Raw genomic sequence first — 72,089 nt, forward strand, 5'->3', positions numbered from 1 at the left:
AACTGAGTAAGTTTTAAACCAGGGTAGACTTGGTTTAGATAACTGGATACAACTAAGAAAACTAAATTAAATTTGATATTTCTGAGTACAAATAGGGGCTTACAATTAAGTTAACTTTATGGTAGAGAAATTATGTTACACTTTTTACTCCTGAGATTTAACATCTCAGCTGATATCCTTTTATATTTCATGTTTTAATACTGTCTCAGGAAGCTCATAGATACCCCTTAATAGCATCTATGATTCTATATTAAGAATATTTTCCCCTAGATGATCTGATTCTTTAAATCTGGTTGTAGGAAAAATATTTTGAACTGAAAAATACCTGCTAATATATATAATCCTCCACTAACATATTGTTTAAAATGCTATTTTCTTAAAGGGAGTAGCATCTGTAAGTTACATCATAATAGCTTACATGATTGTGTTTAGCAAATGCCAGAAAAAGAATAAAATCACAAATGGAAAAATTATAGATAATCACTAGGTAAAGATAGCTACATTCAAATGTAGCGGGATTGAAGGTGACAGTATTATACTGCTTCACTTCAAGAAGTAGGAAGCTTTTTTTAACAGAAGTCTTCAAAAAAGAGAACATCTTAATTAATTCTTTTTCTTCCTCTCCCCATTTTCATCCAAACATTTTTTTATTACCTAATTATGTCACTAATGGTATAAAATGGAAAAGAACCTCATATATCAGAGACATTTTAGGAAATGTTTGTGGTAATCGGGGAGATTGATTGAAGCCACTCGTTCTTTCCAGAAGTGAGCATTTTACCTCTGAATATTTTGTTACATTTTGTTCATCAATATCTTTATCTTATCTTCCACACTTAAAGACATAAATATATTTTTCTCACCCTATTTTCAAAACCTTCTCTATATCTAATCATCTTGTCAAAATACCATCCTGGATCTCTTTTTCTTGGTATAATCCAGCTCTGCCATCTCCTGGTGACCTAATTTTGGCTGGAATCGACCAACTGTAATCACCAAAGCAAGTCATAAGAATTGGTCAGAAGTCAGAAGAAACTAGAATCTCTCAGTTACACCTGTATCTATGGAGACTCCTCTCCTTCATTTGTTCATCAAGGCAAACTTTGTGCTTCAGAATTGGACAAATTGGGGCTCCATTCATGGTGCTCCGATTCACCAGCTGTGTAATCTTTTCTAAGTGCCTTAGAATTTATGAGTCTCTGTTTCCTTACCTGTAAAACTAGGGATAATACTCCCTTCCTCCTAGAGTAACCAAAAATCCAAGACACTGTGAGGACATGACCTGCTATCTATCTTTGTGATACTTTTTTTTTACCCATAACCTTTTGCTGAAACTGAAGAAGATGAACATGGATGTGGCAACGGCAGAGTGTCCTCATGAAATCCTCCAACGTTCATGTTCTGGGCTAGCTATTTCATCATTACTCACAACCTCACATCAGTCATAGAAATATTGGTCCACATCTGTGAAAAGTAACACACTTCTGGAGAATCTGGCTAAAGCCTGTGCCATATGAGAGAATTTTCCAGAGAGTTAGTTATGGAGACTTTCTGCAGAACCAATTCTAACTCTCAATTTATCTTTACAAGACTCTTTCCTAGATCTTCAATTCAGTTCCAGCCAAGTGTTCACTGAGCATCTATTACTAGCCACAAATTGTGCTTGACTCTGGGAATAAAAAGGCGAAAAAGGCACACATTTTGTCTTCCTTGTTTGGTAGATTTAGGGTTGATTTTCATAAACCTATCTTCTATTAGTTATTTCCTATTTTGTTTACTCTAACGTTATATTTATTGAGTGTGTGAAAGTTACCAGAATCAAAATGAAATGTGCATGTGCAACCCTGAAGTGCCCATGTGGGTCTAAATTTCCTCCTCTTATGAGATGCCAGTCAAATTGTATTAGGGCCTGCCCCAGTGGCCTCGTTTTAACCTAAACATCCTTTAAAGGTTCTGTCTCCAAATACAGTCACATTCTGAGGCACTGGGTGCTAGGGCTTCAACATATGAATTCAGGGGTGAGGGGGACACAATTCAGCCCATAACAGGTGTCAAACGCTAATGTTAAATAAATAAATAAATAAATAAATAAATAAATAAATAAATAAATTTAAAAACCTCCCTGACAAATAGAGCTGGGGAAGGCCATGAAGAATGTGTTCCCACACCAGTATGCCTCATAACAAAAACCATCACAAAGCACTCTGCAAGAAGCACAACCTGGCACAAAGGCCATCACGACCTTATACAAAAAATAGTTCTGCATGGACATCTGCCTCGCAACTGCCTGTTCAAACCAGCCTGGCATCATCCCTGGTATTGGTTTTTGTACCCAAACATAATCATTTCCAAAAAGTTGTGTAATCCTCCTCATTTTCCCTTTCAAAGCCTTTGACTTTTTTTACCTCCCTGTATATGCATATGGTTTACTATGCACACATATTCCCACTGCAATGCTCTATTCTCAAATAAATTATTTTTCTTTAAGAGAGGCTCTCCGTGTTTGATATTTAGGTTAACAGTATTTAGTACATGCAAGGTAATGGGATGTGGGAACACAGGGATGAGCAGATAATTTAGTTGAGGGAACAAGGCAAGTATACAAATAGGTAAAAAATGAAGTGAGATGTGTCAATAGAATAAGCAGAAGCGCCATGAATATTAGAAGGCAGGAGAAACCAAATTGAGTTGGAAGGATCAGAAAAATCTTCATGAAGTGGCGTTCGATAGATGGAGGATTTCAGGGAACATAATTGGCAGGCATCCCAACACAGGCATGAGTAAAGTCCACCAGGTAGACTTACCCTTTGGGTCTGATTGGAACATCACCTACTCTGCGAAGACTACCTGGTTAATCCTTTTCTGTGCACTCCTAGCACTGAGCATTTTACTTGTTTGCATCTCTTACTGCACTGTATTTATTTACCCACCTGTCTCCTTCACTGGGTTGCAAGCTCCTCCTAAGAGTAAAGCCATGTTTTAGGTTTATGCAACAGGTGCAAAGGCCTCAGAAAACTCTGAGACCTTGGAATCTAGGAAATGTTATATGTATTTATTTTTAAGTGAAATTAGATCCAATTTGAACCTCTCACTAACTTGTTGAAAATCTGTCAGTTTTGGGGATCCTCTTTGGCTGTTTTGGACTCCCTACTTGGATGCAGATCTGCACCGTACCTTCTGATCCACAGTTTTCTCAGGACCCCTGCCTGCTCCACGAGGTCATCAGGAACCTTGCATCTCTGTGTGACATATCGGTCCAGACACTTTCCTCTGCCAATGCTCTCTAACATGTTACACCATGCTGGGTGTGAGACTTCTCTGAGACCCGTCGTGTTTGGGGTTTTTCAAATTGTATCTTGCTGTATCTACCCTCTCCCACTGCCAATCAACCCCTAAGGAGGAGCAAAGAAAATCACAATTCTCCTGCCCTTCCTCCTCTTCATTTTCTGCCCTTTCTCCACTCCCAGCTTTCTATATCATCTCCTTCTTTGTCTCTGGTGTCACTTGTGCTTCCCTTTCTTGCAACCACAATAAGAGAGTAGATTCAGAGAAAGAATTTGTTACCATAGGAAGAAAACTCATAACGAGAGAGTAGATTCAGAGGAAAAAATTTGCTGCTACAAGGAGAAGATTCATCTTGACTACTTCAAAAGTAATATCCAGTGTTACACAAATATGTGACTGTACATGTGTATATATCGTATATGCATGTGTGGAATCACTAACTTTTTTAAAACTTTAGAAATTCCACAGTAACTTTTTAAATATACACTGAAGTGTTTGTATCTACAGTATACTCCAGAAAAATATAAAGTTACAGGTATTTTTCTTTGTAAATAGAATATAAACTTCTCACACAGAATACACCGCAACATTCTCTAAGGTAAAAGCTGAGAAATCATTATAGATAGCTCAAAAATGTTTTTCCTTTGAAACACAGCACTTATGGGCAAATAGAATCATTTGAAACCTAAAGGAAAAGTTGAGGAAATTTATCAATGCGAATAGACAACCAAAGACAACCATTTTATTTGACCTAAATGAAATAATATTTCACAGGACTGAATTTTAGTTTCATGAAAGTGATAATAAAAACAAATAAGTGATTCATTTAATGCTTTCTGTAATATAAAAATAAACTTCCCCCTTCATCTGAGTTATCCTTTCTGGTTTTTTACACAAAAGCTCTAGCTGAGAGTAGACTCAAGTATTTTTTAAAACTTTGATAGATGGGATATGCTGGGGTGAGTGGGAACAGAAGGCAAGGGAAACACCACTATTTTAAAACTGTGACATTTTATCAAGTTCTCCAAATGGAGATTTAACTTGAACCATGTGGTCAAATTTTTTTCTGTTTTAGGAAAAAGTACTTTGTAGGTTTTTGTAATGGTAAAGTCAAAAAGAATTCAATTCTATAGTGGGAGTTCCAAAATAGTGGGAAAGGGCAAACAGCTCTATAAGGTGATGAAAACTGTTGTCTTCTAGATGCTGGGTCCTACCAAATCTCTGAGCATGATATGTTTTGGATACAGGCTTTGAACTGGGGGATAGGGGTAATGGATAAAGAGGAAACTGGATTGGCCTTTTTTTCTGGACCTCAAAAGATTTTGGGGGAACTGGACCTCAGGCAAATAATTCATGACCAAAGGTATTTTTCTTTCGAAACCCAGAAATACTGCCTGTAATATGTGGACAGACCAAGTTGCATCCCTTCAGCACCCCCATTTATTGGCAGACCAAGTTGCATCCCTTCAGCACCCCCATTTATTGGCAGACCAAGTTGCATCCNATTGGCAGACCAAGTTGCATCCCTTCAGCACCCCCATTTATTGGCAGACCAAGTTGCATCCCTTCAGCACCCCCATTTATTGGCAGACCAAGTTGTATCCCTTCAGCACCCCCATTTGCTCCATCCCCCTATTTTATCTCAGAATGCTATAGCAGAATATGATAGACTAGGTGGCTTAAACAGCAAACATTTATTGCTCACAGTTCTGGAGGCTGGAAATTCCAAGACCAAGGTGCCGGTAGATTCTGCATCTGGCGAGAGCCACTTCTTGATTAATAGACAGCCATCTCTCATTAAATCCTCACATGGTCTCACCAGGCTAATCATTTCTTTATCCCTCTTTCTTATAAGGACACTAATCTCATTTATAAGGACTCCATCCTCATGACTTAATTACTAGCCAAAGCCCCACCTCCTAATACCATCACATTGAGGATTCGAATTTCAACATATGTATTTGGGAAGGAGGAAAAAACATTAAATCCATAACACTCCCCATCCCACGTACCCTTCATGAAAGACTTTAGAAGTATAGAAGACTAAGAAATAGCCTGTTTTTTGTTTTTTCTTCCTCCACTGTCATTCTTTCCTGTGCTTACCATCCATCTCCCAAGTGTAAAGTAGAGTCGGTCACAGAATCTTAGCCTAACCTGGTAACTTTGTTCCTTCCCAGGATAGGCAAGGGAGGCAGCAACAGTATGGAGAAACCAGCCATGGAGTTGGAACCAGAAGATGATTAAAGGGACGCCCCAAACCAGAACAAAGGGGTGGCATATATAAACACTTTTCGGATCAAAAAATACTAGACTTCCTAAAATAAAATAGGATGCCTGCCCCAATTAGTCTTCTTTGTTAAAGGGAAGTATTATGGTTAAAAGCTGAAAAAGTTGTAAATGTTTAGATGATGTTTTCAAGGAACACAGGCACACTGGGTGAACATGAATAATAGGAATCTGGGATATTTGACCTGTATGGTGGGCCCCCATTCCTTGTATCTGTTATTTTTCTCTGCCAGAGAAGTTCCTGGCATTGGTGTTATGGAGTCTCAGTCACTTTTTACCACACAGCTATGAGTGGAGGGATGAGAAAACTTGGGGAACTTGCCATCCAGGACCACAGTCTTGCTATCTTCTGTATGCTTCCTTTTGATAATTAATACTTCTCAGCAATTTTCATTGTCTGTGCTTCTATTTAGAGTTAACCCTTTCCTCTCCTCCCACTAACTGAATGATCTTCATTCTCCTCCGTCTAAATTGCAAAGGATAGCATTAGATTGAGGCCATTAACATCTCTCCTATTAAAAAGATAGCCTCTTGCAGCAAGCTGCCTCATACTTTTCAGACCCAATGATGGTTAGTCTAGCCTTAGATCAGATGTCTGTGCTATAAAGAGCATCTTATCTGGGTGTGATGACTCACACCTGCAATCCCAGCACTTTGGGAGGCTGAGATGGGTGGATCACATGAAGTAAGGAGTTTGAGACCAGCCTGATCAACATGGTGTAATGCCATCTCTACTAAAAATACAAAACTAGCCAGGCATGGTGGCATATGCCTTTAATACAAGCTACTCGGGAGGCTGAGGCAAGAGAATCACTTGAACCTGGGAGGCAGACGGTGTAGTGAGCCAAGATCGTGCCATTATACTTCAGCCTGGGCAACAAGAGCAAAACTCTGTCTCAGAAAAAAAAAGAAAAAAAAAAAAAAACCCAGCTTCTAGGTTCATTGATTTTTTTGAAGGGTTGTTTGTGTCTCTGTCTCCTTCAGTTCTGCTCTGATCTTAGTTAGTTCTTATCTTCTGCTAGCTTTTGAATTTGTTTGATCTTGCTCCTCTAGTTCTTTCAATGGTGACATTAGGGTGTTGATGTTAGATCTTTCCTCATTTCTCTTGTGGGCATTTAGTGCTATAAATTTCCCTCTAGATACTGCTTTAAAAGTGTCCCAGAGATTCTGGTACATTGTGTCTTCATTCTCATTGATTTCAAAGAACATCTTTATTTCTTCCTTCATTTTATTATTCATCCAGTAGTCGTTCAGGAGCATATTGTTCAGTTTCCATGTGGTTGCGTGATTTTGAGTGAGTTTCTTAATCCTGAGTTCTAATTTGATTGCACTGTAGTCTGAAAGACTGTTATAATTTCTGTTCTTTTGCATTTGCTGAGGAGTGTCTTAACTCCAATTATGTGGCCAATTTTAGAATAAGTCTGATGTGGTGCTGAGAAGAACATATATTCTGTGGATTTGGGGTAGAGAGTTCTATACATATCTATTAGGTCCGCTTGGTCCAGATCTGAGAAGAGAAGGTTCGGAAATAACCACACACATCTACAACCATCTGATCTTTGACAAACCTGACAAAAACCAACAGTGGAGAAAGGATTCCCTACTTAATAAATGGTGTGGGGAAAACTGGCTAATCATGTGCAGAAAGCTGAAACTGGATCCCTTCCATATACCTTATACAAAAAATTAACTCCAGAGGGATTAAAGATTTAAACATAAGACATAACACCATAAAAAACCCAGAAGAAAACCTAGGCAATGTCGTTCAGGACATAGGCATGGACAAGAACTTCATGACTAAAACACCAAAAGCAATGGCATCAAAAGCCAAAATAGACAAATGGGACCTAATTAAACTAAAGAACATCTGCACAGCAAAAGACATTATCATTAGAGTGAACCAGCAACCAACAGAATAGGGAAAATTCTCTTCAATCTACCCATCTGACAAAGGACTAATATCCAGAATCTACAAAGAACTTAAACAAATTTACAACAAAAAAAACCAAATAACTTCATCAAAAAGTGGATGAAGGATATGAACAGACACTTCTCAAAAGAAGACATTTATGCAGCCAACAAACATGAAAAAAAATCTCATCATCACTGGTAATTAGAGAAATGCAAATCAAAATCAGATTGAGATACCATCTCATGCCAGTTAGAATGGCAATCATTAAAAAATCAGAAGACAACAGATGCTGGAGAGGATGTGGAGAAATAGGAACACTTTTACACTGTTGGTGGGAGTGTAAATTAACTCAACCATTGTGGAAGACAGTGTGGCAATTCCTCAAGGATCTAGAAATAGAAATACCATTTGACCCCAGCAATCCCATTATTGGGTATATGCTCAAAGGATTATAAATCTTTCTATTATAAAGACACATACACACATATGTTTATGGTGGCACTGTTCACAATAGCAAAGACTTGGAACCAATGAAAATGCCCATCAATGATAGACTGGATAAAGAAAATGTGGCATATATATACCATGGAATACTATGTAGCTATAAAAAAGGATGAGTTCATGTATTTTGCAGGGACATGGATGAAGCTGGAAACCATCATTCTCAGCAAACTGACAGAAGAACAGAAAACCAAACACTGCTTGTTCTCACTCATAAGTGGGTGTTGAACAATGAGAACACATGGACACAGGGAGGAGAACATCACATGCTGGGACCTGTCAGAGGTTGGGGGACTAGGGAAAGTATAGAAGGGGATGGGGGTAGGGGAGGGATAGCATTAGGAGAAATACCTAATGTAGATGACAAGGTGATGGATGCAGCAAACCACCATGGCTCGTGTATACCTACGAAACAAACCTGCACGTTCTGCACATGTACCCCAGAACTTAAAGTATAATAAAAGAAAGAAAGAAAAGAAAAGAATAAAAAAGAAAAAAGAGCATCCTGAGCATCCTAGCACTGTGTCTGAGAGCAGAGAGTTGTGAGCTGGGGATTTCAGCTTGAAGAGGACATTAGGCACCAAGATAATAGAGGTCCTTAATGAAACAAATACACAAGAGAGTAGCCTTTGATAAAAACATACATACATACGGTAAAATATGTTTCTACTAAAGGTCATGGAATCAAAGAGAGAGGTTCAAGTACTTGTCACCACTACAGATCACACTTATAGACAGGGTTAAGCCAAAATAGCATAGGAAAGTTGAATCTCTTACCGTTCAGGTCAAACTCCTAATATGCTATTAATTTTGGAGCTTTATCTTTCTAAAATAAGGAAAACACTGCCTGGTCTTTGTTCTGCTTTCTATAATAAAACAGAGTTGTGGCTTTTATTAGTTCTAAAAGAGAAAGCATACTACGTCAAATAGTAAACCACAGCTTGATTGTCTCTTGATAATCTATATTCCAGGGAGGCTGCAGTCTATTTATCCAAGTATTGATAAAAGCTAAATGTTTATAATGTACAAACCAATTTAAACTGTTCTTAAAATGAATAAAGAAGAAAAGTCATTCCTACTTGCACAATTTCATAATTACATAGTTTTCAGCAATCTCCGAATGTTTCTTTCTTTTAAATTTTTTTGAGATGTGGTTATTTTTATATTACCTATAGGCAGATTTTTTTTTTCTGGGAATCTGAGGAATAAAATTGAAGTCAAAAATGACTGGCTTCTATCTCAGTGACAGATAATATTCCCAATCCAAATGACTTACTGGTGAAGAGGCTCAGAATCAGTATTGCAGAGACTGTTTTATCAATCCCTGCAGTTCCTGGCCACTGCATTTTTCCTATCCTTGCAGCTGAGCCATTTGACTCTTCCCAGTTCCAAGGGCCATTGATGAGAGGGTGTTGAAGACAGCCACATGATACCAGAAGAGTCAGGTTTAAGACATTTATTGTTCATCCCTCCCAGAGACTGTGTCCAATACTACTGACTATATATTTCCTTGTTGCTGAACCCTCAAATTAAAAACAACTTCTGAAAATTGGCTTAGTATCTTGGACAGGTCATTGGACTTTCAAAGGATTTATCTTTCATCTTTGACATCAAAGTGCCTTGCTAAGACATCCAGGCTAACTTCTGCTCATCAGGTTCCATACTTATAGTGGTGTCAAAGTAATGGAACAGTGTGATGTTCTGTGGACTAGTGAGATGGCCAAAGTCCCTATAAGCTAAGCTAGGGGTAAGCAAACTACAGCCTGGAAATGAAATCTAACCTGCAGCCTGTTTTTTAAATCCTGCAAGCTAAGAGTGGTTTTTGTTTTATGAGGTTGTTACCAAAAAAAAAAAAAAAAAAGGAAGACTAATATGCAACAGAGACAATATATGGCCTGTGAACCCTAAAATATTGACTAGTTGGCTCTTTACAGGAAAAGCTTGCCAATCCCTAAACTAAATTGTCACACAGAGCCAGAGAGTTGATGTAGCCCTTAGTTCATTACTGTTCCTGTCAGTTGAAAGGAAATTACTTCTGCAGTCTCTTTTTATTGGGGTATTTTTTTTAAAAGCATTTGTCAACTTGATAGATAACTCTGTATATCAGGCATCAGAATCTGTGCCGACTAGCTGCAGAAAATAAACCACATATGGAACGGTGGGTTCAACAGGAATCACTCTCTCATTAAGTTTGTGATATCCACTGCTATTATTCCCAAGACCCATCTATTTTCTTATGGGTCAAAGGGGAAAGCTTAATGAGGATGCAAGAACCTAATAAGGATGTGGAGAAATCAGGGGATGTAACAGGAATTATGACCTCTACCTTTTCCAGCTGCTTGATAGCAACCTGAGCTCTATAGCCTCTCCTGGTGTGTAGCTTTTTGGTAGCACCCTTAGCACAGAGGCTTTCTCTGTGCTAGGTGACATAATTACATAGTTCTCAGCAATCTCTGAATGTTTTTTCTTTTAAATTTTCTTGAGATGTAGCTATTGTTATATCACCCATAGGCAGATTTTTTTTTCTGGGAATCTGGGGAATAAAATTAAAATAAAAAATGACTGGCTTCTATCTCAGTGACAGACAATATTCCCAACCCAAATGGCTCACTGGTGAAGAGGCTCAGAATCAGTATTGCAGAGACTGTTTCATCAAGCCCTGCATTTCCTGGCCACTGCATTTCTCCATAGCTGAGCCATTTGACTCTTCTCAGTTCCAAAGGCCCTTGATGAGAGGATGTTGAAGACAGCCTCATGATACTGGAAGAGCCAGCTTAAAGCCTTCACTCCATTAATCAGAAAGCCAATGTGGAGATGTTGATGAGTATGTCTATTCCAGCTATACAAATGGAAACAAGGGAAGTGAACACAGGACAAATCACCAATGGGCCCACACTGTCCCACTCTGAGGCAAACATAGACCAACTTCCCACTTAGACTCCCTGACACCCATAAGCCTCCTCAGAGTAGGGGACCACAGTGGCATTCTGGGTCCCCCGGAGTTAATATTAGCTGGAGTGAGTGTCAGTAATTCCCCAGAGTTCTGGGTGGTTCACTTTCTTGAGAGATGATGACAAGCCCTTTTCAGGAGACGATGAGAACAAAGATGTACAGGACATGCTTGTGGCACTGTCACAGGGTACTTCCTCAAGAGTTCCCGGCTTCCCCATCATTTATGGGCAACAGGTCTACGAACTAGCAATGGGTCCACAACTCTTCACTGCAGTTCCTCAGATCACCTTGAGCTTTGTTTTTGCTTTGGTTTCAATTTATACAGATCAAAGGGCATGATCATGACTGCTTATCTCTTTCAGTCCTAGAAACTTCTCACTCCACTGGCGACTACCAGACAAACCTTGTGATCATCTCTCAGGCTCTACTCTCTGTCACATGATAGTAACTACACCTACTTTGCCTCTGTTTTTGAGCCCTATCATTGTGCTGTTCTTTGCATTCTGCCACCTGAGCTTCTACTCCCAGTAGAAATCATTCTGCTGCCTAGGTCACCATTCTGCCATGGAAATCAGAGAGTCCTTTTCTTTGGCAGCCGCTCCTACTACCGTCAGGGCTGGCCTGCAGAGGACAGCCATTCTGGTACTTACCAAGTTATTTCTTGATAAAAGTAGGGCCTCAATGAAGAAGGCAACTTCTGGTCCCTCTTTTGAGGCATAATTAGGTATAGGTGAGTGATTTGCATGTGATAAATATACCCCAGTGTTTCCCTATGTTTGCATCCATTTCTCTACATTATCCCAAGAAATTCCTGGCATCGTAAGTTAAGCATTGACTGCCAATGCACCCACATTTCTATCAAACATTCTGAGCTACTCAAGTGAGCATATTGAACCCAGAATCTCTGGCAAGTGCACTCAATGCAAAATATCCAACCCAATCTAAAATTACGCTTCTCCCTTCCTGGTTTGGAGCCATTGAAATCCACAGCCACACATATTCCAGGCTTCTGCCATTGCAAATGAGCAAACTCCTGTGATTCTTTTTGTTGGGTAAGCCTTATCCCTTCAGCTCTGACTTGGTATGTGTTTGCCACCACACCAGCAGGCTGGATTTGATTCTAGTTAAAAACTGGAAGGAAATGCTAGAGGGTAGAGCATGTAGAGAGGATTGACACCTCTTCCTGGGTCAGGTGAGGTTATTGCAGAGTCTTCAGGCAAAAAAGAAACAGCCTCATAAAACAGGAAACAGGTTTGCTTCTGCTTTCAAGGAATACTTAGTAAAATTTGACCTTTTAAGGTACTCGGAGACATAAGAATTTATCACATGTCCCTGGTTCAGTTTTCTTGGTCCCATTCTTTCCAATAAAAGTCCTAATGCTCACATAAAAAACTTTTTAAATGTATGAATTTATCCTGCCTTGCATTTCAGCAACTTGAAGAATCACACTGGTTCTGGTTTTTTGGCTCTGTCAGTTCAGCAGCCATAAGACAGAAGAGATTCTTAAAGGTAACCATAGAAGTTCCTTGATTATCTGACCATACTTTAAGCAGAAAACGTTAGGTCCCATTATATCATTTTTTTCTTTAAGCTTTTTGAAACGGATAAAAAATATTCAGTACCTCACATACACACAGCAATCATTACATTCCTTATTTTTCCCATAATAATCAGAATTACTTAACCCTTCAAAACATCGTCTTTGATAGACGACTTATTCTAAACAACCCCAGGTGATTATTTAAGTTAATATATTATCAGTATGTACCAGCTATAATGCTTGCAGAATCTTAGCTGTCTTCAGTTCAAACTAGTGAGCTAACCAATCACAGAAGCTCATTTCTTTGAGTCTGTTGCTTGCAACTACTAGAGACAGCAATTACTCTATTGAGGTTTAAGTGTGGAGAACAAAAGCCACTCTAGGTTGTGTCAACAGAAAGAAATTTGTTTCATGAGTTGTGAAATGGCTTATAAAATGGTTTAAAAACTAAAGAGACTTTAGACTGATCTTCCAGAAAAATCTCTTAAATAATGATGCAGAAATGGACCACCCAAAATGCTGTTTCCATGGTCATCATCAGGAAGCTGCCTGATAAGAAGCAATGACAACAGCTGCTAGCTCAAGATCAAAGCACTTTCACTTTGATCTGCACCAGCAAAAGTAAGCACCTCATGCCACCCTTCCCTCTATTTTTTGTCTAATTTCTAAAATTTGGTAAAATACACATAAAATAAAATTTTAAGGGTACAGTTCAGTGGTATTAAGTGCATTGACACTGTTACACGGCCATCACCAACATCCATCTGCATAACTCATTTCATTTTATAAAACCAGAACTTCCTACTCATTCAATATTAACTTGCTATTTATCTCCCCTTCACCCCAGCCCCTAACAACCACCCTTCTACTTTCTGTCTCTTATGGTTTTGACTACTTTAAGTACCTCATATATACGGAATCATATGGTATTTGTCTTTCAGTGATTGGCTTATTTTACTTAGCATAATGTCCTCCAGGTTCATCTATGTGGTAGTGCATGTCAGAATTTCCTTTCGTTTTAAGGCTGAATGATATTCCCTCATTTGTATGTACCATATTTTACAGCCTTTATCTATCAGTGGACACTTGGTTTGTTTCCATATTTTGGCTATTGTGAGTAATGCTGCTATGAACATGAGTGTGCAAATATCTCAAAGCCCTGCTTTCGATTCATTTATATGTATACCCAGAAGTGGAATTGCTGGATCATATAGCAATTCTATTTTTAATTTTTTGAGGAGCTACCATACTGTTTTCCACAGCGCTGTATCATTTTACATTTCCATCAACCATGCACAAGTGTTCTGATTTCTCCACATCATCACCAACACTTACTTTCTATTTTATCAATAGTAGCCATCCTAATGGGTGTGAGGGGGTATCAAATTGTAGTTTTGATTTGCATTTCCCTAGTGATTAGTGACATTGAGCATCTTCTCAATTTTTTGGCCATTTGTACAACTTCTTTGGAGAAATGTCTACTAATGACCATTTTTCATTTTTGATTAGAGTTTTGCATTTTTTGTTGAGTTTCCCTTCACTTTTATTTCAGTTATAGATTTAAGTCTTATGTGAGGCCATTTGGTTGGCAGAGCATAAATTACATCCAGAAATGTGGGAAATGTAGATTTTCGCTTGTTAGTCTCTGCAGTGTAGAAAGACACACTAGAAAGAGGTGAGAGTCAATTCCGAGCAAGCCTGTCTACACTATCCATAACAGTTCTCTTCCTGGACACTTCCTGTGACTGAAAGCCTGCTACCTGCTGACAGGATTTCCTGATGTCAACCTACCTGTCTTGCTAAATGTCCTTATGTTGACAGCTCTTAGATTGTTCATACCACCATTAGATAAATATCCTCCATCCCACTATTTAGTATTAAAATCCTTCCTCAATGAGAACTACTTTCCTGGAGCATTTCTGTGTGCCTCCCCTGGTAATACTAACTGAATGTAGCTTTCTGCTTACTAGGTTGAGCTTTTTCCTACCCCTGCTGCTGTCTTGATAGCACTTACTCCATGGAAAGATCTCAGGCCCTGACAAGATATCCAATCTCAGTGCTAATCCAATCTCAATGCTATGTTGTATCGTCTCATGATATATTGATAAATAAGTCTTATCAATCTAAATAAATTATGATCCCAAATACTCAGAGAAATCCATTTCTTCACTTACAAACTTAGTTTTTAGGTATGACTTGATATATACTAATATCAAGTCGTACCTAGAAACTAAACAATATCTTGAACCCTACTTTTAAATCAGATACATGTACAAAGCTGTATACTTTTTCTGATTCAAATATTTCTTCTTGTTCCCAAAAGAATATCAATTGTGCTGATCTATTCTCAGTTAACTGGATCTACCCTAACTAATGAATCTCTTTTCTTTCAAAGCCCTTGACTTACTCTAGTGTCTTTGTGTTTAATTTTAAGATGCTTCTGAAGAATCTAATATAAAACAAATGATGTAGCTTATTCCTACATGTAATTCGATTTCAAAAAGAATTTTCTATAAATCTATCACATATAGACTAAATTTATCCTCACTACCCTACGACTCTTGTGCTGATCATGCCAGAGTTAAAAGGAGCTTGGAGAAAATAGCAACTTTGTCAAACTATGTTGAATCTTCCTAATAACTGGTCTATCACAGATTATATACTTGATCTTATGCACAATTTATATCAATTAAAATATAGTATAGGTAAGGTAGGTAAGGATTCTGTTTCATTTCTATTAGAAATTTTGTTAAATTGGTAACTTTTGCCACCAATAAAATATGCATTTTGTTCTAAAGCAACTGTTTTGTATATTTTTGAGATCAGGTTTCCAGCATATAGTTGCAAGGTTTCTATCTTTGATGAGTTAGAATATTGGTTTTGTCTAAATGTGTCTGGCATGTTCGATTCTAAAAATAAGTTTTGGATGGCTTCCAGGTTAGCTTTCTGAGATTACATAATTTTCCCAAGTTATTAATATCACTCAAAATTTTTCTTTCCATGCTGTTTTAAAAATCAACATGTGGTCTCCTTTACTACCTACCATTGTCATCTCTAAGTCACTCTTCTGTTCTTTTAAGGGGGTATTGACTAAGGTGTTAATTAATTCTATCTTCCTAATTAGCAGTAATAGGAAATTTGGGACCCTCAGATAGTTCTAGTTCCAAGGACACCCCTGTACTTCCAGGCTTTTGAGAACAGTCATTTCTAGTTTAGTTGTTTAGAATTCCCCTTTTAATTCTTGCCGTACTGTTTGCCAATGCAGAAGCAAGCCACGTGGTGGGCTCTGCATTCCCCTGTGTTTAAATCCAGGTCTGCACATGGTTAGCAAAGCATGCCACAGCAGGCAAAATCAATGGCTTTGGTTCTCTGCAGCCTGTCTTCATGATCGATGGATCATTGCAGCTGGGCTAATTATGCAGCAATTTATATGGATTGTTGAGAGCGGCAGTGGTGAATCCTACTGACTAAATTTGCCATACTAAGACTAGCTTCTTCTCAGCCTATACAGATACAGGATAATTGAAATATCTTGTGAATTTATATAATTTTATGTCCATAATTCCACATGGTCCAAATAAGCCCAAGAGAGAACATAGCTTTTAATTTACATAATATGACTTGGAGATTAAGGTGGACAAAATCTTTTCTTACAGTTTTCCAGTTATTATTCTAATTTTTCTTTTAAAAATAAAGCAAGTAGAGAACAGTATGCATGCACTTAATTTTACACATGAGCAATTTGGGCCAGCCTATAACATTGTGTTTATAATGTTGACTTAATATCAAATAGATCTCAAGACTTCTTTTCAATTTAAACATTAAACTAGATGGAGATTTGAGGTTCTAATTATCTTACATTTAAGAGTCAATTTCTGAAAAGAAACTTGGGTAAGATGGCCGAATAGGAAGAGCTCCAATCTTTAGCTCCCAGTGAGATCAATGCAGAAGGCAAGTGATTTCTTTATTTTCAACTGGGTTACCCAACTCATCTCATTAGGACAGGTTTGACAGTGGGTACAGCCCACGGAGGGTGAGCTGAAGCAGGGCAGGGCATCACATAACCCAGGAAGTGCAAGGGGTCAGGGAACTCGCTGCCCTAGCCAAGGGGAGCTATGAGGGACTGTGCCTTGAAGGAACGGTACATTCTGGCCCGGATACTATGCTTTTCCCAGTCTTCACAACCCACAGACCAGAAGATTCCCTTCAGTGCCTACACCAACCAGAGGCCTGGGTTTCAAGCACAAAACTGGGTGGCTGTTTGAGCAGACACCATGCTAGCTGCAGGAGTTTCTGTTCATACCCCAGTGGCACCTGGAATGCCAGTGAGACAAAACCGTTTACTCCCCTGGAAAGGGGACCAAAGCCAGGAAGCCAAGTGGTCTAGCTCGACAAATTCCACCACCATGAAGCCCAGCAAGATAAGATCCACTGGCTTGAAAGTCTCTCTAACAGGCTTGAGCAAGCAGTTTTCCCCTCACAGGAAGTTAGAATTAGGCAGAGCCCACTGCAGCTCTGCAAAGCCACTGTAGCCAGAGAGCCTTTCTAGATTCCTCCTTTCTGGGCAGGGCATCTCTGAAAGAAAGGCAGCAGGCCCAGTTGGGGCTTATAGATAAAACTTCCATCTCCCTGGAACAGAGCACCTGGGGGAAGGGGTGGCTGTGGGTACAGCCTCAGCAGACTTAAATGTTCCCATCTGCCAGCTCTGAAGAGAGCAGCAGATCTCCCAGCAGAGTTGCTCTGCTAAGGGACAGACCCTCCTTAAGTGGGTCCCTGACTCCCTTCCACCTGACTCGAAGACACTTCCCAGCAGGGGCCGCAGACACTTCACACAGGAGAGTTTGGTTTGGCATCAAGCAGGTGCTTCTCTGGGACAAAGCATCCAGAGGAAGGAAGAGGCAGCAATCTTTGCTGTTCTGCAGCCTCCACTGATGATACCCAGGTAAACAGGGTCAGCATGTACCACTAGTAAACTCTAGCAGATTAGCAATAGAGGGGCCTGACTGTTAGAACGAAAACTATCAAACAGAAAGGAATAGCCTCAACATCAGCAAAAAGGACATCTACATAGAAATTCCATCCAAAGGTCACCAACATCAAAGACCAAAGGTAGACAAATTCACAAAGATCAGGAAAAACCAGTGCAAAAAGGCTGAAAATTCCAAAAACCAAAATGCCCCTTCTCCTTAAAAGGGTCACAGCTCCTATCCAGCAAGGGAACAAACTGGATGGAGAATGAGTTTGACAAATTGACAGAAGTAGGCATCAGAAGATGAGTAATAGCAAACTTCTCCAACCTAAGGAGCATGTTCTAACCCAATGCCAGCAAGATAAGAACCTTGAAAAAAAGTTAGAGGAATTGCTAACTAGAATAACCAGTTTAGAGAAAAACATAAATGACCTGATGGAGCTGAAAAACACAGCACAAGAACTTCGTGAAACATACACAAGTATCAATGGCCAAGTCAATCAAGTGAAAGAAAGGATATCAGAGATTGAAGATCAACTCAGTGAAATAAAGCATGAAGACAGGATTAGAGGAAAAAAGAATAAAAATGGATAAACAAAGCCTCCAGGAAGTAGGGGACTATGTGAAAACACCAAACCTATGTTTGATTAGTGTACCTGAAAGTGATAAGGACAATGGAGCCAAGTTGGAAAACACTCTTCAGGATATTTCCCAGGGGCAATTCCCCAGCATAGCAAAACAGGCCAACATTCAAATTCAAAAAATACAGAGAAAACCATAAAGATACTCCTCAACAAGAGAAACTCCAAGATAAATAACCCTCAGATTCACCAAGCGCAGCCAGAGAGAAAGGTCGGGTTATCCACGAAGGGAAGTCCATCAGACTCACAGCAGATCTCTCAGCAGAAACTCTCCAAGCAAGAAGAAGTGGGGGCCAATATTCAACATTCTTAAAGAAAAAAAAATTCAACCCAGAATTTCATATCCAGCCAAACTAAGTTTCATAAGTGAAGGAGAAATAAAACTCTTTAGACAAGAAAATTCTGATGAATTTTGTCTCTACCAGGCCTCCCTTACAAGAGCACTTGAAGGAAACCCTAAATATGGAAAGGAAAAAACAGGACCAGTCACTGCAAAAACATACCAAATTGTAAAGACCATCAACATTATGAAGAAACTGCATCAACTAAGGCAAAATAACCAGCTGGCATCATAATGACAGGATCATATTCACACATAACAATATTAACCTTTAACGTAAACAGACTAAATGCCACAATTAAGAAAACACATACTGGCACAAAAACCCATTGTGCCTTATTCAGGAGACCCATCTCATGGGTCAAAATAAAGGGATGGAGGAATATTTACTAAGCAAATGGAAAGCAAACGTAAGAAGCAGTTGCAATTCTAGTCTCTCATAAAACAGACTTTAAACCAACAAAAATCAGAAAAGACAAAGGATATTACCTAATGGTAAAGGGATCAATGCAACAAGAAGAGCTAACTATCCTAAATATATATGCACCCAACACAGGAGCACCCAGATTCATAAAGCAAGTTCTTAGAGACCTACAAAGAGATTTACACTCCCATACAATAAAGTGGAAGACTCTAACACCCCACTGTAAATATTAAACAGATCAATGAAACAGAAAATTAGCAATGATAGGACTTGAACTCAGCTCTGGACCAAGTGGACCCAATAGGCAGGTACAGAACACCCCTCCCCAAATCAACAGAATATACATTCTTCTCAGCACCACATCACACTTATTCTAAAATTGACCACATAATTGGAAGTAAAATACTCCTCAGCAAATGCAAAAGAACAGAAATCATAACAGTCTCTCAGACCACAGTGCAATCAAACTAGAACTCAGGATCAAGAAACTCACTCAAAACTGCACAACTACATAGAAACTGAACAACCTGCTTCTGAACAACTAGTGAGTAAATAGCAAAGTTAAGTCAGAAATAAAGAAGTTCTTTAAAACCAATAAGAACAAAGACACAATGTAACATAATCTCTGGGACACAGCTAAAGCAGTATTTAGAGGAAAATTTAGAGCACTAAATGCCCACAGGAGAAAGCAGAAAAGATAAAAAAAAGAACACCCTAACATCACAATTAAAAGAATTAGAGAAGCAAGAGCAAACAAATTCAAAAGCTAGCAGAAGACATGAAATAACTAAGATTAGTGCAGAACTGAAGGAGATAAAGACATGAAAAACCCTTCAAAAATTAATGAATCTAGGAGCTGTTTTTGAAAAGATTAACAAAACAGATAGACCACTAGGCCAGACTAATAAAGAAGAAAAGAGAGAAGAATCAAATAGACACAATAAAAACTGATAAGGGGGAGATTGCCACTGATCCCACAGTAATACAAACTACCATCAGAGAATACTATATCCCTACGCAAATAAACTAGAAAACTCAGAAGAAATGGATAAGCTCCTGGACACATGCACCCTCCCAAGACTAAACCACAGAAAAGTGGAATCCATCAATAGATCAATAACAAGTTCTGAAATTGAGGCAGTGATTAATAGCCTACCAACCAAAAATACCCAGGACCACATGGATTCACAGCTGAATTCTACCAGAGACACAAAGAGCAGTTGGTACAATTCCTTCTGAAACTATTTCTAACAATAGAAAAAGAGGTCTCCTACCTAACTCATTTTATGAGGCCAGCATCATCCTGATACGAAAACAAGTCAGAGACAGAACAAAAAAAGATTTCAGGCCAATATCCCTGATAAACATCAATGCAAAAATCCTCAATAAAATACTGGCAAACCAAATCCAGCAGCAAATCAAAAAGCTTATCCACCACGTTCAAGTTGGTTTCAACCCTGAGATGCAAGTCTGGTTCAACATATGCAAATTAATAAATGTTATCCACCACATAAAGAGAACCAACGACAAAAACCACATGATTAACTCAATAGATGCAGAAAATGTCTTCAAAAAATTCAACACCTCTTCATGCTAAAAACTCTCACTAAGCAAGGCATTGATGGATCATATCTCAAAATAATAAGAGCTATTTATGACAAACCCACAGCCAATATCATACTGAATGAGCAAAACGTGAAAGCATTCCCTTTGAAAACTGGCACAAGATAAGGATGCCCTCTCTCACCACTCCTATTCAACATAGAATTGGAGGTTCTGGCCAGGGCAATCAGGCAAGGGAAAGAAATAAAGGGTATTTAAATAGGAACAGAAGAAGTCAAATTGTCTCTGTTTGCAGATGGCATGATTGTATATTTAGGAAACCCCATTGTCGCAGGCCAAAATCTCCTTATGATAATAAACAACTTCAGCAAAGTCTCAGCATACAAAATCAGTGTGCAAAAATCACAAGCACTCCTATATGCCAATAATAGAAAGCCTAATCATGAGTGAATTCCCATTCACAAATGCTACAAAGAGAATAAAGTACCTAGAAATACAACTTACAAAGGATGCAAAGGATCTCTTAAAGAAGAACTACAAACCACTCTTCAAGGAAATAAGAGAGGACACAAACAAATTGAAAAACATTCCATGCTAATGGATAGGAAGAATCAATATCGAGAAAATGGCCATACTGCCCAAAGTAATTTATAGATTCAATGCTATCCCATCAAGCTACTATTGACTTCCTTCACAGAATTGGAAAAAAACTACTTTAAATTTCATATGGAACGAAAAGAGAACCTGTATCACTAAGACAATCCTAAGGAAAAAGAACAAAGCTGGAGGCATCATGCTACCTGGTTTGAAAATATACTACAAGGCTACAGTAACCAAAACCTCATGGTACTGGTATCAAAACAGATATATAGACCAATGGAACAGAACAGAGGCCTCAGAAATAATGCCACCCATCTACAATCATCTGATCTTTAACAAATCTGACATAAACAAGCAGGGGGGAAAGGATTCCCTATTTAATATATGGTGTTGGGAAAACTGGCTAGCCATATGCAGAAAACTGAAACTGGACCCCTTCCTTAGACCTAATAGAAAAATTAACTCAAGATAGATTAAAGACTTAAACATAAAACCTAAAACCATAAATACCCTAGAAGAAAACCTAGGTAATACCAGTCAAGACATAGGCATGGGCAAAGACTTCATGACTAAAACACAAAAAGCAATGGGAACAAAAGCCAAAACTGACAAATGGAATCTAATTAAACTTAAGAGCTTCTGCACAGCAAAAGAAACTCTCATCAGAAAGAACAGACAACCTACAGAATGGGAGAAAATTTTTGCAATCTATCCATCTGACAAAGGCCTTATATCCAGAATCTGCAAAGAACTTAAATTTATAAGAAAAAAACAAACCACCCCATCAGAAAGTGGGTGAAGGATATGAACAGATACTTCTCAAAAGAAGACATTTATGCAGCCAACAAATATGAAAAAAGTGCATCATGTCTGGTTATTAGAGAAATGCAAATCAAAACCACATTGAGATACCATCTCATGCCAGTTAGAATGGTGATCATTAAAAAGTCAGGAAACAACAGACGCTAAAGAGGATGTAGAGAATTAAGAATGCTTTTACACTGTTGGTGGGATTGTAAACTAGTTCAACCATTGTGGAAGACAGTGTGGCAATTCCTCAGGGATCTAGAACCAGAAATACCATTTGACCCAGCAATCACATTACTGGGTATATACCCAAAGGATTATAAATCATTCTACTGTAAAGACACATGCACACATATGTTTATTGCAGCATTATTCACAATAGCAAAGACTTGGAACCAATGCAAATGGCCATCAATGATAGACTGAATAAAGAAAATGTGGTATATATACACCATGGAATACTGTACAGACATAAAAAAGGATGAGCTCATGTCCTTTGCAGGGACCTGGATGAAGCTGGAAACCATCATTCTCGGTAAACTAACATGGGAACACAAAACCAAACACCACGTTTTCATTCATAAGTGAGAGTTGAACAATGATGACAAATGGACACAGGAGAGAGGGGAATATCACAAACCGGGGACTGTCAGGGGGTGGGGCCTAGGGGAGGAATAGCACTAGGAGAAATGCCTAATGTAGATGACATGTTGATGGGTGCAGGAAACCACCATGGAACATGTATACATATGTAACAAACCTGCACTTTCTGCACATGTATCCCAGAACTTAAAATATAATAATTTAAAAAGAGTCAATTTGTGAATGTTTCTCAGTCTGAGGAATATGTCCTATCCATTAGAGGAGAAAATTTTTCACACAGGTGTGTAGTACTCTTTATGACTACAGTTCACTAGTTCCTATGGTCATATATATTGTGTGTGTGCAATATATGTGTATTTAAATTGCTAACCAAGGGCTACTGATGTTTTAAAGAAAAGTGAAACAACAGCTCTTCTAAATGAGAAAGATTATTTAAAAGAAAAACTATTGACTCGCAAGTTGTAGGTGACTCCAGTCACTCTTGAATTGCTGAAAATATGCAATTTGCTCTTTTTGCTTTTTACCTTAAATAAATGAAGTTCTTCCCACTCATGAATGCTATAGTTAAAGGTCAAAATATTTTATTTCTATCACAGGAGCAATGTCTCTAGAAGACACCATGCCCTATGCCTTTGCTGAGCAAAACAGCTAGAGTGGTGGCAATTTTTAATTACAGGATACAATGCTTTCCAGTGACCTTATGACTTTGGGACATTAAAAAACCTGTCCACTAGTAAGCCATGAAAACAGAAGAAACCTGAAGGAAAATGTCAATTTAAGTGTTACATAGAATTTATTTAACTGTATATGAATAAAAGAAAATGAGTTCCATGTCTTTTTAAAAAGTAAATTGTTTAAAAATATTTCAATTTCTTGAACATGTGAATGTGCACTTTTTGTTACTCTAGTTATACTTGCTATTGAAATGATTTGTGGTTTTGATAAAGTAACACAATTTCTATGTATAAATTTTTTATGACAGAATAGGTATTTTATAAAGGAAGATAAAAGATAAGTTTCAAGCTGATCTATCAGATAAACAAAAATATTCCATGAAGAAAGCCTACCACTAAATTATTCATATTTAAAAAATTTATAATTACAGAAGTATTAATATTCATTTCGTAAATTCAGAAAAGCATTTTTAATTTAGAAAACCTATTATAACCTACCCAGAGATATCTACTATTAATATTTTGATGGATTTTATTTCAATATTAAGAGGTTAAGAGCATGGGATCAAGAGCCAGTTCAAAATACTGCTCTATCATTTACTAGCCTTGAAACTTTAAGCAAATCACTTAGCTACTTTGTGCCTTAGTTTTCCTATCAATAAAACAGGCATGATAATAGACCTAATTTACAAGGTCATTGAGAGGTTTAATTAACTGAGGTAAAACCAGTAAAGTGCCTAGAAAAAATCCTGGTACATAGTGAGAGTGCTATATGTAATAGCTTTAATTATTATTGCTAAGGTTTTCCCTTTCATTTTTTTTATATTGATGACTTATTATGTTTGGAATGTCACCAGCTTAAAAATAATTATATACTTTCTGGAAATTTTGAAAAATATGCTCAAAATTTAAAAACAAAATTGTTCTTATTACATTATCAGACATAAGCACTGTTCATATCTGGGTGCACAGTTTAAAAACCACCTCTGATCATAATAGACCTAAAATACTTACATGTGATAAATATGTATATATTTATAAATACATAGAAATACATTTAACAGAAGTAGCAACAGTCTTGTACACTAACAATTACAAACACTGCTAAAGAAAATTAATTTCTAAATGATTAGAAAGACATTCCATATACATTAATTGCAATATTCAATAATATTAAGATTGTATTCTCCCCAAATTGATCTATAGATTCAGCACAATATCTATCAAAATTCTAGTGGGCTTTTTTGGGAACAGGAATTGATAAGATGATCCTAAAATGTGTATGAAATTGTAAAATATCTAGAATAGACAAAACGCTTCTGAAAAGAATAGCACAAGTAAGAAGGGGCCAAAATGGCAGACTAGATGTAGCTGTGGCGAGAAGCTCCCACTGAAAAGAACAAAGCAACTGAGGTATCCAGGTTCTTTCATTGGGACTGATTAGGCTGTTGGTACAATGCACAGAGAGTGAGGAAAAACAGAGTGGTAAGGCTCATCTGGGTGCCACACATGGGCAAGAAGAGATCTCACCCCAAGCCAAGGGAGGTGATAAGTGATCATGCTACTCTGACTAGAAAACCTTTTTTTTCATGGATCTGTGCAACTCGTGTATCCCTCTGATGAGCCTACTCCAGCCACCAGGGCTTTGGATTCCAAGCATAGATCTGTGCAGATTCTCAGGAGCCACTTTGCTGGACATTGTTAAGAGTTTGGAGCTACCCAGGGGAGGGATAGCCATCATCACTGTGACTGCCTGCTGCCTAAGATGACTCAGCTCCTGGGGAGAGGGATGGCAGCCATCACTGCAGCTGCAGTCTGCCATTTTTCCCCTGCTTGTGAGAAAGAGACTGGACAGTTTGGATCAAAAAGGAATTACCCACCATACAGCACAGTGGCTGTGGCCAATCATGGCCAGACTGCCTCTTTAGACTGCATCCCTCTTCACTGGGTAGGTCTTCCTGCAAAAATTTCAGCAACTCCAGCCAAGAGTTTAGGGACAGAATTCTGAACTCCCTAAAACTGAGCCTTTAGGGGAAGTGGTGGCCATGGTCTCCATGGATCAGCAAACTTGGTCTTTCCCTCTGCTGGTTCTGAAGAATCCAGGCAGCCCAGACAAATAAATTCTCCCAGTCCAGTGTACCCCTCCACCAAAGGGCAGCCATAGGTGCTTCATTAAGTGAGTCCTGGATCCCGTGCTTCCTGAATCGGTGAGATCCCTCCAGCAAGGGTCACCAGACACATTATACAGGAGTGTTCCTGCTGGCATCAGGTTGGTGGCCCACTGGGACAGAGATCCCAGAGGAAGGAGTAGGCAGCCATCTTTGCTGTTCTTTAGCCTCCACTGGTGACAGTTCCAGGTGCAGGAAGGACCCAGATGAATAGAGTCTGGAGTGGATCCAAGGCAAACCACAGCAGCCCTATGGAAGAGGGACCTGACTACTAAAAGAAAAACAAACAGAAAGTAACAACTGCATCAACGAAATTCCACATAAAAACCCATCCAAAGGTCAGCAGCCTCAAAAATCAAAACTAGATAAACTCACGAAGATGACAAAGAATCAACAAAAAATGCTGGAAACTCAAAACCCCAGAGTGCCTATTCTCCAAATGATTACAACACCTGGACAGCAAGGGCACAGAACTGGGTGTAGGCTGAGATGGATGAATTGTCAGAAGTATGCTTCAGAAGGTGGGTAGTAGTGAACTTTGCTGAGCTAAAGGAGTATGTTCTAACCTAATGCCAAGAAGCTAAGAGCCATTATAAAACATCACGGGAGCTGTTAACCAGAATAGCCCAGTTTAGAGAGAAACATAAATGACCTGATGAAGCTGAAAAACACAACACGACAACTTCACAATGCAACCACAAGTATCAATAACTGAATAGACAAAGCAGAAAAAAAGAATTTCAAAGCTTGAAGATTATCACACTGAAATAAGACAGACAGACAAGATTATTTAAAAAAGAATAAGAAAAGAGCAAAACCTCTGAAAACTATGTGGTATTATGTAAAAGATTGAAACTATGTCTGACTGAAAGTGATGGAGAACAGAACCAAGTTGGAAAACACACTTCAGGTTATCATCCAGGAGAATTTCTCCAACCTAACAAGACAGGCCAACATTCAAATTCAGGAAATCCAGAAAATGTCACTAAGATACTCACAAGATCAACCCCAAGACACATAATCACATATTTTCCAAGGTTGAAATGAAGGAAAAATATTAAGAGCAGCCAAAGAGAAAAGGCAGGTCACTGACTAAGGAAAGCTCATAAGACTAACAGCAGATGTCTCAGAAGAAACTCTACAAACCAGAAGAGAGTGAAGGCAAATATTCGACATTCTTAAAGAAATGAATTTCTAACCCAGAATTTCATATCCAGCCAAACGAAACTTCATAAGCAAAGGAGAAATAAAATCCTTTTCAAACAAGCAAATGCTGAGGGGATTCATTACCACCAGGCCTGCCTTGCAAGAGCTCCTGAAAGAAGCACCAAATATGGAAAGGAAAACCAATTACCTGCCACAGCAAAAACACACTGAAGTACAAAGTTCAATTACACTATGAAACAACTACATCAACAAGTCTGTATGATGACAGGATTAAATTCGCATATAACAATATGAACCTTAAATATAAATGGGCTAAATTCCCCAATTAAAAGACAGAATGGCAAGCAGAAGAAAGAGTCATTCATTGGCATGCTGTATTCCAGAGACCCAGCTCATGTTTAAAGACACACATAGGCTCAAATTAAAGGATGGAAGAAATTTTACCAAATAAGTAGAAAGCAGAAAATGCAGAGGTTGCAATCCTAATTTCTGACACAAGAGACTTTAAACCAACAAAGATCAAAAAAGACAAGTGCATTACATAATGGTAAAGGGAACAATTCAACAAGAGCTAATTATCTTAAATATATATGCACCCAATACAGGAGGACCCAGATTCACAAAACAAGTTCTTAGAGACTTACACAGAGACATAGACTTCACACAATAATAATGGGAGGCTTTAACACTCCACTGTCAATATTACAGATTAGCAAGACAGAAGAAGAACAAGGATATTCAGGACTTGAACTCAGCTCTAAATTAAGTGCGCCTGATAGATATCTACAGCACTCTCCAGCCCAAACAACAGAATATACATTCTTCTTACCACCACATGACACTTACTCTAAAATCAATCACATAATTAGAAGTAAAACACTTCTCAGCAAGTGCAAAACAACAGAAATGATAATAAGCAGTCTTTCAGACCACGCTGCAATCAAATTAGAACTCAAGATTAAGAAATTCACTCAAAACCACACAACTACATGAAAATTGAACAACCTGCTCCTGAATGACTCCCAGGTAAATAATAAAATTAAGACAGAAATCAAGACCTTTTCTGAAATCAATGAGAACAAAGAGGCAATATACCAGAATCTGTGAGACACAGCTAAAGCAGTGATGGGAATTTAAAGGACAAAATGCCCACATGAAAAAGCTAGAAAGATCTCAAATTGACACCCCAACATCACAACCAAAAGAGCTACAGAACCAACAGCAAACATACCCCAAAGCTAGCAGAAGACAAGTCATAACCAAGGTCAAAGAGGAACTAAAAGAGAGACATAAAAATCCTTCAAAAAAATCAAGAAACCTAGGAGCTGATTTTTTGAAAAAATGAATAAAATAGACTGCTAGCTAAACTAATAAAAAAGAAAAGAGGGAGAAATCAAATAGACACAATAAAAAATGATAAAGGGGATAGTACCACTGATCCCACAGAAATACAACCAACTATCAGAGAATACTATAAACACCACGATGAAAATAACTACAAAATCTAGAAGAACTGGATAAATTCCTGGACACATTACACCCTCCCAGGTCTGAACAAGGAAGAAACTGAATCCCTGAATAGGCCAATAACAAGTTTTGAAATTGAGGCAGTAATAAATGGCCTACAAATGAAAAAATGGTTAGGACCAGACAGATTTACAGCTGATTTCTACCAGATGTACAATGAAGAGCTTTTACCATTTCTTCTGAAACTATTTCAAACTATTGAAAAGGAGGAACTTCTCCCTAACTTATTTTATGAGGCCAGTATCATCCTTACGCCAAAATATGGTGGAGATACAACAAAAAAAGAAAACTTCAGGCCAATATCCCTGATGAACAGGGCAATCAGGCCAGAAAAAGAAATAAAGTACATTCATATAGGAAGAGAGGAAATCAAACTGTCCTGTGTCTGTTTGCAGATGACATAATCCTATATCTAAAAAACCCCATTGTCTCGGCCCAAAAGCTTCTTAAGCTGATAAGCAACTTCAGCAAATTCTCAGGCTACAAAATCAATGTGTAAAAAAACACAGGCATTCCTATACACCAACAATACATAAGCAGAGAGGCAAATCATGAATGAATTCCCATTCACAATTCCTACAAAGAGAATAAAATAAGAATACAGCTAAAAGAGAAGTGAAGGACTTCTTCAAGGGAACTACAAACCACCAAATGCACATCTACAACCATCTGATCTTGGACAAACCTGGCTAAAACAAGCAATGGGAAAAGGATTCCCTATTTAATAAATGGTGCTGTGAAAGCTGGCTAGCCATATGCAGAAAATCAAAACTAGACCCCTTCCTGACACGTTATACAAAAATGAACTCAAAAAAGATTGAAGACTTAAATGTAAAACACAAAACTATAAAAACCCTAGAAGAAAATCTAGGCAATATCATTCAGGACATAGGCATGGACAAAAATTTTATGACAAAAACATCAAAAGCAATGGCAACAAAAGCAAAAATGGACAAACAGGATCTAATTAAATTAAAGAGCTTCTACACAGCAAAAGAAACTATCATCAGAGTGAACAGACAACCTACAAAATGGGAGGAAATTTTTGCAATCTATCCATCTGACGAAGGTCTAATATCCAGAATCTATAAGGAACTTAAACAAATATATAAGAAAAAAAAAAACAATCACATTAAAAAGTGGGCAAAGGACATGAACATACACTTCTCAAAAGAAAACATTCATACAGCCAGCAAACAAATGAAAAAAGCCTCAACACCACTAATTATTAGAGAAATGCAAATCAAATCCACAATGAGATACTATGTCATGCCAGTCAGAATGGTGATTATTAAAATGTCAAGAAACAACAGATGCTGGTGAGGCTGTGGAGAAATAGGAATGTTTTTACATTCCTGTTGCTGGGAATATAAATTAGTTCATCCATTTTACAAGACAGAGGGGTGATTCCTCAAAGACCTAGAACCAGAAACAGCATTTGACCCAGTGATCTCATTATTGAGTATATATCCAAAGGAATAGAAATCATTCTATTATAAAGATACATGCACACATATGTTCACTGTAGCACTATTCACAATAGCAAAGACATGGAATCGCCCCAAATGCACATCAATGACAGACTGGATAAAGAAAATGTGGTACATATACATCATGGAATACTATACAGACATAAAAAGAAATGAAATCAAGTCCTTTGCAGTGACGTGCATGGAGCTGGAAGCCACTATCCTCAGCAAACTAACACAGGAACAGAAAACCAAATACTGCATGTTTTCACTTATAAGTGGGGGCTGAACGATGAAAACACATGGACACAGGAAGGAAAACAACACACACTAGGGCCTGTCGGGGGGAAGGAGAGCATCAGGATAAATAGCCAATGCATGTGGGGCTTAATACCTAGGTGATGGGTTGTTAGGTTCAGGAAACTGCCATGGCACAAGTTTACCTACATCACAAACCTGCACATCCTGCACATGTATCGCAGAACTTTTAATTTAATTTAATTTGATTTAAAAAAGAATAGCACAGTGAGAAGGCTCAATTTTTCAATTTCAAACTAATATAAAACTATGCCAGTCGGGCGCGGTGGCTCAAGCCTGTAATCCCAGCACTTTGGGAGGCCGAGGCGGATGGATCACAAGGTCAAGAGATCGAGACCATCCTGGTCAACATGGTGAAACCCCGTCTCTACTAAAAATACAAAAAATCAGCTGGGCATGGTGGCACGTGCCTGTAATCCCAGCTACTCAGGAGGCTGAGGCAGGAGAATTGCCTGAACCCAGGAGACGGAGGTTGCGGTGAGCCGAGATCACGCCATTGCACTCCAGCCTGGGTAACAAGAGCGAAACTCCATCTCAAAAAAAAAAAAAAAAAAAAAAAAAAAAAAACTATGCCGTGAGTAGTGGCTCACATCTTTAACCCTAACGCTTTGGGTGGCTGATATGGTTTGCCTATGTCCTCACTCAAATCTCATCTTGAATTCCCAAGTATTGTGGGAGGGACCTGGTAGAAGGTAACTGAATCATGGGAGCAAGTCTTTCCCACGCTGTTCTGGTAATAGTGAGTCTCACGAGATCTGATGGTTTTAAAAGGCGGAGTTTCCTTGCACAAGTTCTCTCTCTTTGCCTGCAGCTGCCCATATAAAACATGACTTGCTTCTCCTTGCCTTCTGCCATGATTATAAGGCTTCCCCAGTCATGTGGAACTGTAAGTCCAACTAAACTTCTTTATTTTGTAAATTACTCAGTCTTTCATATGATAAAAACAGCAACATGAAAACAAACTAGCAGAGAGCCCAGGCAGATTGCTTGAGCACAGGACTTTGAGACCAGCTTTGGCAGCATGGCAACACCCAACTCTCCAAAAAACAACAACAACAACCATGTATGGTGACACATGCCTGTAGCCCCAGCTATTTGGAGGCAGAGGTAGGAAGATCTCCTGAGCCAGGGAAGTTATGGCTGCAGTGAGCCCAATCATGCCACTGCACTCCAGTCTGGGTGACAGCATGAGGCCTTGTCTCAAAAAAAAAAAAAAAATGTAATATAAAACTACAGTTGACAAAACAGTGTGCTGTTGGCATAAGAATAAACATATTCTTGTTTATAGATTTATAGACATTTCATTTGGCTTTTTAACAAATTATACTTGAACAAGTGGATATCCATATGTCGAAAAATTTAAAAATGAATTTAGACCCTTACCTCTCATCATACACAAAAATCAACACAAAATGGATCACATATTTAAAGAGCTAAAACAATAGAACTTTTAGAAGATAGCATAGAGGAAAATATTTAAGATATTGGATGAGGTAAAGATTTCTTATATACTATACACCACAAAAAGCATGGTTCATAAAAAATTTACTAAGTTGAATTTCCTCAAATTTCAAAACTTTTGTGCTTTAAAGTATACTAGTAAAAAATAAAAATGTAAATCACAGAAAGGAAGGAAATATATGCAAAACATATCTGATTTTTAAGTATATCCAAAATCTACAATTTAACAATGACATATAAACATTTGAATAGCCACTAAGCAAAAACATGAACAACAGATTTGAATAAATATTTTACAAAAAGCAATGTAAGTATGGCTGATAATCCCAAGAAAAGATGCTCAACATCATTAGTCGGTAGGGAAATGCAAATTAAAACCACAATGAGATACCATTTTATACCATTTTGGGGATGCTTTCCTCCCCCAACACCGTTATAGTTATACCAACTAGAATGCCTATACTAAAAAAGATAGACAATAACAGGTGTTGGCCAGGATATAGAGATCAAGTCGCTTCCTATGTTGTGATGTAATGGTATAACTACCTTGGGAAAACCATTATGCAGTTTTTTAATAAAGTTAAACATAAATTTGCTATATGATCCAGCAATTCCACTCTGACGTGTCTACGCAAGAAAAAAATAAAACATATATCTGGGCAAAGATTTGCACATAAATGTTCTTAGCAGTATTATTTATAATATCCACAAATTTGAAACAATGTAAATGTCCATCAGCTGACAAATGGATAGATAAAATGTAGTATACCTGTACAATGGAATACCATTTAGCAAAAAGAAAGAATGAGCCACCGACACATGGTATGACATAACTATTTTGCATCTTTTCATTCATCATTGACATTTGGTTCTTAAACAACCAATCTTCAAACATTACATTAAGTGAGAGAAGCTAAACACAAGATATCACATATTGCATAATTTCATTTTTGTGAAATATCCAGAAAAAGCAAATTCTATAGAAACAGAAAGAAAATTAGTGATTACCGAGGGCAATGTGTGGCAGATAAAGATGGGGATAAGCAGAAAAAGAAAATGAAAGATACTATCAGGATGATGGAAGCGTTCTAAAACTGATTTATGATAATGGATGTTCAAGCTGGTAAATTTGGTAAAAAAAAGTCATTGGGTTGTATGTTTTATACACATGAAATATATGATGTCTATAATATCCTTTAATAAAATCATATTAATAAATACTCTGGTCCTGTTCTGCATGTGAGAAACTTGGAAGCTGCCCCTCTGTTCTAACAGGTAAAAATTCAAAAAGACTGAAAAATCAGCAACTTTTCTAGCATCCATAAAATAGTTGAGAACACAAGGCAAACTGCAGCCCCCAGGATTGGAGAGATAGAACAATATCGCAAGTCATGGCTTACCAGAGCAGACACTCAGGAAACAACCGCAGAATCAGTGCTAGCGTAGAAAAACTTGCACTGTAATTGATGAATTGCTGGAAGCTGTGTGGACAATGCTGCGCTCTGAAAACTCCAGGGGAAAGGAGCCTGCTCTAGCTTTCCATGTGGGAGAAGGAAATAGCCAACTTCACCTTTCCCACCTAAAGCGGAATTAAAAAACAAGAACCATTTGTTAAGCTCAAAGTCCAACGACACATATCCACCGAAAGACCTAATCACAAAACTATAGAATAATGCTTTCCTTCCCCAATACCTCGCCGCCACATTACTAAAGGCCTATTTCAAGCAATTTTGGTTATCTCATATATCATGTCTGGCTACAAGAAAAAAAATTACAAGACATACTAAAGGCAAAATATACAATTGGTAGAGACAGAGCAACCATCAGACCCAGATACGGTGATATGGTAGGAATCTTGGAATTTCCTTAAAATAAATTTTCAAACTGGAAAGTAAGTGGCCTTTAATGGTGTCATTTTTACAATTGTTTTGGCTATTTTGGGCTTTTTATTCACTTATAATTGACGTTTAGTCCTTAAACAAGCAATTGCCTTCGACGCTTCGTTTACCTGTTACTTTTTTAAGTTATGCAAGTGCTATGTTGTTCACATAACAACAAAGAGGAGAAAACACAAACTTTGTTTTTGAGCCACTATGATAGATTGGTAACTATAGGGATATGACAACGTACATAAAGTACTACATGTAAACTTGACAAATTTGATTTTGTAAAAATTATATATATTTAGCACCATGTCATCAAGATAACAGTATGAAAACATTTTAGGCAAACACATGAATATAAAATGCTAAGGCAGAAATATCTCTATTCAGTTATTTCATCATTACTGCCTGATCTTTCTCATAGCAGGAAGATGTTTTCCATATATTCTTAATAATAACATTACGAAATAATCAACTATGCAAGAAATCGTTGTCATAAGTACCAGTTAATCCATCAAAACAAGTTAAAATAGCTGTGCAAGCTGCTTGTTATGGTTGCTAAAAGATGCAGCAGTATCTCCTGGTAAACATGCTTCTTTTATGTCTGGTACATTTTCTAAGAAATAGGTATGCTAAAGAAGCAACAAAAATATGATAAAAATCAGCATGGTTCTTTTGATAGATAATATTGAATGTTTATCACTTGCTTATGAATATATCATTCCATAAATCTTTAATGGCTTTTCTATCTGTGAGTAAAACAAAATGAATATCTCAATCTCAGCAGCCCAGAAATGTATAGCTACTAACAATAAGATAGCAATTTTGGAGATCAAATCTAACCTGTGACTATCAAAAAAAAATAAAATAAAACTATGGACCACATTTATGTACACCTCTATCAGTATCCTGCACTAGCTCCTATAACCCAAAGCATCCTAAAGTTGTAAGAAATTTTCTCGTTATTTTTCACATAGAAAAGAAATTCTGCATATAACCCTGCACTAACATTTACTATGCTGAAATGTATTACATATTATCAGGGATGATAGGAGATTTCCTTCTACACAGGGTTTCAAGGAAGATCATGAAATAAGACCTTGTGGGTAAAATTTGTCATTTGATGGTTCCTGAAATAGAAACTTTAAAACAGCACCAAATCACTCTTTGACTAGAATTGATTGGCTTCCCTATTGGTCCCTGCTCATGTGTGAACTGGTTGTGGCAAGTCTCTTCCTTACTTTGAGTCATGAAGATATCAAGCATCACCATCAATCATTCACATGAAAGATGTTTCCAGGATCCATTACTACTCATTTGTTAGACATACGTGAAGTTAATCTGCCTGAACTCTTTCACCAAACCTATGCAGGGTCTTCTACAATATAAGGGTCAGCTAATTTACAGAAGAATTTATATAAAGTCTTCCACAATATATGGATAGGCTAATTTATAGAGGAAGCAATATAAAGTCTTCTACACTATAAGGGTCAGCTAATGTATAGAAGAAGTAGCTCAACCTTACGTCATAAAACCATCTGCCAAAAGCCTCCTGTTACTTACGTACCTTACTCCCCACCTCCTCATTCTCTCAGGTATAAATTTACACTTAGTGACTCAAAAAGAAAGTTAATTAATACTAATTAAATTAACTGTCAAACACTTTAACTTCACAAGCAAAGCATTTCTAAATTCATAATGCCCCAAATACTAAACACATTCTGCTAATATTAGATCTATTTGATGCAAGATTTTTTTCATCAGTATTAAATCAACCAGAAAAAACAATGTCAACCAAAACAACTTTACTGTAGCAGCTTCTCTCAGTCCCTAAATCATAGCCACATGAATGGGGAGATGCATAAGTTCATTCTGGCAACTCAAGTAAGTGTTGTAAACCAGCACTTCTCAAATTTTAGTGCAAATATGAATCACCTGGGATTCTGTTAAAATATAGATTCTGATTTATTAAGTCTAAGGTGGAGACTGAAGTTCAGTAAGTCTAGGGCGAGGTCAGTAAGTCTCAGCATCACAGCTCTCAAGCGGTATTGAGGCTGCTAGCTGGTGGGCCACAGTGAGCAGCATAGATGAATTCTTGAATAAGGAAAGTATACCTGTAAGTATGGAAATATCCAGACAAAAAATATTTCCATTCTCTTAGCATTTGTCTACAAGTAGTTTAGGAATTTGAATATCATCAAAGGGTGCAACTTTAGAGGAAAAAAAAAGATAGGAAGAGTTTATAAGACTAAACATTATTATTCCACAGTGCAGAGCTTTGAAACTACAAGCTCATTCATTCCTTTGTTCCTTTATTCATTCATGCACAAGACGTATATGGAGTGCCTACTCTATGGTAGGCACTGTGCTAGATTCCAGAGCACAGTGTTGAATAGGCAAAATTTCGGGGTTTAAGAAACTTATAACCTCATCCAAACAAATAGTAAATTGTGAAATAAAGGGACCTATTTATGGGTTTCACACCAGGAAAAGTAAAAACATATAGGAAAAAATACTTCATTTAGCAAGGTGGGGCGATAAGGCAGACAGTTCAAGCAAGAGTTCACGGTAAAAATTGATGGTGATTTTTTTGATGAGTTAATTTGTGCTAGATACTTTTCTAAGCACTTTAACTCTCACAATGATCCTTTTAAAATAGGTTCTCTTATTTTTCCAATTTTAGAGCTGAGGAAGCAAAGGCAGAGATAAATTATATAATTTACAGAGTAAATAAGTTACTAATGTTAACGAATAGCCACAGAATTTCTTCTGCTGTCCTCACTAATTCTGTTTACTAATATGTCCCACAAGGTAGGCATTACTAGTAATCACTAAGATTTCTGGTTCTTTTTCCCTTCAGGGTACATTCCTCTTTGAATATATGCATAGAATCATTCCAATGAAATGCAATCAGATGCAACAACTGTCACTACCAGGTAGAAGAATTTAATAGCCCAGTGCACAATTTTCCAAGCTCTCTTTACCAGTCCCTGTGGCCAGGGTCTTTACCTGCTTCAATGGGAACCTGCTTCCATTGTTGATACAGAGTTGCTGCAAGATCAACAGATCCTGCAACGCTGGGCCTCTGTGAAAAGGACAGCTTCCCAGATCATCTCTCAGACTCATGCAGGATCTTGCAAATGCAAGAAATTTACTTCTGTCTTCTTAAGTCTCAGATTTTGATTGTATTTGTTACTGCAGCCTAATTTAACCTATACTGATAGTGTGCTACAGTAGAGGTGATGTATAAGTTACCTTGCAGAATAAATGTAAGTAAATCACCAGAGGAGGGCAGTGTGTGCTGGGGAGGAAGCTCATGGAGGGCCTATGAGACATTTAGAGGTGTTAAATACAATGGTACATTTAGAAAACTTCAGGTCCTCAGGCTTTGCTAGAGAATATGATTCTGAAGAAGACATGAAAGAACAAAGAGAAACAATATGAGTCTCAGCCCCTTCTGGAGTGAAGGGAAGAAATTGAGGAGTGAAAGTCCAGGCATACCACTCAGGACTGTATACAAAGGAAGATAATTATCAGATTGGACTCAAATCAAAGAAGTAAGCTTCTGCCTAGGAAATCAGAAAAACACTATGCTAGAAAGAGGAGTCAGCCACAAATAAGGAGGTAGAACAGAGGGAGCAGAGGAAAGAAGAAAACAGACTAGGAATTTAAATATCCAGAATAGAGCTAGAGAAGATGGGAGGCATAGGGATGGGAGGGTGGGTTCACACCAGAAAAAAAGCTGAGAAGAAATATATGTATCTATTTGTAGGATATGTCTGCTCTCGCCCACACACCTCACACATGCTGCTCTGTGGTTTGCCTTTCCATATGCCTTCACCTGGATGATGCCTGCTCCCACTAGGCTCAAAGATGTGGCCTCTAGGAAGTCTTCACCTCCCCACACTCCCATTACCCTCACCCATGGGCCCACCTGGTATTCTTTCCAGATCTTCACAAAGTTCCCTCACTCTCGTCACTAAACTTATCCAAGGGTATTTGAGTTGTCAGTTCATTTGTCTGCCTCCCCAGTTATGACAAACTTCTTTAGGAGGGTGATTTTATTTAATTTGTTTTTGTAATTCCAAGACCATGATCAAAGTTTAGTCTATAGTAGTCCCTTAGTAATTGGTGGTGACTGTGGCAAATCCAGTGAAAGAATTTCTCATGAATGTTTAATCCATTATTTAGGAGCTCAGATGTAGGTTTGAAATAAAGATTAAAATTTGGTCATCTTCAGTGAATTTGCTTACTCAACGAATACTTACACATGCTTATTATACGAAGTGGTGGATATTCTGATGAGCAAAGAAAACACAGTGTCTGTTTTTGTGGTGCTTGGATACTCATAGAAGAGAATAAGTTAATTTAAAAATATACACAAGTAAATATAAACAGTTTTTCTCAAGATCTCCAAGGATCTCCACATTACTAAATGCAATGCCCAATTCTTAGTCCTTGTCTTACCTCACCTGTCACTAGCATTTGACACAGATGATCCCTACTTATTCCTTGAAGGAAGACCTTATATACCCCTGGTTTTCCTTTTGTCCCTGTCCATCTCTTAGGTGGTTCCTCATTACCTACCAAACTCTAAAAGTGGGCATGTCCAAGATTTTCCTCTTTTCTTCTACATTCACTCCCTAGTGATCTCATCTAGTCTCATGGTTTTAAATGCCATTGATATGCTAATGATATCCAAATTATATTTCCAGTCAAAATCTTTTTCTTTGAACTCCAGATCTATACGTCCCAACTGCCTACACAGCCTCTCCATTTGATTGTCTAATAAACATCTCAGACAAAACATGTCCAAAAATGAGTTCCTGTTATTTCTCTCATGACCAGATTTTTCTACAGTCTTCTCTTTCTCAGGTAGTCACTCTACTTTTATGGTTTCTCAGAACAAAAAGCTCAATCTCCTCCCTAACTTCCTTCTTTTTCTCACATCTTACATCTCGTCCACTAGCAAATACTGTTTTCAAAGTATGTTCCTAACTTTACTACTTCTTACTATTCCCACTGTCACCACCCCGATCTAAGCCAGCATCATCGCGCTTATCTGAGTTCCCTTGCTGGCCTCCTAATTGATCTCTCTGCTTTTGCACTCACTGTCTCTTCTCCATGCAGCAACCAGAGTGATCCTGTTAGATCATATTATATTACTCTTCAAAACTTCACACTTGCTTCTTATTTCACTCAGACTATAGGCCAAAATCCTTCCAGTTATTCAAAACCCTTCATATGATTTGGATGAAATATGGTCTCCCTTAGAATGCATCCTATGATTTTAGTATTTAAAGTAGTTTTCTAAAATTTATCTCACCTTTGAAAAAGAAGCCAATAAACATCGAATTATTGAAGAAAGTTCCAGCATATCTTCCTTTTATTTATATTTTATGAATGTCAGTTTCAGAGCAGATAAATGGAAATGGACCTATTCTATTTTCAAAATTTCTTGAGAAATCATAGTTTAGTGTTTTTTGAAGGACATTGTGAGTTCATTTATAAAGTCTCCCAGAATCTGTTTCTTATTTAGGCAACATCAGACTTGCAAGGTAATCAGCTGGAACAGAGATTTAGAGAGAGGGAAAAAGCCTACTTCAGCTGATAAGAGTTCAAAAAGCATTACTTAAGTCAATCTCAGCAATTTTTTGTGCTATTTATTTCCTCTTATTCTGTTTCACTACCAAATCACAGATTTCTTCACTGCTAACCTACAAGGATTTACTACTTACCTCATACTAAACAAAAAACATTTTCTACTCTGATCTTAGAGTAAGTTTATATGTTTAAGTATGTGTGTATGTATTAGAGAAAGACAGAGATATAAATTAGTTCAACCATTGTGGAAGACAGTGTGGTGATTCCTTAAGGACCTAGAAATAGAAATTCCATTTCACCCAGCAATCCTATTACTGGGTATATATCCAAAGGATTATAAATCGTTCTAAAGACACATGTGTACGTATGTTCATTGCAGCACTGTTTACAATAGCAAAGACTTGGAACCAACTCAAATGCCCATAGATGATAGATTGGACAGGGAAAATGTGGCACATATACACCATGGAATACCATGCAGCCATAAAAAACCATGAGTTTGTGTCCTTTGTAGAGACATGGATGAACCTAGAAACCATCATTCTCAGCAAACTGACACAGGAACAGAGATTCAAGCACCACGTGTTCTTACACATAGGTGGGTGTTGAACAGTGAGAACACATGGACACAGGGAGGGGAGCATCATATACTGAGGTCTGTGGCGGAGGACTAGGGGAGGGACAGTGGGGGGTAGGGAGTTGGGGAGGGATAACATAGGGAGAAATGCTAGATATAGGTGATGGGATGGAGGCAGCAAACCACATTGCCATGTATGTACCTATGCAACAATCCTGCATGTTCTTTACATGTACCCCAGAACCTAAAATGCAATTATATGTATGTGTGTGTATATATATATATATATATATGTGTGTGTGTGTGTGTGTGTGTGTGTATATATATATATATAAAGAAATTACATAGATAGAAAAAAAGAAAGAAATATAGAAAGAGGCAGAGAAAATTAATTCAGAGGAAAACAAGGTAGTAGGTTCAACTAGGACTTTGTACAGGAAGAATAGTTAGGAACCAAAAAGCCCACTGGGAAGCCAAAATAGAGCTAAAACAGAGGTATTAAGGCATTTCTCTCTCCATTTTATTCACCAAAACCTGTAGAAAATAACAAATATTAAAAGCAGAGAGAAAAAACAACCATTTTTGGTAATACTAGGAAACACCACAGCCTAACCCAGAATCTACTGAAAACACCTACCAAATTTAAGACCAAGTCAAGAAAAGATTTTGAGAGGGGGCATATTTCTATGCAAATTTCAAGCACCCTATGGAGTTCCCCATAGTGGCAACCCGTGAGGAAGTAAGCCAATGACCCTTGCTTGGGGCTAAGAATATGAGAAGACTAGATGCATTCCTGTGCCCAATTCAGTAGCCCTGAGTGACGGAAGAGGACAGCTAAACAAGGAGTTAGACAGACATACCACCTTTGCAGGAAGCAGATGTCATAGAATGGAGAGAAAAAAGAAGATGACAACCAAAAATGTATTTGCTGAGGGAAATCAAATGTCAACTCATGAGGTAAAAGACCTTTGGAATGCAGGCTTCTCTGAGTCCTAGGAATTCCTGACTGATGTAACCAGTTATTTCCATGTATCCAGCAGAGCCTCTGCCCTTGCTCTGAGCTACTACAAGAATTTCTCTAGAATAGCTACAAAGAACTTCTCTTTTTAAAGCTGCTTTATGTAGCTCGAAGGCAAATGGCACAGGCTGCAGTACAACTGACTAGTGCTCCAGAGGCCAAGCAGAAATAGCAGCAAAGAGTGTTTTGCCCACCACCACCACCAGAGACTAATGTAGTTGGCTATCCCTACTCTTCGAATTTGTCTGTGCTCAACTACACGTGCCTCAAGTACTGAACTTGAAAGGTAAGTGTGATACTAGGTTGTATACGGAAAGAGTCAAATTTAGTAAAACGTGTATTTGCCTGTCAACTTTCAGATTTATTCATTGTTATCTTTGCTCTCTGTACATGCATAAGTAGCAGGTTTCAAAGTGGATTCTGGAAGTACAGCGTGAAGGTTTATCAAATTCATCCAAGATTATTTTCATGTAACTATTTATATACTACTTTGTTTTTAAATAAAAATTAAAAATCTGAGGCAAATGCAAAATAAGACAGAATCCAAGGGCAGCAGGTCAAACTATGGCAAACTTCTGTTATACAAGCAAGAGGCTAACTCATTTTTAAGGGAGAAGATTAGGCTGGCTTCAAAATTATTCATAGGAATATTAACAGTGGAATATTGGGAGGCATTCAACAAGATTGACAGAAAAATAATACAAATCAAAAATTTTACAAAGGCAAACAGTTTCCAATGTAAAGAATTTAAGGAATATAGCATCACAAACCATTCTTGAAAACACTACATAATAAAATCCAACAAAATTGGTGATAAATGTAGGAGCCAATGAGAAAAGACTAGATGAGAACATTGAATTCATATAATTGCATAGTATTAAACAAGGCATGGTAGACAGTTTATAATGGTAACCTCTCATGAATGTGTGGATCACAAAATATACATAGCACCAAAGGTAATAAAGCAAAAACTACAGAAAACACCAGAGATGTAAAAACAAAATGAAAGAATTTTAACTTTCCCATTCTATGAGAGAACAAGGAGAAAAAAATGTAAGGGATAGAGACTCTAAATAACAATGAATAAAGTAGTTCTAACAGATAAATATTCAACAATATGCTAGGAGTCAACACTTTGTTTTCAAATGTCCGGGAAAATTTATAAAACTATGCATATACTCAGCCACAGAGAAGACCTGCTGCAGACCACATGTCAAAGTGAAGACTTGGATTAGATAGATGGTGAGTGGGATCCAGGATTCTTCATTGCTAACCAGATTCCAGATCTGCTGTTGGTTTAAGGACCAACTGTGAATGGTTAGTCTTAAACAACCCTGAGTCAAGAAGCAAAACAAACATACAAAAATACTTCTACAATATATCACAGAAAAATTATGAGCTAAACTCGAAGTAACTTTGAAAAGCTGGATGAATGAGCTTTTTTTCCATAAAATATATAATAATCCAAATTGTATTCTAAAAGAGAGAGAAATCTAAATAGATCATTAGTATGAAGAAAAATATTGGTAGTGACGTTTACAAAATCTACATTTTAAAATGAATGTCATTTGTAGATTTTGTGATCTACTTTTTGGAATTTTCACCCTCATTAAAAATAATTTGTTGAGATATAATTCACATCCCACAAAATTCATCTTTTTATAGTGTCTGATTCAGTAGTTCTTAGTATATGCACAAAATTGTGCAACCGTCACCACCATGTAATTTCAGATAGATATATAATTCAAAATTTTTGTAACTCTGAAAATAAACCCTCATGATTAGCAGTTACTCTCACCATAAACCCTTCTTCCCAGCTTCTGGCAACCACAAACTTACTTTTATCTCTATGGATCTGCCTATTTTGGATGCAGTGAGCTGAATATTTATGTTCCTCCAAACTTCGTATTTTGAATCTTAACCCCCAAGGTGATGGTGGGGGTTTTCAGGAGGCAATTAGGTCTTAGGGGCTCATGAATGGGATTAGTGCCCTTATTAAAGAGGCTGGAGAGAGCTTCCTTGCCCCTTCTGCCATGTGAGCTTATAGTGAGGACAGTTGATGAATAAGGAAGAGGGTCCTCCCCAGACAGTAAATCTGCCAGCACCTTAATCTTGGACTTTCTGGTCTCCAGAACTATGAGAACTACATTTATATTGTTTATTAGCTACTCAGTCTATGGTACTCTGTTATAGCAGCATGAATGCTCTAAAACATAGAAAATGTCACATAAATGGTATCATACAAAATGCAGCCTATTGTCGGGGATTTCTTTCATATAGCACAATATTTTCAGGGTTAATTTATTTTGCAGTATATAATGTAAGTTCATTCCTTTTTATTGCCAAAGATTATGTCATTACTTGGATATATCACATGTTATTTATTCATTCCTCAGTTGATGAACATTTGAGCTGTTCCTTTTCTTTTCTTTTTTCTGGGACAGGGTCTCACTCTGTTGCCCAGCTGGAGTGCAGTGGCACAATCATAGCTGACTGCAGCCTCAAACTCCTGGGCTCAAGTAATCTTCCTCACTCAGCCTCCCAAGTAGTTAGGATTGCAGATATATGCCACTCTACCAACTAATTTTTTTAAATTATTTTTAGAAATGGGGTCTCACTATATTGCCCAGGCTGGTCTCAAACTTCTGGTTTGAAGTGATCTGTCTGTCTCAGCTTCCCAAAGTGCTTGGATTATAGGCATGAGCCACCTCACCTGGCTCTGTTTTTACTTTTTGGTGACTATGAATAATGCTGTGAACATTCATGTGCAAGTTTTGAATGGGCATATGTTTTCGATATATGTATATATCACTAGAGGTAGAATTATGGGTCACATGCTGTCTTCAATCATTTAATGTTGCTATAACAACATACCTTAGACTCCATAAATTATAAAGACAAGAAATTTATTTCTTATAGTTCTGGAGGCTGGTGAGTCCGAGGCTGTGGGGCTGCATCTTATGATTGTCTTCTTGCTGTTGGAGACTCTTTGCAGCATCCAAAACTAGCATAGGGAAACAAATGGCAAAAGGGCTCATAAGAGTCAACAAAACTGGATTTTATCTCAGACTAACTCTCATGATAACCTATTAATTTCATTAAATCATGAATAGATTAATCTACTCCTAAAGGCAGAACCTTCATCACCCAATCACTTCTTCAAGACCCAATATTTTAATATTGGTACATTGGGGATTGAGCTTTAACATAAGTTTCAGAGAGAACATTCAAAGCACAGCAACTGCTAAACTATTTTCTTTTTTTTTTTAATTATACTTTAAGTTCTGGGGTACATGTGCAGATCATTTACATAGGAATGGTGCCATGGTGGTAGTTTGCTGCATCCATTGCCCTGTCATTGACATTAGGTATTTCTCCTAATGCTATCCCTCCCCAATGCCCTCACCCTCTGCTATTCCTCCCCTAGACCTCCAACCTCCAGGATGTGGTGTGTGACGTTCCCCTCCCTGTGTCCATATGTTCTTATTGTTCAATACCCACTTATGAGTGAGAACATGTGGCGTTTAGTTTTCTGTTCTTGTGTTAGTTTGCTGAGAATGATGGTTTCTAGTTTCATTCAAGTCCCTGCACAGTACATGAACTCATCCTTTTTTATGTCTGCATGGTATTCCATGGTGTACATGTGCCACATTTTCTTTATCCAGTCTATCATTGATGGACATTTGGGTTGGTTCCAAGTCTTTGCTATTGTGAACAGTGCCATAATAAACATGTGTGTGCATGTGTCTTTATAATAGAAAGATTTATAATCCTTTGGGTATATACCCAGTAATGGGATTGCTGGGTCAAATGGTATTTCTATTTCTAGATCCTTGAAGAATTGCCATACTGTCTTCCACAATGGTTGAGTTAATTTACACTCCCACCAACAGCGTAAAAGTGTTCCTATTTCTCCACATCCTCTCCAGCATCTGTTGTTTTCTGATTTTTTAATGATCACCATTCTAGCTGGTTTGAGGTGGTATCTCATTTTGGTATGGATTTGCATTTCTCTAATGACCAGTGATGAGCTTTGTTTCATATGTTTGTTGGCTATATAAATGTCTCCTTTTAAAAAGTGTCTGTTCATATATTTTGCCCACTTTTTGATGTTTTTTTTTTGCTTTTAAATTTAAGTTCTCCATGGATTCTAGAAAGTAGCCTTTTGTCAGATGGGTAGACTGCAAAAAGTTTTCCCCATTCTGTTGGTTGCCAGTTCACTCTAATGATAGTTTCTTTTGCTGTGCAGAAGCTCTTTAGTTTAATTAGATCCCATTTGTCTATTTTGACTTTTGTTGCCATTGCTTTTACTGTTTTTGTCATGAAGTCCTTGCCCATGCTATGTCTGAATGGTATTGCCTAGGTTTTCTTCTAGAGTTTTGGTGGTGTTAGGCCTCATGTTTAAATCTTTAATCCATCTAGAGTTAATTTTTGTATAAGGTGTAAGGAAGGGATCCAATTTCAGCTTTCGGTGTATAGCCAGCCAGTTTTCCCAACATCATTTATTAAATAGGGAATCCTTTCCACATTGCTTGTTTTTGTCAGGTTTGTCAAAGATCAGATGGTTGTAGTTGCATGGCATTCCTTCTGAGGTCTCTGTTCTCTTCCATTGATCTATATCTCTGGTAGCTGTACCATGCTGGTTTGATTACTGTAGCCTTGTAATATAGTTTGAAGTCAGATAGCGTGATGCCTCCAGCTTTGTTTTGTTTTGTTTTGTTTTGTTGCTTTGGATTGCCTTGGCTTTGTGGGCTCTTTTTTGGTTTCACATGAAGTTTAAAGTGGTTTTTTCCAGTTCTGTGAAGAAAGTCATTGGTAGCTTGATGGGGATAGCATTGAATATATAAATTACTTTGGGCAGTATGGCCATTTTCATGATATTGATTCTTCCTAACCATGAACATGGAATGATTTTCCATCTGTTTATGTCCTCTCTTATTTCATTGAGCAGTGGTTTGTAGGTCTCCTTGAAGAGCTCCTTCACATCCCTTGTTAGTTGTATTCCTAGGTATTTTATTATCTTTGTAGCAATTGTGAATGGGAGTTCACTCATGATTTGGCTCTCTGTTTGTCTATTATTGGCGTATAGTAATGCTTGCGATTTTTGCACATTTTGACTTTGTATCCTGAGACTTCGCTGAAGTTGCTTATCAGATTAACGAGATTTTGGGCTCAGACAATGGGGTTTTCTAAATATACAATCATGTCATCTGCAAACAGGGACAATTTGATGTCCTCTCTTCCTATTCGAATACCCTCTTGCCTGATGATCCTAGCCAGAACTTCCAATACTATGTTGAATAGGAGTGGAGAGAGAGGGCATATTTATCTTGTGCCAGTTTTCAAAGGGTGTGCTGCCAATTTTTTCCCATTCAGTATGATATTGGCTGTGCGTTGGTCATAAATAGCTCTTATTAGAGATACTATCCATTGATGACTAACTTATTGAGAGTTTTCAGCATAAAGGGCTGTTGAATATTGTTGAAGTCCTTCTCCGCATCTATTGAGATATTCGTGTGGTTTTTATCTTTGGTTCTGTTTATGTGATGGATTATGTTTATAGATTTGTGGATGTTGAACCAGCCTTGCATCCCTGGGATGAAGACGACTTGATTGTGATGGATAAGCTTTTTGATGTGCTGTTGGATTCAGTTTGTCAGTATTTTATTGAAGATTTTTGCATCAATATTCATCATAGATATTGGCCTGAAATTTTCTTTTTCACTTGCATTTCTGCCAGGTTTTGGTATCAGGATAATGTTGGTCTCGTAAAATGAGTCAGGGAGGATTCCCTCTTTTTGTTGTTTGGAATAGTTTCAGAAGGATTGGTACCAGCTCCTCTGTGTACCTCTGGTAGATTTCAGCTGTGAACTGTATTTATATTGTTTGGAATAGTTTCAGAAGGAATGGTACCAGCTCCTCTTTGTACCTGTGGTAGAGTCAGCTGTGAACCCATGTGGTCCTGGACTTTTTTGAGTTGGTAAGCTATTAACTGCTGCCTCAACTTCAGACCTTGTTATTGGTCTATTCAAGAATTCAACTTCCTCCTGGTTTAGTCTTGGGAGGGTGTAAGCGTCTAGGAATTTATCCATTTCTTCTAGATTTACTGGTTTATCTGCATAGAGGTGTTCGTAGTAATCTCTCGTGGTGGATTGTACTTCTGTGAGATTGGTGGTGATATCCCCTTTATCATTTTTTATTAAATCTATTTGGATCTTCTCTCTTTTCTTTTTTATTCGTCTGGCTAGCAGTCCATCTCTTTTGTTGATCTTTTTAAAACACCAGTTTCTGGATTTATTGATTTTTCTGAAGGGTGTTTTTGTTTCTCTGTCTCCTTCAGTTGTGCTCTGATCTTAGTTATTTCTTGTCTTCTGCTAGCTTTTGAGGTTTTTTTTTTTATCTTTCTCCTCTAGCTCTTTCAATTTTGATGATAGGGTGTCAATTTTAGATCTTTCCTCACTTCTCATGTGGGCATTTAGTGCTATAAAATTCCCTCTAGACACTGCTGTAAATGTGTCCCAGAGATCCTGGCACATTGTGCCTTCATTCTCATTGGTTTCAAGGAACATCTTTATTTCTACCTTCAAGTCATTATTTATCCGGTAGTTATTCAGGAAGAGGTTGTTTACTTTCCATGTAGTTGTGCAGTTTTGAGTGAGTTTCTTAATCCTGAATTCTAATTTGATTGCACTGTGGTCTGAGAGACTGTTTGTTATGATTTCCATTCTTTTGCATTTGCTGAGGAGTGTTTTACGTTGAATTATGTGGTCAGTTTTAGATTAAGCATGATGTAGTGCTGAGAAGAATATATATTCTATGGATTTGGAATGGAGAGTTCTGCAGATGTCTATTAGGTCCACTTGATCCAGATCTGAGTTCAAGTCTTGGATCTCCTTGCTAATTTTCTGTCTCATTGATCTGTCTAGTATTGACAGTGGGATGTTAAAGTCTCCCACTATTATTGTGTGGGAGTTCAAGTCTCTTTGCATGTCATTAAGAACTCGCTTTATGTATCTGGGTACTCCTGTGTTCGGTGCATATATATTTAGAATAGTTAGCTCTTCTTGTTGCATTAATCCCTTCACTGTTATATAATGCCATATTTTGTCTCTTTTGATCTTTGTTGGTTTAAAGTCTGTTTTATCAAAGACTAGGAATGAAACCCCTGCTTTTTTTTTTCATTTGCTTGTATATCTTCCTTCATCTCTCTATTTTGAGCCTATGTGTGTCTTGACTTTTTATCCAATTTGCCAGTCTGTGTCTTTTGAACCTGCCATTTTGATGCTAGCTGGTTGTTTTGCCTGTTAGTTGATGCAGTTTCTTCATAGTGTTGATGGTTTTTACAGTTTGGCATGTTTTTGTGGTGTCTGGTACTGGTTGTTCTTTCCATGTTTAGTGCTTCCTTCTGGAGCTCTTGTAAGGCAGGCCTGGTGGTGACAATATCTCTTACCAGTTTCTTGTCCATAAAGGATTTTTTTTCTACTTTGCTTATGAAGCTTAGTTTGGCTGAAAATAAAATTCTGCTTGAAAATTCTTTTCTTTTAAGATGTTGAATATTGTCCATCTACTCTCTTGTGGCTTGTAAAGTTTCTGCAGAGAGATCTTCTGTGAGTCTGATGGGCTTCCCTTTGGGGGTAAACCGACCTTTCTCTCTGGCTGCCCTTAGCATTTCTTCTTTCATTTCAACTTTGGCAAATCTGACTATGTGCCTTGGGGTTGCTCTTCTCGAAGAATATCTTCGTGGTGTTCTCTGTATTTCCTGTATTTGAAGGTTAGCCTGCCTTGCTAGTTGGGGAAGTTCTCCTAGATAATATCCTGAATAGTGTTTTACAACTTGGTTTCATTCTCCCTATCACTTTCAGGTACGCCAATCAAACATAGATTAGGTTTTTTCACATAATCCCATTTTTCTTGGAGGCATTGTTCATTTCTTTTCACTCTTTCTCTCTAATCTTGCCTTCTCGCTTTATTTCACTGAGTTAATCTTCAATCTCTGATATTTCTTCTTCTTGATTGATTCAGCTATTGAAACTTGTGTATGCTTCACAGAGTTCTCATGCTATGTTTTCAGCTCCATCATGTCGTTTATGTTCTTTTCCACACTGGTCATTCTAATTAGCATTTCATCTAACCTTTTTCAAGGTTCTTAGTTTCCTTGCATTGGGTTAGAACACGCTCCTTTAGCTCATAGCAGTTTGTTATTACTCACCCTCTGAAGCCTGTTTCTGCCACTTCATCACACTCATTCTCCATCCAGTTTTGTTCCTATGCTGGTGAGGGGTTGTGATTCCTTGGAGGAAAAGAGGCATTCTGGCTTTTGCTGATTTTACCTTTTGCACTGGTGGCTTCCCATCTTTATGGATTTATCTACCTTTGGTCTTTGAAGTTGGTAACTTTTGGATGGGGCTTCTGAGTGGGCATCCTTTCTGTTGATGTTGAAGCTATTTCTTTTGTTTGTCAGTTTTTCTTCTAACAGTAAGGCCCCTCTGCTACAAGTCTGCTGGAGGTTGCTGAAGGTCTCCTCCAGACCCTGCTTACCTGGGAATCACCTATGGGGGCTGCAGAACAGCAATAATTGCTGCCTGTTCCTTCCTCTGGTAGCTTCTTCCCAAAAGGGTACCTGCCAGATGTCAGCCAGAGCTCTTTTGTATGATGTCTCTCCCAGGTAGAATCCACAGTGGGACAGGAAGCTACTTCAGGAGGAAGCCTATCCCTTAACAGAACCCAAGCACTGCCCTGGGGGCTCCAGTGCTCCCTTCAGGGCTGCCAGGCAGGGACATTTAAGTCCGCTAAAGTGGAACCCACAACCACCCCTTTTCCCAGGTGCTCTGTCCCAGAGGTGGGGGTTTTGTAAGTCCCTGACGAGCTGCTGCCTTTTTTTTTCTGAGATGCCCTGCCCAGTCAGAAGGGAATCTACTTGACAGTCAGCCTGCAGAGGCTTTGCTGAGCTGCAGTGCTGGGCTGTACCCAGCTGCTGTGTAAACTTCCCAGAGGTGGCGGCTTTGTTTATACAGGCAATGTTGAAGCCACCTACCAGAGCCTCAGCAATGGCTGGCGGCCCTCCCGTCACCAACCTCAAATGTCCTGGTGGAGCTCAGACTGCTGTGCTGTCTGCAAGAATTTCAAGCCAGTGTGTTTTAGCTTGCCTGTCTTCTTGGCGGTGGAACCCTCCAAGCCAGCTCATTTGGTTCCCTGGCTTTAGACTCCTTTTTCAGGGGAATGGGTGGTTCTCTCTTGCTGGTGTTCCAGGTGCCACTCGACTAAAACAGGCACCCAGTTTTGTGCTGGAAACCAGGGGCTGGCATTGTGGGTGCCAGAGGGAATCTCCTAGTCTGCAGGTTGTGTAGACCATGAGAAAAGTGCAGTATCTGAGCCAGAGTGCTGGAGTGTCAGGAAAAGTCCCTAATGGCTTCCCATGGCTAGGAACGAGAGTCTCTGGTCCCTTACGCCTCTTGGGTGAGGTGATGCCTCACCCTGCTTTGGGTTGCCCACCTTGGCCTGTTCCTACTGTCTAACCAGTCCCAATGAGATGAATCTGGTACCTCAGTTGGAAATGAGATCACTCATCTTCTGGTGTGCTCTCGCTAGGAACTGCAGACCAGAGCTATTGCTATTTGGCCATCTTGGCAGAAGTCCCCAACTGCTAAACTATTTTCTAAAGTGCTCTATTATTTCATATTCACACCAGTAATGAAGGAGAATTTCATTTTCTCCAAATCCTCACTGATATTTTTCATTGTCTTATTGATTACAGTCACCCTAGTAAATGTAAACGCTCTCTATCAATATTTGAGTTTAAATTTATTAAAAATATTAGTTATTTTTCTAAATATTTGTCAATATTACCTTCTTGTTAGTTTTTTTTAACTATGTTAATAATATAATTTTTAAAAATGTCTTCCCTAGGCTGAAGATTTCTTTTAATGTAATCAAATTTATCCATCTTTTCTCTATTGCATCTAGATTTTGAAAGTTAGAAAGCCTTTTCCTATTCCCAGATTACAGAAGAATTTACCCACGTTTTTTCCTAGTGTTTATACGGTTTCATGTTTTTTTAATACTTAGGTCTCTCATCCATTTGGATGTTTCTGTGTGGGTATGTGACATGGGTCAAACTTTATATTTACCCAGAAGACTATACAGTTGTACCAGCACTTTTTATTTAAAGTCCATCTTTGCTCAAATAATCAGAAATCCCACTACTCTTTTAACCAGTAATTCCATGTTATTTGGGGTCTGTATCTGGACTATTTGATTCTGCAAAGCTATTTATTTATGAGTGATTTGCAGTTACAATTATAGAGGCTTTATAATTTTATATTTTAATACCTTCCATAACTTTTCTATTTCAGTTATTTTGTTATCCTTTTATGTTTATTTTTTTATTTCTACCTTTTATTGTATGATACCTTTTAGGTTAAGGGGTACATGTACAGGTTCATTATATAAGTAAATTTTGTGTTGTGGAGGTTCAGTGCACACATTATTTCATCATCCAAGTAGTAAGCATAGTAACTGATAGATAAGTTTTTGATCCTCACCCTCCTCCCACCCTCCACTCTCAAGTAGGCCCTGATATCTGTTGTTTCTTTCCTTATGTCCATGTGTATTCAATATTTAGATTAGTCTTATAAGTGAAAACATGTGGCATTTGGTTTTCTGTTCTTGTGTTAGTTTGCTTAGGATAATGGCCTCCAGCTCCATCTATGTTGCTGCAGAGGACAAGATCTCATTCACTTTTATGGCTGCATAGTATTTCCTAGTGTGTATATACAACATTATCTTTAACAAGTTCACCATTGAGGGAAATTTAGGTTGATTCTGTATCTTTGCTATCATGAATAGTGCTACAATGAACATATGCATGTGTGTTTCTTTATGGTAAAATGATTTATATTTCTTTGAGTATATACCCAATAATAGTATTGTTGGGTCAAATGGTAATTTTGTTTTAAGTTCTTTAAGAAATTGACAAACTGCTTTCCACAATGGCTAAACTAGTTTACATTCACACCAGCGGTGCATAAGCATCCCCTTTTCTCTACAACCTCACCAGGATCTGTTATTTTTTAACTTTTTAATAATAGATATTCTGACTGGTGTGAGATAGTATCTCATTATGGCTTTTATTTGCATTTCTCTAAGGATTTGTGATGTTGAGCATTTTTTTTATATGCTTGTGGGCCACAAGAACGTTTTCTTTTGAAAAGTGCCTGTTCATGTCCTTTGCCCATTTTTAATGGGGTTGTTTGTTTTGTGCTTGTAAATTTGTTTAAGTTCCTTACAGATGCTGAATATTAGACCTTTGTTGGATGCATAGTTTGCAACAATTTCCTCCCATTCTGTAGGTTATCTGTTTATTCTCTTGATAATTTTTGTTTAAATTTGTGTGTGTGTTTAATGTTCAGAAGCTCTATAGTTTAATTAAGTTTCATTTGTCAATCTTTGTTGCAATTATTTTTGGTGTCTTTGTCATAAAATCTTTGCTGGGTCTCATGCCCAGAATGGTATTTTCTACGGAAAATGATCTGAATTTGTGCTTCTACCCCAAATCTCATGTCAAATTATAATACCCAGTATTGGAGGAGGGGCCTAGTGGGGAGTGATTAGGTCACAGGGGCAGATTTCCCCCTTACTATTCTCATGATTGTGAACAAGTTCTCTTGAGATCTTGTTGTTTAAAAGTGTATGGCAGCTTCCCTTCCACTCTCTTCCTCCATCTCCAGCCATGTAATATTTGCCTGCTTCCCCCTCAACTTCCACCATGATTGTAGGTTTCCAGATACCTCCTCAGCCATGCCTTCTGTACAGCCTGTGGAACTGTGAGTCAATTAAACCTCTTTTCTTTATAAACGATACAGTCTCAGGTAGTTCTTTATATGAAGGTGAAGGTGGACTAATACGGAAAATTGGTACCAGAAAGTGGGGCATTGCTATAATGATACCTGAAAATGTGGTAGCAACTTTAGAACTGGGTAAGGGGCAGAGATTGGAACAGTTTGTAGAGCTTAAAAGAAGAGAGGAAGATAAGGAAATGTTTGAAACTTCCTAGAGGCTTGTTAAATTGTTATGAGAATATGCTAGTAGTGATACAGTCAATGAAGTCCAGGCTGAGGAGGTCTCAGATGGAGATGAGAAACTTACTAAGAACTAGAGCCACGGTCACATTTGTTATGCATCAGCAAAGAGATGATCTGAAACTAGAACTTATATTTAAAAGGGAAGCAGAGCATAAAAGTTTGGAAAATGTGCAGTCTGATTATGTCATAGAAAGATAAACTCATTTTCTTGGGAGGAATTCAAGCTAGCTACAGAAATTTCATAAGTCAAGAGGAGCATTAAGTAAAGCTCTTGCATAAATAAAGAGGAGTGTTAATAGCTAGGACAATGGGGAAAATGCCTGAAAGACATTTCAGAGACTTTTGAGGTAGCCCCTCCCATCACAGGCCTGGAGGCCTAGGAGGAAAAAATGGTTTTATGGGTCGGGCCCATGGTTCTGCTGCTCTGAGCAACCACAGGACACTGCTCCCAATGTCCCAGCTCTCAAACTTCAATAATGGCTTAAAAGTCCCCAGATATGTCTCGGGCAACTTCTCCATAAGATACAAGTCATAAGCCTTAGCAGCTTCCATATGTTAAGACTGTTGGTGCACAGAAGGCAAGACTTGAGGCTTGGGAGCCTCCACCTAGATTTCAGAGGATAATTGGAAACAATTTGATGTCCAGACATAAGTCTGCTGCAGCAGGGGAGCCCTCATGGAGAACCTCTACTAGGGAAATGCAGAAGGAAAATGTGGGATTGGAGCCTTCACACAGAGACCCCACTGAAGCACTACCTACTTCAGCTGTGAGAAGAGGGCCACTATTCTCCAGAACCCAGAATGGTAGATCCACTGACAGCTTGTACCTTGCACCTGGAAAAGTTGCAGGCACTCAATGTCAGACTATGAAAGCAGCTAAGGGGGCTATACCCTGAAGAGCCTCAGTGTTGGAACTGCTCAAGGCCGTAGGAGCTGACCCCTTTCATAAATTTGGCCTGGATGTGAGACATGGAGTAAAGGGAGACTATTTTGGAGCTTAAAGATTTAATGAATGCCCTGTTGAGTTTTGGACTTGCCTCGGGCCTGTAGTCCCATTGTTTTGGAAGGCTGATTTCTTCCTTTTCGAATGTGTGTATTTATCCAATGCTTATACCCCTATTTTATCTTGGAAGTAATTAACGTGATTTTGACTTTATAGGTTCATAGGCAGAAGGGACTTGCCTTGTCTCAGATGAGACTTTGGACTCTGGACTTCTGAGTTAACACTAAAATGAGTAAAAAAACTTAGGAAACTGTTGATAAGGGATTATTATACTTGCAATATAAGAAACTCATGAGCTTTGGGATAGGCCCAGAAAAGAATGATATATTATGGATTTGTGCCCCCACCCAAATCTCATGTCAAGCTGTAATCCTCAAGATTGGAGGAGGTACCCAGTGAGAGGTGATTAGATCATGGTGGTGGTCTTCCCCCTTGCTCTTCTCATGCTAGCAAGTGAGTTCTCATGAGACCTGGTTGTTTACAAGGTTTACAAGTCCATGGCAACTTTTCTTTACTATCTTCCTCCTTCTCTAGCCATGTAAGACATGCCTTCTTCCTCTTCCTCTTCCACCATGATTTTAAGTTTCCTGAGGCCTCCCCAGCTATACTTCCTATACAACCTGCAGAACTGTGAGTCAATTAAGTCTCTTTTCTTTATAAATTACCCAGCCTCAAGTAGTTCTTTATAATAATGAGAGAACAAATTAATACACTGGGTCATCTTCCAGGGTTCTTATACTTTTTGGTTTTAGGTTTCTCTTTAATCTATTATAATATAATTTTTGCATATGGTATAATAAGGAAGGGATCTAGTTTCAGTATTCTGCATATGGCTAGCCAGTTATCCCAGCAACATTTATTGAATAGAGTCCTCTTCTCATTACTTGTTTTTGTGAATTTTATCAAAGGTCTTCTGGTTGTAGGTGTATGGCATTATTCCTGGTTTTGCTATTCTGTTTCATTGCAGTATGTCTGTTTTTGGACAAGGACCACACTGTTCTGGGCACTGTAGCTTTGTAATATAGTTTGAAGAGTGGTGATGTGATGCCTCCAGCTTTGTTCTTTTGGTTAGGATTACTTTGATTATTCAGGCTTTTTTGTTTTATATAAATTTTAAAATTGCTTTTCCTAGTTCTGTGAAGAGTATCATTGGTAGTTTGATAGGAATAGAATTAAAATTGTAAATTATTAGAACAGTATGGCCATTTTTACATATTAAATCTTTATATCCATGAGCATGAAATGCTTTTCCATTTATTTGTGTCATCTCTCATTTCTTTGAGCAGTATTTTGTAATTTTCATATTAGAAGTCTTTTACCTTCTTAGTTAGTTGTATTCCTAGGTATTTTATTCCTTTTGTGGCTATTGTAAATAGAATTGGATTTGTGATTTGTTTCTCAGCTTGGATATTGTTGGTGTATAGTAATGCTACTGATTTTTGTACATTGATTTTGTATCTTGAAACTGCTGAAGTTGTGTATCAGATCAAGGAGCTTTTGGGCAGAAACTATGAGATTTTTTAGGTAGAGAATTATATCACCACCAAAGTAGAGTAGTTTGATTTCCTCTCTTCCTATTTGGATGCATTTTATTTCTGTCTCTTGCCCAATTGCTCTGACTAGGAATTCCAGTTCTGTGTTGAACAGGAATGGTGACAGAAGATATTCTTATTTTGTTACAGTTTTCAAGGAGAATGCTTCCAGCTTTAACCCATTCAATATGATGTTGGCTGTGAGTTTTTCATAGATGGCTCATTATTTTGAAGTATATTTCTTCAATGCCTGGTTTGTTTAAAATTTTTAACATGATATTGAATCTTATTGAAAGCCTTTTCTGTATCTTTTGAAATGATCATGCAGTTTTTCCTTTTAGTTTTGTTTCTGTAGTGAATAACATTTATTGATTTAAGAATGTTGAACCAACCCTGCATCCCAGGAATAAAGCCTACTTGATTGTGGTGGATTCGTTTTTTGATGTGCTGGTGGATTTCATTTGCCAGTATTTTGTTGAAGATTTTTGCATTTATGTTCACCAAGGATATTGACCTGAAATTTTTGTTGTTGTTGTGTCTCTGCCAGGTTCTGATATCAGAATGATGCTGGCCTCATAGAATGAGTTAGAAAAGATTCCCCCATCCTCATTTTTTTTTGGGGGGGAGTAGTTTGAGTAGGAATAGTACCAGCTTTCTCTTATGCATCTGGTAGAATTTATCTATAATCAATCTGGTCCTGAGTTTTTTCTGGTTGGTAGGCTTTGTATTACTGATTCAATTTCAGAACTTGTTATTGGTCTGTTCAGGGACCCAATCTCTTCCTGGTTCAATCTGGGGGGTTGTATGTTTTCAGAAATTTATCGATTTCTTCTAGGTTTTCTAGCTAGTGTGTATAGAGGTATTTATAATAGTCTCCAAAGGTTTTTTTGTGTTTCTGTGGGGTCAGTAGTAATGTCTCCTTTGTCATTTTTGATTATGTTTATTTGAATTTTTTACCTTTTTGTTTTTATTAGTCTAGGTAGCAGTCTTTCTATCTTATTACTTATTTCAAAGAACCGGCTCGTGGATTCATCAGTCTTTTGTGTGTTTTTTTATGTCTCAATCTCCTTCAGTTCAGCTCTGATTTTGGTTGTTTCTTGTCTTCTGCTAGCTTTGTGATTGGTATGCTCTTCCTTCTCTAGTTTCTCTAGGTGTGATGTTAGCTTGTTAATTTGAGATTTTTCTAACTTTGTGTTGTGGGCATTTTGTGCTATAAATTTCCCTCTTAACACTACTTTGATTCTATCTTAGGAATTCTCATATGTTGTATCTTTTTTCTCACTAATTTCAAAGTGTCTTGATTTCTGCATATATCTTATTATTTGCCTAGAAGTCATTCAGGAGCAGGTTGTTCAGTTTCATTTAGTTGTATGGATTGTGATTTTCATAGCATTAATTTCTATTTTTATCACACTGTGGTCCAACAGTGTGGTTGGTATGATTTTGAGGTTTTCTCTTTGTATTTGCTGAGGGTTGTTTTATGCCCAATTGTGTGGTCAATTTTAGATGTGCCATATACAGATGAGAAGAATGTATATTCTGTTGGTTTGGGGTGGAAAGTTCCATAGATGTTTATTAGATTCATTTCCTCAAGTGTTGAGTTAAGGTGCCAAATAACTTTCTTAGTTTGCTTAGATGATCTGCCTAATACTTCAATGGATGTTAAATCTCCTACTATTATTGTGTGGTTACAGAAATCTCTTCATAAGTCTCTAAGAACTTGCTTTATGTATCTGGGTGCTCCTGTATTGAATGCATATATATTCATGATAGTTAGGTCTTCTCATTGGATTGAGCCCTTTACCATTATGTAATGCCCTTCTTTGTTTTTGATCTTTGTTAGTTTAAAGTCTGTTTTGTGTGAATTTAGAATAGTAACCCCAGCTTTTTTTCTGTTTTCCCTTTACTTGGTAGATTTTTCTCAATGCCTTTACTTTGAGCCTATGGGTATTATTGCATGTGAGATGGATTTCTTGAAGACAGCATATCATTGGGTTTTGCTTTTTTATCCAAATTGCCACTCTGTGCCTTTTAATTGGGGCATTTAGTCCATTTACATTTAAGTTCGATATTGATATGTGTGGATTTAATCCTTTCAACATGTTATTATCCAGTTAGCTGCAGCCTTGTTTGTGTGGTTGCTTTACAGTGTCACTGGTTTATGTACTTAAGTGTGTTTTTGTAGTGCCTGATAACAGTCTTTCCTTTCCACATGAGCACTCTCTGCAGGATCTCTTGTAAGACTGGCATGCACAAGACAAGACTGTGCCTGCCAGTGCCCTATGTACCCTCTATGCATGTGTTCACACAGGCAGCAGCTGCTGCGGGGAGTGAGGACAGATCTGGTCCTCTCCCTGCCTAGTTTCACACTGGTGCTGGATGAGGCACTGGCAGGGTCTGTGTCTGCAAATACTCCAACAGCAACGTTGGCACAGTAGGGAAATTGGGGGGAATTGCACTCATGCCAGCAGCCGTAGCATGGTGGGCAGGGTGCATGCATACATGCACGCTGAGAAGGAAGGTAAGGCAAGGTGCACCAGCATGCACACATACTGGGACAGCAATGTGAGGGATGGCCATGTGTGAGTGCATGAGGTAAAGCAACTCCAGGGAGGCCGTGATGGGGGAAAGGCACAGGCAGGATGGTGCATATCTGCTGTGAGTACTCTACTGAAGCTCTCCATTGGTCAAGTGTAGTACATCAGTGCAAGAGCTATGATGCAGGCCCTCAGGAATCCTCCAATCTGGAAAACTGAGATTGCACTGCAAGCAGGTGTGGCCAGGCTGGAGCCTCAGGAGAAGTCAGCAGATGAAAGGATGCCCAAGTAGGTTGTACCAGCCCCATCTCATGGGCAAGACCACCCTGCACTCTTCAGGTACAACATTTTTTCTAAAGCTAAAGTCTCCTGTAGGAGTAAGCCAAGCCTCAGGGGATGGGTGTCCTGGGCATGCTCCACTACAGATGCTCTCACATCAAACTCTTTGGGCTTCCAACTGTCTGGAGTTCTGCCACTACCACTTTTCTAAGCAGCTTTCCCTATCAGCTCAAGTATCTGTGGGGGTTGTGGAGTCTCCTGTTGGCAGAATTCCAGAGATCCTGGCACAAGTAAGTTTCTCCTTGTCTGTTCTGTGTTGAGCAGTTCCCCAGAATTCACTGAGGGCCAGGAAGGAGTCCCAGTGTATGGTAGACTCATGCAGGGTTTTCAGCCTCCATCCCCTTCAGCCCAGCATCTGTGTCTTCCCTCCATCCACTCGCAGTTTTTGTTTATGTTTCTATACAAACTTTGGCATTAGCTTGTCTAACTTCAGGAAAAAAAAAAAGCTATTTTTAAAATTGGAATTGCATTAATTAATTAATTATGGAGAAAAAACTTTTTGATGATGCTGCATCATCCCATTCAAAAAAATATTTTATTTATTCAGTTTTAATTCTCTCTCTCATAAATGTTTTAGAGTTCTTTTACACATAAATTTTACATATTCTTGTCAGGTTTTTTTGTTTGTTTGTTTGTTTGTATTCCTTTTTCTGAGACAGGATCTTATTCTGTTTCCCAGGCTAGAGTGCAGTAGCAAGATGGCTCACTGCAATCTCCATCTCCTGAGTTCAAGTGATCCTCCTGCCTCAACCTCCCAAATAGCTAGGGCTACAGGTGTGTACTACCATGCCTGCCCATTTTTATAATTTCTAGTAGAAACAAAATTTTCCTATGTCACCCAGGCTAGTCTCGAATGCTTGGATTTAAGCAATCTACCAGCCTTGGCCTCCCAAAGTGCTGGGATTACAGGTGTGAGCTACTGCACCCAGCCAGATTTATAACTATTTTTATGTTTTTCATTCTGAATGGTGGTTCTCAACCATCATATCCTATATTGATTATAATTTGTGTATGTTAATCTACTGATTTTTGTATGCAAATTTTATATCTTGCTATATTTACAAATTATTTTATTGTTTGAGGTAACATTATCATTATAAAAGTTGAATTTTATTACTGATTCTTTAGTTTTTTTCAGATATGTTTCCATGATATGTGTAATAAAAGTAAAATAGTTTTATATTTTCTTTTCTTATATTTATGCCACTAATTTTCTCTTATGTAATTGCATTTGCCGATATGTCCAGTACAGTGTTAAATAATAATAGACCTAATGGGTACTATTTTTTACATATTTTTGTAAAGATTCCTTTAGTTTCACCATAAAGTAAAATGCTATATATAGCTTTAAGATGTGTAGTGATAGATCAATAGATCAATTGATTTATAGGTAGAAACATAAAACTATATACTGTATGTATATAATTTATATATCTCATAATTTGTATATACAATTATAAAAAACTTATCTATTAATTCCTATATTTGTATGCTTTTAAACTTTTATATAGAATAAGGGTTGAGTTTTGTCAAGGGCTTTTTAACATTTATTGAGATAATCATAAGATTTTCCTTCTTAGAACTTTATATGACATATTATATTAATGGATCTTCTAATTTTGAATCTATCTGGCATTCTTGGAATGAATTTTATTTGGCCCTAGCACATCATCTTCTAAATGTGTTGGTAAACTTAGTTCACTAATAGTTTGTTTAGAACTTGTGTATTAATATCAGTGATATTGTTCTGTGATTTTTTACTTTTGTACCATTTGTGTCAAGGCTAAATATCAATACTTATGTTTAAAAAAGGAAATGTAAAGATTTTCATTTATTTCTATCCTTTAAAACAATTTGAATAGCATTAGAGCTATCTGATTGTTGAGATTTTGATGGATTTTCACTGTGAAACCATTTGGGCTCAATGCTTTCTAGCGGGGTAATTCTCTCTACTTCGTCTCACTCTATACAAATTGATCTATTTAAGCTTTCTATCTAAAGGGTAACATGATGGGTAAAACTACTTTCATAAAAATTAACCAATTAATTTATTTTAAAATATATTATATACAGGAGATCTGCAAAGTAATCTCTTAATTTTCTATTTTTTACTCTTACAAAAGTTATCCTGCCTTGCCATTCTTATTTTGTATATTCGTACTTTCCCACTTCTTCGATCATTTCCTTTTCTGTGCATGTATGTTTTCTCACTATTTTTTCTTAATATAGCTAGTGCTTTATCCATATTTTTAATTTTTTTTAAAAGTACTAAAGAAAAAATCCTCACTTCCTACATATGTAGCTTCTGCTTTTATTCAGTTAATAGACAGTGTTCTCTAATATCTATATTGCCATTGTACCTTTTTATTGGATCCCCTAATTGTTAGCTGAGTTTGTGACTACTCTAAATAATGACATTTTTAGCCTAATTTGCAATTTGATATTGCCAAGTACTAAATTTTGGCAAGTGCAATGTAAGTGGAGATGTTGTTTACAGTTTCCAGAGAATGTCCTGAAGAAAAATATGCTCTTCTTCTCATCCGGAATGCAAATATAATGGTTCATACATAATAACTGCACATTTGTGGAGTTTCTGGGAGGTTTTTGTTTTTGTTTTTGAGATGGAATTTCACTCACCCAGACTGGAATGGAATGGTGTGGTCACAGCTCACTGCAACCTCGGCCTCCTGAGTTCAAGCGATTCTCCTACTTCAGCATCCTGAGTAGCTGGAATTACAGGCACTTGCTACCACGCCTGGTTGTATTTTTTTTTTTTTAGTAGAGATGGCGTTTCACCATGTTGGTCAGGCTGGTCTAAAGCTCCTGACCTCAGGTGATTCACTTGCCTCGGCCTCCCAAAGTGCTGGGATTACAGGAGTGAGCCACCACACCCGGCCACATGTGATATTTTAATATATGTATACAATGTGTAATAAATTAAGGTAATTAGAATATTCATTATAGCAAACATTTATTATTTGTGTTGGGAATATTCCAAATCTTTTTCTCTAGCTATTTTGAAATACACAATAAATTGTTGTTAACTGTGGTCACCTTACTGTGCTATTAAACATTTGATTTTATTTCTTCTCTCTAACTGTATTTTTGTACCCAACTAACCTCTCTTCATTTTCCCCTCCCCTAAACTTGCCAACCTCTGGTAACCATCATACTACTCTCTAACTCCATGAGATCGACTTTTCAGCTCCCACATATGAGTGACAACACATGATATTTGTCTCTCTGTGCTTGGCTTATTTCATTTAGCATAATGACCTCTAGTTCCATTCATGTTGCTGAAAATGACAGCATTCCATTCTTTTTTGTGATCAAATAATTTCCCATTATGTACATATAACACATGTTCTTTATCCATTCATCATTAATGAACACTTAGGTTGATCCTATATCTTAACTACTGTGAATAAAACTGCAATAAACATCAGGGTGCAGATATCTTTTTGATATAATGATTTCCTTTTCTTTGGATAAATGCCTAGCAGTGGTATTGCTAGATAATATGGCAGACTATTTCTTGTTTTTTGAGAAATCTCCATACTGTTTTCCACAGTAGCTCGACTAATTTATATTACACCAAAAGTGTAATAGGATTCCCCTTTCTCTTCATCCTCACCAGCATCTATTAATTTTTGTCATTTTTATAACCTCTATTTTAACTGGAGTAACCTGATGTCACTTCATGGTTTTTATTTGCATTTCCCTGTTGATTAGTAAATTTGAGCATTCTTTTTCATATATGTGTTGGCCATTTGTATGTCTGCTTTTGTAAAATATCTCTTCAGATCATTTCCTACATTTCATTCCAATTATTTGTTTTTTCTGTGAGTTGTTTGACCTCCTTATATAGTCCACTCATTAATCCCTGTGAGAAGAATAGTTTGCAAATATTCTATCTCATTCTTGTTATCTCCTAACTCTGATGATTATTTATTTTGTTGTGAAGAAGCTTTTTAGCTTGATTTAATCCCAATTGTCAATTTTTGCTTTTGTTGCCTATGCTTTGAGGTCCAAAAAAAAAAAAAACACTTTGCCCAAATTAATGTCATGGAGCTTCCCCCCACCCCCTGTGTTTTCTTCTTGTAGTTTTATAGTTTTGGGTCTTGCATTTAAACATTTATTATATTTTGATATTATTGTGTATGGTGGGAAATAGGAATCTGGATTCATTCGTCTGCATATGCATATTGTTTTCCCAGCACCATTCATTGAAGAGACTGTCTTTTCCTCACTGCGTGCTCTTGGCCACTTTGTAAAAAAAAAATCACTTGCTACGGATGCCTGAATTTATTTCTGGGCTCTCTATTCTGTTCCATTGGTTTATGTTTCTCCTTTTATATGATGCTTCCAGCTTTGTTCTTTTTTCTCAGAATTGCTTTGGTTTTCCAGGGTCTTTTGTGGTTATATACAAATTTAAAATTTTTCTGCTATGTTCATGAAAAATGTCTTTGGTATTACTGAATCTGTAGATGCCTGTGGGGAACATGGACATTTTAACAATATTTATTTTTTTCCATTCACAAGTGTATTACTCTGTTTTCATACTGCTAATAAAGACATACTGGAGACTGAGTAAATTATAAAGAAAAAAAATGTTTAAAGGACTCACAGTTCCATGTGGCTGGGGAGGCCTCACAATCATGACAGAAGGTGAAAGGTATGTCTTACATGGCAGCAGGCAAAAGAGAGAATGAGACCCAAATGAAAGGGGAAACCTCTTATAAAACCATCAGATCTTGTGAGACTTATTCACTACCAGGAGAATAGTATGAGGCTTCCACCCCCATGATTCAATTATCTCCTGCTGGGTCTCTCTCACAACACAAGGAAATTATGGGAGCTACAATTCAAGTTGATTTGGGTGGGGACACAGTCAAACTGTAAGTATGGTAATTTTTTTTTATTTTTTACTGTGTCCTCTTTAATTTCTTTCATCTGTGTTTCATGGTTTTCTTATAGAGTTCTTTCACTTCTTTTAGTCAAATTTATTCCTATTTGATTTTTTGTAGCTTCTATAAATGAGATCATTTCTTCTTTTTCACCCTGTTCACTGTTGTTGTATATAAATGCTGCTGATTTCTGTATGTTGATTTTGTATCTTGCAACTTCATTGAATTCATTTATTAGTTCTAACAGTCTTTTTTGTGTTAAGACTTTAGGTTTTTCCATATATAAGATTATATCATTTGCAAACAATAATGATTTAATGTTTTCCTTTCCTATTTGGATCCCCTTTATTTCTTCCTCTTGTCTAATTGCTCAAGCTAGAACTTCCATAAGTATGCCAAATAAATGTGGTGAAAGTGGGCATCCTCATCTTGTTCCAGATTTTAGAAAAAAAGGCTTTCAGTTTTTCCCCATTCAGCATATATTAGCTGTGAGTTTGTAATACATGGACTTTATTATCTTGAAGTATGCTTACCCTGTACCAAGTTTTTTGAGTTTTTGTCATGAAAGGATGTTGAATTTTGTGAAATTATTTTTCAATATCTATTGAAATGATCATATGGCTTTTGTTCTTGATTTTGTTAATGTGATATATTACGCCTATTGATCTGTATATGTTGAAACATCCTTGCATATCTGGAATGAATTCTACTTGATTATGGTGACAGATCTTTTCAATGTGTTGTTGAATTTAGTTTGCTAGTCATTTGTTGAGGATTTTTATATCTATGTGAATCAGAGATATTAGCCTGTAGTTTTCTTTCTCTCTCTTTCTTCCTCCCTCCCTCTCTCTCTTCCTTCCTTCTCTTTCTCTTTCTTTCTTTCTTTCATTTTCTTTTCTTTCAAGACACAGTTTTACTCTGTCACCCAGGCTAGAGTTCAGTGGCATAACCTCAACTCAGTGCAATCTACGCCTCCCGGATTTCAAGTGATTCTCCTGCCTCAGCCTCCCAAGTAGCTGGGATTACAGGTATCTGCCACCACACCTGGCTTATTTATTTATTTATTTATTTATTTATTTATTTATTTATTTATTTGAGATGGAGTTTCACTCTGTCACCCAGGCTGGAGTGTAGTGGCACGATCTCAGCTCACTGCAACCTTCACCTTCCAGGTTCAAGCAATTCTCCTGCCTCAGCCTCCCAAGTAGCTGGGATTCCAGGCATGCACCACCATGCCCAGCTAATTTTTGTATTTTTAGTAGAGATGGGATTTCCCCATGTTGGCCAATCTGGTCTCGAAATCCTGGCCTCAAGTGATGCACCTGCCTTGGCCTCCCCAAAGTATTGGGATAATAGGTGTGAGCCACCATGGCTGGACTTTTTTTTTTTGACATGGGCTCTCACTTTATCACCCAGGCTGGAGTGCAGTGGCATGATCATAGTTCACTACAGCCTTAAATTTCTGGTCTCAAGCAATCCTCCTGCCAGGTAACATTTTTACTTGTAGCCTTTTGAGAGATCCTGAAACAGAAGCCCCAACAAAGCCACATCAAGATTTCTGCTCCATAGAAACTGTGAGATAATAAATGTTTTAAGCCACCAAAGTTTGGAGACAACAGCACGAAATTGGAGAAGATGGAATGCAGATGGAATTTTTATGCAGCATTAGGTAACCAATCACATTATATTGCTAAGTGAAGAAAATCAAGTTGCAAAATAGCATATGTATGCTGTTATATATATATACACATAGTGTCATCACATACGTACATAAAAACACAAATGCATGTTTTTTGTATATAGCCTTTTCTTTCTTTCTTTCTTCTTTTTCTCTTTCTTTCATTTGTTCATTCATTCTTGTCTGCTTTGGTATCACAGTCATACTGGCCCCATAGAATAAATTTGTACATTGTCCCTTTTTTTTTTTAAGAGTTTAAACACAAGTGGTATTAGTTCTTCTTTAAATGTTTGGTAGAATTCAGCAATGAAGTCATTAAGTCTTGGGATTTTCTTTGATGGGAGACTTTTTATTATTGCTCTATCTCTACTCATTACAGGCCTGTTCAGGTTTTCTACTCCTTTACAGATTTATCCATTTCTTTTAAGTGTTCTAGGTTGTTGGCATATAGTTGCTCATAAGTTTCTTATAATCATTGGTATATCTGTGTTATCAATTGTAATATCTCCTTTTTAATCTGATTTTATTTAGATCTTTTTTCCTACTGTACCTAAAGTTTTCTTAATTTTGTCTTTTCAAAAAACCAACTTTTTATTTCATTGATTTTTTGTATTTTTTAAGTCTCTATTTTGTTTACTTCTGTTGTGATCTTTATTTCTGTCCTTTTACTAATTCTGGTTAATTCTTGCTTTTCTAGTTCCTGGAAGTGCATCATTAGGTTGTTTATTCGAAGTCGTTCTACTTCTTTGATGTAAGTGTTTATTACTATAAACCACCCAATTATAATTGCTTTTGTTATGCCCCCATAGGTTTTGGTGTATTGTGTTTTTGTTTTTGTTTTTGTTTACCCTAAGAAATTTTTGAATTTCCTTTTAACTTTCTTCACAATCCCATTCATTGAAGAATGTTGTTTAATTTTCATAAATTTTTACAGTTTCCAATGTTCCTTCTGTTATTAATTTTAAGAATAGAGTTCTATTCTATTGTGGTTAGAAAAGATGTTTATATGAATTCAATTTTTTCAACTTTTTAAAAACTGTAAGACTTGTTTGGTAACATAACATATGGTCTATCCTGAAGAATGTTCCATGTGCTATTGAGAAAAATGTGTATTCTTCAGCTGTTGTAGGGAATGTCCTGTAAATATCTGTTGAGTCCATTTGGTCTAGAGGGTAGTTTAACTATGAAATGTATTTGTTGATTTTGTTTCTGGACAACATGTCCATTGCTGAAAATACAGTGTTGAAGTCTCCTACAATTATTGCATTGCAATCTCTCCCCTTAGGTTTATAATATTTGTTTTATATATTTCAGTGCTACAATGTTGGGTTAGGTTCATATATATATTTATAATTATTATATCCTCTTGCTGTATTGACTCCTTTATAATTGTATAATGGCCTGCTTCTGCTTTGTCTTTTTTTTTTTAACAATTCTTGACTTAAAGCCTATTTTATCTCATGTAAGCATGGCCACTCCTTCTCTTTTTGGTTTTCATTTGCATAGGATATCTTCTTCCACTTCTACACTTTCAGTTTGTGCATATCTTTAAGGTGAAGTCAATTTCTTGTAGAAAACCTAAAGCTTGGTCTTTTTAAATACTTTAGCTACTTTATCTCTTTTAATCAAATAATTTAATCAATTTACATTCAAAATTATTATTGATAGGTAAGGCTTTTATTATTGTCATTATCTTACTTGTTTTCTGGTTATTTTGTAGATCCTTTCCTCCTTTTCAACCTCTTTTATTGTCTTTGTGGCTAAGTCATTTTTTTCTAATAGTATGTTTTTATTTGTGCTATGTATTTTTCTGTATTATAGATTCATGCTTTGTGGTTACCATGTGGCTTACAAAAAAAATCTTACAGTTCTAACAGGTTATTCTTAACCAATAGTGACTTAACTTTGATTGCAAAGAAATATATCAAAAACAAACATTTTAACATTATACCCTCTACATATTTTGACTTTTTGATGTTTCAATTTACATCTTTTTATATTGCCTATCTCTAAACCAATCGTTGCAGTTATTATTGTTTTGTCTTTTAGTCTTCCCACTTAAGATGTAAGTGGTTTACTTTCAACAGTTTCTGTAATACTATATTACAGTATCCTGAACTTGTCTGTTTTGTTACTTTTACTAGTGACAGTTATACTTTCAGATGTTTTCTTGTTACACATTAGTGTCTATTTCTTTCCAACATTTCTTGTAAGATAGATCAGGTGCTGATGAATTCCTTAAGCTTTTGTTTATTTGGAAATGTCTTTATCTCTTCTTCATTTTGGAAGAATAGCTTCACTGGGTATGGTATATTTGTTTGACAATGTGTTCCTTTAGCATCTTGAATATAGAATACTACTCTCTCTTAGCAGCAAGGTTTCTGCTGAGAAATCTGTTGAAAGCTGTATTTGTGCTCCATTGGATGTGATATGTTTCCTTTCTTTTGCTACTTTGAGTATTCTTTCACTGTCCTTGAATTTGCTAATATTATTATAATATGCCTAACACAATTCCTCTTTAGGTTGAATGTCATTAGTGACCTTTGAATTTCCTATATGTGGATGCCATCATCTTTCTGTAGATCTGGAAAGTTTTCAACTATTATTTCTTAAAATATTCTTTTGATGCCTTTTATCACTTGTCTCCTTTGGGAACACCAATTATGCAAGAGTTAGTTCATGTGATGGTGTCCCATAATTCTTTCAGGCCTTCTTCACCCTTTTTATTCCTTTTCTCTTTACACCTCTGACCGCAATTTCATGTGCTCTGTCTTCAAGCTTGCTGATTCTTTCCTGTGTTCGATCAAGTCCGTTGCTTAAGCTTTCAAATGGGTTTTTCAATTCAGTTCTTGTATTTTAAAAAAGAATTCTATGCAACCTGTTGTTTTTAAAAATTGTTTCTATTTATCTGTCAATTTTCTCACTTTATTCCTGAACTATTTTCCAGTTTTATTTAGTTTTCTGTTCATATTGTCTTGTGATTCCTTGAATATACTTAAGAAGATATTCTGAAATCTCCATCATACATTTCATAATCTTCAATTCCTCTGGGTCTATTACTTGAATATTTTTTGCTTCTGTTGGTGGTGTCATATTTTCCTGAGTTTGTGCAATTCTTGTATGTCTATGTTGATGTCTGTGCATTTAAGGAGGCATCCACCTTTTCCAGTTTTTGAAAATGTTCTTTGATGGGTTTAAACTTTTACTTCTTAGGATTAGTATTTAAACACACATCTATTTTGAGGAAGACTTACAGTAAGCATCAGAACTTAAACACTTCACTGGACCTAACTTGCTACCCTATCATTGTTTCTCAGTCTGGATAAGAATTATGGTGAGCAAAGTTGCATAAATACTGCTCTGAAATTGCACTGCTGCCCTGCTGTTGTTTCTCAGTCTGAGGAGAACTTAAGCAGGCACCAAAACTTAATCAGAACCTATTAGTTTTTTCTAGGCCATGATAAGTCTCCAAGCAAAAACCTGGGCTTTGTATAAAATCTGGTCAGGGATTCAGGTTTTCTTATGCATTGTGTTCCCTCCAGCTCTAGGGCACTGACCAGTCTCTTCAATGTGGTTTCCCTGATAAAAAGAGTGCTGAATAGCCACTAAGGTTCACATGCCAGTCATTGCAACCAGTAACCTGCTCTTTGTTCCCAATTTACTCCATATCATTCAGTCCTCCTGAAATTCTCGGTGATTCCCATGGGACAGAACCAGAGTAGGCTTCTAATGAAGATTCTCAAACCACTGTGGAAATTGAATATTTACATCTACTTCCTTCCTCTTACTATGGCAAATTGTGCATCTAAAAAATCATTTTGTGAATGGCATTATGCTGGCTTGAGGATAGGGTGGAACAGTCTGAAATTACCATTTTCCTTCCCAGTCATTACTTCTTTTGATTCCATGAGTCTAGAGGGTTTCTCCACATCTCCCCCAAGTTCTGGTATGTTCTGGGTAGCATTCTCATCTTTGAATAGTTTATAGTTGTACAATGTGAGGGCAGTGATGCCAGGGTATTTTCTATTTTGCCATCTTGCTAATGACACTCTCTGATATGGGAATTTAATATTAATAGAAGTGGAACCAATCCTTTAATTAAAGTTAAGTGGGAAGAATATATTTATATCAGTATCCAAAATCTCTCTAACTCATTATTCTAAAGTATCAGTGGCCAAAAGTTAAATCTGTTTTTTCTTTCATAATAAAGAGTTGTCCAGAAAGGGTATTAACTATAGAATTTAGAAACAAGTTGCAAAACTTAGCATTATGAAAAACTTTACAGACCGTGAAATTTAACATTTTTATTTTATGGAAATCAAGATCCAAAAAATTTGTATAGCATACCCAAGGAGGTTATATAACTAAGCCAGTTTCATTTCATTTCAAATTCAAACTTTTTATTCCCCATGGTAAAGTTGTGCTTTATATTGTAATGTCTTCTTTACTGCCTGGATATTAATTTCCTAGGAATGAGAGTCCACACCTAAATATAGACCTCAATCCGGCATTGAGACATGCCAACTAAGCTTTCTCCCTCTGAACCAACTGGTGCATGCCAAGTCCAGCTAAAGATACTGAATGCAAAGCTTTCTATTCTTCATTGTTTTTTTGTAGCCATATGCATTTTAAATATGGCTTTGCACATCATAAAAAGTGCAATTTCACACTTTTTTGTACCTAATTACAACATTTCCCATTCATTGGTAGACTCAATTGTCCAATAATTAACCTTGGCATTTGCTACATAGTCTTTCTTATAATGAAATGTGCAGGAATTATTGTTCAATTAGATTCTATAATTGAAACAAATGAAAAATGAGCCAAGAATTCCAGAGTTAGCAAAGCTGTTGTTTGTTTGTTTGGTTGGTTTTTTTTTCTCAAAATATATCACTGTATTTCAAAATACTGTTTAAGGATAGTTTTTGAAAATAAGGTCTATATTTTTCAAATAGAGATAGGTCATTCATCAAAAGACAGATCAATGGCATATAAATGCATAAACCAAAATACAAATCCAGGATGGATTTCTTGTGACAAGGAGCTATTATTACAGATTTGAATATAGTGGTGAGATCCATTGTTCTATCAAACAAAAACAGGAACTACCCAAGTGGTCATGAGTACACTCTTTCTCATTTGATGCTTTCTTTTTTTATCCTTTATATTCTGATTATTTGACAAATTTTTATTTCAATTTTTTTCTCTAAGGCCCCTGTATATTTCCTTTGCCTTTTCTCCCTGAAATTTTCTTCTCAAAGATTCTGATTGTATTATTACTACATGTACTTCAGAAACTTCTTTTTTTTCCTAACAAGCTATTGATTCAAGTTCAACCTTCAAAAGCAGCCACATATGTGTATTTAAGTAAAAGAACTCCAGTTTTTAATATTTCTAATAGTTATCAGTTTCTTGTATAACTGCTTGAGCTTTGCTACCAATTTGCATGTCTTAAAAACTGCCAACTAATTCCATAAATTTTTTTTTATTTCTATAACAGAATGAAGTAGCAGTCAACATTTTAATGAAATGAAAATAAAGCTTCTTTTTCTTACCATTAAGCAATGAGAAGTTTGATTGGCTAGCCAAGTTTCTGATTTTATTGTTATCAAGTGTAACTATGTGAACTGGGGCTCACTATTTTAGTATTGAATATAAGGTAAAAGTGAAATAAATAAGTCAGCTTCTGAAAGCTCCAGGAAGTAAGATAATATAAAAGCTACGTTTCTGTAGCTGATAGAAGATGTTTATCTAAATTTGAATTTCTTAACCCATAGAGCTTGAATTAGCTGATAGAAGATGTTTATCTAAATTTGAATTTCTTAACCCATAGAGCTTGAATATAGTAAGTGCTTATATTGAGTGGTAAAGCAGGAGCATAATATTAAAGTTTGACTATTATAACAGATCAGCAGTGTTTGAATAGAATCTTTGCTAAACATCTGCTTTTAAAAACAGACATTTTCTCAGTCTGTGCTTCATTTTAGTCTAGGTCTATAATAACAAAATCAAGTGGAATGCTAAAATAGCCAGTTACATCAAGACACAAGTCCATCATGGGAATAGAAGATTTTGGAGTCTGGATTTTCTATGTTAATTTAGATTTTCAACACAAACTGTATAATTTCTTAGATCCCATTCTAAAGAGGTAAGCAGTGAAGTGATCTGTTTGAATTTCTGCCCGAACATCTTTCCAAAGATCCAATTTAGGGATGCTCAGATTTCTCCTTCAGCATCCTTCCTACGCTAGGCTTTGAAACCAGTTATTCCCATCTGGGAAGGATTAAAGTAGCTCTACATCAGGAGCTCACCTGCCTAAAATCAAGGTAATCTTTTCCTTTGTTGCTCACTAGAAAATAAATTTTGAGAACAGAAATTTTTCCTGTCTTTTTCAGCTCTGTATATTTTGCATCTAATTTTTGACACATACTGGGTACTCAATAAATATGTATTGAATGAATAAAAATGGAAAAACAAGTAAATGAAAGAACTAATAGATTCTCTAATGTCCTAGTTGCACTCTGGGCACCAAACCCTTCTTGTAACTTAATTTAAATTAGCGAATCTTGAGGTATTTATTGCCTGATATCCATCCTGAGGTCTTGCGTTGCCCTACAATGGTCCTATGAATAAGAACACTGCTTCCTAACTGTGGTTCTGTGGTTGAGTCCTTTGTCCACCTGCTTCTTGATCTTCCTTGTGCCAAATAAATCTTTATTTTCCTCCCATTGCCTCTTTCAGACTCCATGCTGCCACCATGCTCCATCTATCCACTAGGATATTCACATGTTGGAATTTGCTGTGTGTTCCTACTGTGGATCTTCTCTCTACTTCCCCAGTTGCTATAGTCTAATATTCTACTCATGATCTTTTAATATAAAAACAAGAGTTGTCAGGCTTGTATGTAATTGTCAACAATTCCATGCTGGAATATTTTTGAAAAGCTGAATGCTTCTTGAAAATAACTATACTTCATTGACTGATACATATGATTTGTAGTTTAGTATTTATACTTCCACTTTTCTGTTCTGCAAATGTCATAAAATGCAGAAAGAAGAACAATGATGGCCAATTTTTAATTAAGAAAATGTAACTAAGGGTCGGGGGTGGATGGCATAAGAATGGGGTTAATCCCACTAGTCTATTGCAATGATTTTATCTCCAGAGATATATTGAGTCATTGGGCTTGTATTAGTCCATTTCATATTGCTCCAAAGATACTACCTGAAACTGGGTAATTTATTATATAAACAAAAGAGGTTTAATTGACTCATAGTTCCACATGCTGGGGAGGCTTCACAATCATGGCAGAAAGCAATGAGGAACCAAGGCATATCTTACATAGTGGCAGGGGACAGGGAGAGTGAAACAGTGCCACACTTTAAAGCCATCAGCTGTCATGAGAACTCACTCACTATCACAAGAACAGCATTAGAGAAACTGCCCTCATGATCAAATCACCTTCCACTAGGTTCCTCTCTCAACACATGGGGATTACAAGTTGAGATGAAATTTGGGTGGGGACACAGAGTCAAACCATATCAGGGCTGATCCTTGGCCAAACTTCAATGAAATGTATTAAGTAGCTGTGAATGTAGTCCTGAGCTAGGATACAAAACAGACAGAAACAACCTGTGTCTATTTATCAGCATTGTTTATAGATAAAGTACAGATGGATGGCTTGTACCTAGTTTCTATTTGTTCTCTTAGTTTGTTTTTGAGCA

This window comes from Cebus imitator, unplaced genomic scaffold (genome assembly GCF_001604975.1).
Source record: "Cebus imitator isolate Cc_AM_T3 unplaced genomic scaffold, Cebus_imitator-1.0 Scaffold4, whole genome shotgun sequence".
Lineage (NCBI taxonomy): Eukaryota > Metazoa > Chordata > Mammalia > Primates > Cebidae > Cebus > Cebus imitator.